At 38.6% G+C, this 72,089-nt stretch overlaps 1 pseudogene; it reads right to left on the bottom strand.

Moving 5' to 3' along the window:
• Window positions 1–27,245: 27,245 nt before the first annotated feature.
• On the bottom strand, window positions 27,246–43,618 carry LOC130887797 (signal-regulatory protein beta-1-like; annotated as a pseudogene).
• Between the last annotated feature and the right edge of the window lie 28,471 nt (window positions 43,619–72,089).

Here is a 72,089-nt window from a genome sequence, read left to right as displayed (position 1 = left end):
CTTTGGAAAGCAGTGTGGCGGTTTCTCGGGAAATCAGGATCAACCTACCCCTGGACCCAGCAATACCACTATTGGGAATATACCCAAGAGATGCCCTATCATACAACAAAAGTATATGCTCAACTATGTTCATAGCAGCACTGTTTGTAATAGCCAGAACCTGCAAACAATCTAGATGCCCTTCAATGGAAGAATGGATGAAGAAAGTATGGAATATATACATATTAGAGTACTACTCAGCAGTAAAAAAACAATGACTTCTGGATTTTGCATGCAAATGGACAGAAATAGAAAACACTATCCTGAGTGAGGTAAGCCAGACCCAAAAAGAGGAACATGGGATGTACTCACTCATATTTGGTTTCTAGCCATAAATAAAGGACATTGAGCCTATAATTTGTGATCCTAGAGAAGCTAAATAAGAAGGTGAACTCAAAGAAAAACATATAGACATCCTCCTGGATATTAACCTTCATCAGGTGAAGAAAGGAGACAGAGACAGAGTCCCACATTGGAGCAGCAGACTACAACCCCAAGGTCCAAACCAGGAGCAGGAGAGAGAGCACGAGCAAGGAACTCAGGACGGCGAGGGGTGCACCCACATACTGAGAAAATGGGGATGTTCTTTCAGGAACTCACCAAGGCCAGCTGGACTGGGTCTGAAAAAGCATGGGATAATACCGGACTCACTGAATATAGTGGACATTGAGGACTGCTGAGAAGTCAAGAACAATGGCACTGGGTTTTGATCCTACTGCACATACTGGCTTTGTGGGAGCCTAGGCTGTTTGGATGTTCAACTTAATAGACCTGGAAGGAGGTGAGAGGTCCTTGGACTCCCCACAGGGCAAGGAACCCTGACTGCTCTTAGGGCTGATGAGAGAGGGGGAGTTGATTGGGGGACGGGGAGGGATAGGGGAGGCGGTGATGGGGAAGAGACAGAAATCTTTAATAAATAAATAAATTAATAAAAAAAAGAAAACATGATCTATATGTAGACTAATAAGGTAAAAAATGCTCAAATAAAGCATCATGAGACACACAAGCTCTACAGAAAAAAAAAACTGGACTCTCTGAACATGGCAGACAATGAGGGCTGATGAGAACCCAAGGACACTGCCACTGGGTTTTGATCCTACTTCATGTTCTGGCTTTGTGGGAGCCTAGCCAGTTTGGATGCTCACCTTCTGAGACCTGGATGGACGGGTGAGGACCTTGGACTGTCCACAGGGCAGGGAACCCTGACTTCTCTTTGGACTGGAGAGGGAGAGGGAGAGGAGTGGGGATTGGGAAGGAAATGGGAGGCAGGGAGGAAGCAGAAATTTTTAATAAAAATATTAATTAAAAGGAAACTTTTTTCTTTTGACATTCCAAACCGAGTTCCCCTTCTTTCCCCTTCTCCAAATTCCTCACTTCCCCATCCCCATTCCCTCTTTAGAGTGGGTAAAGCCTCCCTTGGGGAGTCACTAAAGTTTGGGGTACCAAGTTGAGGCAGGAGCAAGCTGCTCCCCATTATAGTACATTTTAAACTCATGATTATGTGAAAGTTGTTGGAAACTTAGTTTCTATGTATACAGCTTTGTGAAAGAAAGCATTTTTACCTAGGCAGGAAGATATAAAAAATCCAGGATAAGAAAAATAATATTTCCAATCTGTCACCTCTCCTCAATACTCCATGACTGAACTAGAGAAAGCTCATAGTGGAGATCAAGTTTTCTAAGAAATATAATAGTGAATCCATGACAGCCATAACACTACTTGAATTTGAATCATAACTTTAGCACTTGCTATTGAGGGAATGTGAAGCTCTTCATACCACTTTTTATCTATGTCCTAGCATAAAAAGAATACTGACTTGGCTACATCCTCACATGAGGCAGAGCTATAATGGACTGCCTTAATGACTGCCACTTGGTTTTACGAAAGGAAAAAGTTATTAGTCAAATAAGACATATAAGATTTGACTCACATTAGATGACATCTATAGAGACATGAGGATTGGCATGGATTTGGCGCTTGATACAAATCTAGACATAGATAAGGATTTGAACCAGCAATTGAGTGTAGCAAGGGAATATAACTATAGAATGCTGTCTTATTTGTGTTTCATGGAAAATACCTAACAAAAACATTGTGAAAAAGGAAAGATTTCTTTGACTCATGGTTTGTGAGCTCAGGTTATGGTTGGCTATCTCCTGTGTTATGCTGATCCTCATGCTATAGGAGCAGATGGTTGAAAAAATTGCTTATTTCATGATGACCACGAATTAGAGAGAAACCGGAATAAATGTGTGCTAAGTAATGCAGAGGTCTGTCCCCACTGACATAACACCTTGTCGGAGTCCATGTGGGTCCAACATAGATTCCCTAACCCAGCTGAAACGGAGTCGCGAGGAATAAAACTGACACAGCTTACAAGGTCATCTTGGAAAAGGCCAGAATGAATCTTTATTCCCGGAACATCTTATATCTACATCCAGTGGGGGGGGGAAACCCATTAGGCTGTCTCCTAGGCAACCAGGTGCCTGGGCTTAGGTCACGTCTGCATCTAGCAGTCAGGTAGGCCATGAATTAGCATCTCTATAAGACATCCTCTTAGTTACAAAAGGAAGGAAGCACCAAACCTCTGAAACTCTTGAGTCATCAGCTTTAGCCAACATCTCTCCTCAGGTAATCCACATTCTAACAAAAGGAACTAGGAGCAGCACATCCTGACTTTTGTTAAGGAGGCGTCAGCTTGTCTGCAGAGCTATGTGCCTAGCTCAGACCAGGCTAATGGCTACTGTGCCAAACCGAAATATGGGCCCACAATCCACTCTCTCTTATTAATTTTAATAACTCCTGTGCATCTGCAACAGGACAGACACGCCGCGTCTGGTTTGGGCAAAGTCCTCTTCATTTACCCAAATTTTCCCGTCATTGGAACAGGCATCAATTATGCAAGCTCCTGTCTTAGGCATCTGGAGAGAAGAAGCTTCAAACCCGTCATTGACTGCCGACCTCTGTAAAAAGAAGAGATTAGTGGAGAGAAATATACTTTTCAGGCCCTGTGTATCAGCCATATCTTTTGTTAGGACGTATAATAATGCTTTATGAATAATTATGCTCCCAATGACTATATTCTCCTATCTTAAAGGAGAGTAGAATCACCTGAGTTGAAGATGTTTCTTCCGCTGGTACAGAACAACATTCAGAGTTTACTTTCTCAGCATACGTATCAACTCTCAACATTCATCGTCACAACCTCTCTTTCAGCCAACTATCAATCGCAGCAATTCACAATCATGATCTTTCCACATCATCGGTCAATACTGATCTTCAAATTTCTAATACCGTAATTTCATATTTAGCCGGTCAAAACCAGCTCTCCCAATTTTCATAATTTCATATTTAGCCGGTCAATACCAGCTCTCCAAATTATTCATAATTCCTTATTTAGCCGGTCAATACCAGCCCTCCAATTCTTCATAATTTTATTTTTAGCCGGTCAGTACCAGCTCTCTGATTCTTCAGAATTTCACCTTTAGCCAATCAGTACCAGCTCTCCAATTATTCATAATTTCGTGTTTAGCCGGTCAGTACCAGCTCTCCAAATTATTCATAATTTCACCTTTTAGCCGGTCAGTACCAGCTCTCTGATTCTTCAGAATTTCACCTTTAGCCAATCAGTACCAGCTCTCAAATTATTCATAATTCCATATTTACCTGGTCAATACCAGCCTTCCAATTCTTTATAATTTCATATTTAGCCAGTCAGTACCAGCTCTCTGATTATTCATTTCATATTTAGCCAGTCAAAACCAGCTCTTCAATTATTCATTACTTCATCTTTAGTTGGTCAGTACCAACTCTTCAATTATTAATAATTTCCTATCTAGTTGGTCATTACCAACTCTCTCATATTCTTTCTTTACCATAATTTCATATTCTTTTTGGTCATTACCGATGTATTTAGCACCATTGGTCATTACCAGATTTTTCCCATCACCTTATATGCAGCTGTAAATATCAGGTCATTACCGTCAAGAGTATAATATCATTTGTTGTTATTAAATCTCATTTTCAGTCTCTGTGTGGCTGTTAAACCCTTAGTCTGCCCCCTTGTTAAATGAAGAAGGATTTTAGTCATACTTTATTTTGCATCTTTCTTTCCCTGAGGGGAAAGCTTAGGTCTTAGTTCTTAGGTTTAATACTTTATTCAAAATGAGTTCTGTCCCATAAACCAAGAACACTCAAATGTTCAGTTTGTATCTTAGTTCTGAAGCAACAGGTTTCACACCACAGCCAGCAGCAGACGCCGCAGTCAGCTCCTCTCAGCAGGATCTCTTTGTCCGAAGTCTCTTTGTAGTCCTGTGAGTTGCGGGTTCGGATCAGGCTCCTCTCTGTGGGCTGGGTTACTGGATTCCTCCTGGAGCCGTTTTCTTTCTGTTCCTTCTGCGGCGCGGTTGTCAGCCACATTGTCCTCAGTTTCGCAGTCCTTCTGCTGAGTGCATCGAATTAGCCTCTCTGGAAGCCATCTTGCTTGGTTTTCGTCCTGTGAGAAAACACAGACATGCCCTCGACCCCATATTAGGATGGGTCGGGTCCTTTCCAAATCCCAGTGCACGGATCTTTCCATTTGGCTTTAGCAAATGTGGATTTTGTACCACTATGCCACAATCTGTCCGCGGCTGATTGCTCATGGACATCTGTATTTAGAAAGTTTAGCGTAAACAATGCATGATTTAAGGCATTGTGTGGTGTCTGAGGATACAACTCCCCTGTCTTTATTTTTTGGAGTTGTGTTTTCAAGGAGCCATGTGCACGCTCCACAATTCCTTGTCCTTGAGGATTATATGGAATACCAGTCTTATGAACGATATTCCATTGAGCACAAAATCTTTGAAAAGCTTTGTTAACATATCCGGATCCATTGTCCGTCTTTATTACCTTTGGGGTTCCCATGCATGAAAAGCATCTTAAGCAATGAGTTATTACATGCTTGGCAGCTTCCCCAGTTTGTGCTGTGGCCATTATAAATCCTGAGTAAGTATCAATTGTCACATGCACATATCTCAATTTTCCAAACTCAGTAATGTGAGTTACATCCATTTGCCATATATGGTTGGGAAGAAATCCTCGGGGATTTACCCCCAAATGAGGCACAGGTAGATATTGTGGGCATCTTTCACACTGTTTAACAATTTGCCGAGCAGCTTCTCTGGTCAACTTAAATTGTTTTCTTAAACTTAAGCTGTTTTGATGATGCAAAGCATGTGATTGCTGTGCAAGTTCAACCTGAGAAATGGCAATTATTTTTGTAAGTTCGTCAGCTAGAGCATTACCTTCAGCTAATGGACCAGGAAGACTTGAATGCGCTCTGATATGTCCCACAAAACATGGTAACTTTCTACATTGTATGGCTTTCTGAATCTGCTGAAACAATATTTTAACTTGTTCATTGCTAGTTGCTATATATGATACTGTTTCCAGGATGCTTAATGCTTCATAAATATACCAGCTATCAGTATATAAATGGAAAGCCTTATTATCAAAATTCTCAAATACCAGAGCTACAGCCCGCAGTTCAGCTATTTGAGCTGAAGCTGGTTCTGTCTGTACCACATGTCCTTTGCCATTGACAACATAAGCAGCTTTTCCATTAGATGAGCCATCAGTGAAAATTAACAAAGCATCCTTTAAGGGATTCTTTGCTAATATTTTAGGAAAAATGAATGAATGCTGTTGTGTAAACTGCAGTAACTGGTCAGCTGGGAAAAGATTATTAATCTGACCTTGAAACTGAGCAAACGCAATTGCCCATGAGTCACTATTTTGAAATAACCATTCAATTTGTTGCTTAGTTGTCGACCGCCTCGACGGGTTACTCTGTCTAGGGTTTGTAACCTGCCTGGCTGGCCAGTTATTCCAGGGTCACAGAGAGGCAATACCTGAAAGACATAGGCTGATAAGCAGGAAGGAGGCTAGGCAGATTTGTCGAAGCCTCCGTTTATTAGAGTCATGGTTACAGCTTATATAGCCCCTGGATGATGAGCTTAGGGGGCTGGGGCATGGGGTCTTGCCACGTGGTTCCATGCCGGTCACATAGGTCAAGAGGTTACAATCGGTCAGGTCACGATTTCTCTGCCAGAAAATCTTTTTCCATTTATAAACAAAATGAGTTCTGGTCTCTGAGGACCTATGGTCTGTATCCAAAATGCATCAGATGAACAAAGCCATCTTCTCCTCTTTTCTAAGACCTCAACATAAAACCAACAATACTTAACCTCTTAGAAGAAAAATTTTTGAATTAACACTTGAATGCACTGGTACAACTCTAACACAGCCTCAATGGCACACATTGAGAGAAACAATAAGATCTCTTGAACTGAGAAGCTTCTATATAGCAAAGGACTTAATCAACATGACATAATAACCTATACAACTGGAAAATATCTTTACCAATCACTAATCCACTTCAAAAACATATACAGGACTAAGGAAATTAGTCACCAAAAGAACAATTAGTCCACTAAAAATATATGCAACAGACCTAAACTGAAAACTCTCAATAGATGAACCTTAAATGGCTGAAAAACATTTAAAAACTGCTCAAATATAACATCCCTTACCATTGGAGAAATGCAAATCTAAACAACTCTGAGACTCCATCTTATCTCTGTAACATGACCAAGATCAAAAACACTGCTCATAACTTATACTTAAGAGAAACTCCTCCATTGCTGTCGAATTCTCAGAAAATTAGGCAACAAACTACTTTAAAAGTCAGCTATACCTCCTCTGGGCCTATATACAAAGATGCTCAACCATACCACAAGGACACGTGCTCAACCATGTCCACAGCAGAATTACTTTATCATGCACAGAATCTGAAAACAACCCAAATGCGTCTCTTCTACATACATCATAAATGAGATAGCCACAAATACCATGAATATCTTTGAGTAACTCTAATCACACAAATTGAAAAACCTGTATAAGAACTTTAAACCTTTGAATAAACTTAAGCCATCAGAAAATGTAAAGATCTTCTATTCTCTTGTAAAAACAGTGCCAATCTAGCAAAACTGACAATCTTAGTGAAAGCAATCCATAGATTTAATGCAAATGCCCATCAAACTTATAACAAAATTCTTCAGACTCCGAAAAAACAATCCTCAACTTTATGAGAAGACAAAAACTCAGGATAGGCTAAACAATCTTAAAATCCTGTACAATCAAGGAACTTCTGAATGCATCACAATCTCTGACTTCAAACTTTACTACAGAGCCACAGTACTGGAATCAATCCACCTTGGATACGAATTTACTTGCCTATAAACAACAGACTTTTGACAAAAAGGCAAAATTGTGAGATGGAAAACAAGCATTTTAACCTGCTTATATCAGAGGCTACTGTTATTATTTTTTATGCGGGGGTGTTGTTCGGGAGGGGGAGACACGAGACACGCGGGGTTGGGAAGGAGAGACGAGACACGCGGGGTCCCACGTGGGTAAACTTTAATGGGGGAGGGTAACATACAAGGAGCGGGAGTGAAGAGACGAAAGGGAAAAGGGGAGGGGAGAGAGAGAGGAGAGAGGGGGAGCGCCCATTTTTAAAGGGCTCTGGGCATTTTGGGAGGAAGTGTCCTGCGCGTGCGTGGTTTTCCATTGTACCACTGGGGTTTGTAGTCCACTTGGAGACTGTATTTTCTGCGCATGTGTGGCCTTGTCTCCAAAAGAACAACAGCTACCTTAATTTAAATCTGGCTATTTTCTTTCAGTTGAAGCTGCACTGCACGGCAGGGGGTAGGACACAGGCTCTCTTTGTTAGACTGCATTTCTGAGCTCTGGAAGGCAGATTTTTAACTATCTTTTTTATTTTAACTTGTAAATCATAAAATTAAGAGAATTTCTGAATCCTCTCCTCTGTTCTATAGACTGTGTGAGGTCAAATTTGCTCTCTAAATTTATTCTTGCTCCTGCTTGTCTTTTACCTGCAGGTGGGTTAATTAACTGGCTGTGAGCACGTGGCTACTCAATCTCTGCAGTAACTTGGTGATTCTTGGGCCAAGTCATTTCTTTACCTTTTCCTACTAATTTAGCAGGCAATAAAAGTTGCAATTCTGCATCTATCTCACTTACAGATTTTCAATAACTCTGTCATTGTTCTGCTCCACTCTAAATTAAGTTGCCAACATATTATAACTGAATAATTTTTCCTTATTCCATATCTAACTTATTTACAAATTTTTTACTCCCAATTTAAATTTTGCCCCTTTTTTTCTACAATTCTTTTTCTATTCTACATCTCTGTTTCTGAGCGCTCACTACTCACGAATCCACCGATTTTTTTCTCGCGGGTTCCTCACGTCTGGTCACCTCTTCCTTGCTTTTTGGGGATCAGCCTCACGTTCTCCTCTGTCGTTAGTCCGCTTTCCCTCTGGGATCCAGTGATCAGCATTCACCGTCTCTCTAGTGTTGTCCCTTCTCCGGGGTCATGGAGTTCGGCGGTCAGCACCACATTCCTTTTCATACTTCTTGCTCCGGGGTTCGTCTCGGGTTCAGTAGTCAGCACCACGATGTCTTTTTCTCGGGGTTCAGTCGTCAGCACCACGTTGCGGCGCCATTATGTCGGTATGGGCCCACAACACCTCTAGCCAGACCCCATCCACTAACATTCAATCATCTCTTAAAATAGTGTTGTAAGCTGCTTACAAAATCAAAACAAGATTTTAGTATCAAAGTATAACATCTATGTTAGCACTTCCTAAAAGTGAAATTATTTGTAATAAAATTCCTGAAGCTAATAAAGAGAAGTTTATTACATTGTAAAGATTTAGAACCTTTGATCTGTCAGCAGTTCTCATGTTTTTGGACCCATGGGAAGGCATGTCATTGCAGTAGTGAGATAGTGGTAAAGCAAAGAATGCCTGCTCGGATGTTATGAAATGAGAAAAAAATGGATGAGGAAACCACAATTCACAAAAGCATGAACCAAGCTATTTGAGATCTGCCCACTCACTCCTTTCACAGGACTCAAAATATTCTAATAAATCTACTGTTAAGACCAAGCCATTAAAACTCATGGGCCATTAGGGAACATATCCAAACTATTACATTCATATTCTTCATATTTTACTTTTTCATATTTTATTATTTCATTCTCCATCTTCTCTCCTCCCATAAATGCAAAAGGAAGTCCAAAGCAAAAATTCACAGAAGTTCAGCCTTGAGAAAAAAATATTTTCCCAAGAGGGAAGTTTGCTTACTGTAAGCATTTAGAGAAGTTTAAAGCATTGGAAGAGAAGGAGAAATGGGTGGGGAAAATTCTGGGTAAAAGAGAACTTGAAGCTAGAGTCCTATGTAAATATTATGCAAATTGAAAAATTAAAGTAAGTAAAGAAAGATATTTTTTAAAGTCCTGTATCCTTTGCATGTACACTGATGTACAAACACTACATGATTGTATACAAACAAAACATATGAAAATGTAGACTTCGAATATAATACAGAAGGTCATTGTAAAAACATGAAATTGTAACACTATGGAAATCTCTGTAAAGTATATGCAGTGAGAGAAAGACAGCACATTGTTTACAAGAATATGAATACACACTAAATTTTGACTCTAGTCATATATTAGTCTCAATTTTCAACTTGATTGTAACAACAGTCTCTTTGGAATTTACTAAACCTATTTCTGAGTGTGCCTGTGAAGTCAGAGATTATGTTGAACATCAAGCTGGAACCAAGACATGTATTATTTTTCTTTAATGCAGTTGACCTCAGGTGTTCATCATAAGGATGCAAAGCCTGTGTTGGTGAAGGGGTGGTTAGTCCTAACCCCTTCAGTGCATTTTTCATTCTTGTTGCAAGTAACTTATTCCCAAATGCCTAATAATATACCTGTAGTTAAAATAAGGAAATCACTGTGGAGGTGGGTTTGGGTGTGAAGTTAAAAGTGAGCACAGATTTAATACTTTTGAGACAATGATTTCAATTCTAGCTCTAAAATAGAAGAAAGCAAAGAACAAATGAAGGGAGAAAAGGAGAAATCTCAAATTGGCTAGTCTAGATTTAAGTTTGGTATTCCTTTGTGAATAAACCAGGTAATAGTAGGCAATTCCTCTCCTACACATGCCCTTCATCAAATAAACAAAATAATAGGAAAACCAATTTCAGGGAAATGTGGTGTGAATTTGACAGGTAAGGAGCATAAGATGCTAAATTCATCTGATGTATTTAGGGTTAGCCTTGTGGGCTCTGAAAATATAATTTTAATGTTTTTAAAAGTTAGATGCTTAAAAAAAGTTAGATGCTTGTCTTCTTTGTCTAAGCTAAGGATTCTGAGATATGTTGGGAACAAATCTGAGGACATATATTTGAATTACATGTGAGTTCCAGTAGGATGGTCCAGCATGAAAACTCTATGAGGAGGAATTGTAACAAGAATTAGGGCCAAGCATTATGAAGCTCTTAGAACTTATGTTGTCCACTGTCATCATTTCTGAGACCCAGATTCAGCTGTTTGGTGAGAAGGGATGCTTTGCCTCCTAAATAAAAAGAGTGGATGCCTTGGAAATAAACAGCAGTTGGATACATGGTTATTAAACAGAAAAGGGTAGTGCAGAAGGCTTCAAGGGAGAGACTCCTCATGGTGAATTTGCAAGGAACTAGAATGAGTCTAGAAAAAAATTACATTTCTTCCTTTCTGGAGCCTCCACTTTGGCACCTTAAGATATCTTTTCCATCAAATCTACTTTGGTGCCTCAATATTTACCATTTCAATCTTGAAATAGATATTTCCATAATTTCCAAGGATCATCGATGTAAAAGTTACTGATTTGTGATTTATTCTTCCCACATCTCTCAGGGGTATACTTAGTTCAGTCAAGAACTTCCTGTTAGATGCTCAGAGCTATAAATGGACCAGTTCTCATCTGGGAGGTCATTTCTTGATATATTAATAGATTATCTGAAGTGTAGTCAAATAGGATTCTTAGAACCTTGTATGACTTGATCCAGCAAAAACAACCACTTCCTGATGTCTTCCAGAAAAAAAACCTTGCTCCATGATGAGCATGAAGATAATGGGGAGGAAGCTTTAATGGGCATGGGAATTAATGAGTTATGTTGGTATGCTGGTTACCTTTTTATTATTGTTATAAAATACCATGTCCAAGACATGAGTTTTTGGAAACCTAAGCCCACTCCTAATAACACAGCTTCTAATTCTTCCCAAACAGTTCCACCAGCTGTGCAACAATTATTTAAATTTCTTAAACCATGGATGTAGCAGAGGAATCTTCATTGAAGAAACCACAACTGGAGCAGAAATAGGGTCAACAGTTTCCTGTTGAAAGTCCTGGGCTATTGTGCAGATTTCTAAACTATTCTGCATCAGGAGATTCTAATCTTTTCCCTTTGATGAGACTGGGAGAGAAAGGTGGGTACCCTGACCTACAAAGAGTATATGCCTATTATTTGGTCAACTCAATAAAGCCGTAGACTCACATTTTTTCCTTTCTACAAGGGATTATGAGGTATTTGTTGCTGAATTTTAGTGTTAATTAGAGAGAAAGCAGATTGTAGCTGACATTAAAAAGCAATGGGTACTCCTACTGCCAGGTAAAGATAATAAAAATGAATTTTACTCTTGAAAAAAACCCTACCTCCCTGAGGTAGCTGCTCACCAATGATCTTCTGATTTCCAGACACCAGGTATGTGACTATCTGGATGGCTTCTCTAGGATTCTATATTCTTAATTTTCATTGACCCTTGGAGGTGGCAGCCACTTCACATGGGTCCTTTGTTTTTCTGGTGATTTGCACTGGGTTGCATCACTTCAATAACACACATCTAGGCTAAAGGTGCAGGTGCCAATGTTGTAACTGATTTTCTAAGCACATCAACTGTGTGTTACTGGGATGTTATTGGACAGTGTGGAGTGAGAAGTGACATGATGATTAATATTGTCAACTTGGTAGGATTTATAATTGCCTAGACAGGGGCCACTCTGCTGAAAAAAATATTTTAGGTTTTACTATGGCAAATCATGTGAAGAATTATTATCATTTGGCAATTTAAATTGGTAAAACCCACCCTAATAATGGAAGGCACCATTTCCTTGACCTGGCTTACAAACTGAATAAGAAAAAGACAGGCAGCAAAGCAGGAATATTCATTGCTCTGTACTTCCTTACTGTGTGAATTCTATGCGACAAGATGTCTCAAGTTCCTCGTATACCAGAAGATGTTCTTCAGTTAGAATCTCATGTTTTTCTCATGACTAGACTTAGGTTGTGGTTTATGGCTGCAGAATAAAACTACTGGGGAATCAATTCAAAGGTGCACATGACAGATATAGTGGCATAGACACAGTGGCATAGATGCAACTGTTGGTGTTAAATTGTGACTATTGATGAACTGTTGATCAGCTGATCTTTGTCAGTGTTCTCCATCATAAAGTGATATAACACCTAAGCAGTGGTCTTTTTTCTTTCTTCCATACTTTACTCTTGCATCAATTCAAAACGAGATGAAAACACTTAAGAATGGGGAGCTGTGATCCTCCTACATCAGGAGTGTGTAAAAATTTTCTGGCATGATTCTACAATAGATATTTGTTTCCTGTGGTTTCCTAATTTATTTAACTACTCACATGTATCAGTACAAGCTACAAGATGTTGACTTTAGTGTAGGTTTGATTTTATCTTTTTGATTTATTTACTTTGCTGCTGTACTTCTTTCATTGGCTATGGAGAGCTCCTACCCTTGTTTTGTATGCCCCTTTGGACTTAATTCAATAAGCATTCTTTAAAATCACTTTCTTAGTGCTGTAATTTGTCTTTCTCTCAGACCCTATGTGGCATGGGCATGAATCCCTTTGACACAATCAGGAAGTGGTGAGAACTTTAAGAGGTAAGGTCTAGTATGCGGTAATAAGTTATTACCAGCATTACCTGAGACTATAGACCTTCTCTCTTACTTTCTCTCTGTTTACTGGCATAATGAGCTAAGTAGCTACCTATACTTTGGGATCTCCCTGTTATATGCTGTTTTACCATGCGTTCAAACAGAGGAAAATCCTTTGATCATGAACTGATACATCCAGAGCCTGAGGCCATAATTAACCTTTCTTTTTTATATTTTCATTTTCTCAAGTATTTTGTTATAGTAACTGAAAGTTGATTAACACTTAATCCCCCCCCCAATATGGACATTTTTATAAGATACTCCGGAGCTGGAGATTACAAAAGATGTGAAGAAATGTTGTATACTAAAGTGCAACATCTAAAAAAAACCAATATAGTCAATGATGTACTTATTAATTTATTTGTAAGATCACTTAATGTTTGTTGTATGGGCACTTTTTTTTCTGGCCACTGAGGCAGAGTAGCTCTTTTTTGAGCAATGATATAAAACACACACTTTATTGATGACTTAGTCCAAAGAGCAACATATCACTTGAAAATATTCAATACCATTAGTGACCAATCACATCCTTTCTTTCAGGATTTGGTAGCCAAGAGCAGTCCACTGTCTACTGTAGTTTAGTTAACATTAATATTGATTATCAACTTTACTTGATCTAGAACCATTTAGGAGATAGTCCGCTGGGTATGCCTGTGAGGAATTCTGCAGCTTAGGTTGGTGCTTGGTGGAGAGGAAAGATCAAAACTAAAAGTAGTTGATAGCATTCTGTTGGATCCTAAACTGATAAAAATAGAAAGGTTAACAGGAACATTTACCACTTTTTCTTTTTGACTATATAAGTGATGTGATCAAATTCTTCAAGCTACTGTCGCCTTGACTTTCCCAACAGAATGTAGAGAAATGTAGACAAATTAAACCCTTCCATACTTAAAGTATTTTTGTCAGGGTATTTTATCATAACAGCAGTGAAGGGACTAAAATATTCTTTATTTTCAGACACACAGAAAATTCACAAATGTGTTGCCTCTTTGTTGCCCAAATTTATATATTGTGGTAGGAACAAAGCTTTGTTAACAACAGTATCTTGAGACAGACAAAGAAAGGAAGGGAGAAAGGAACTATTAAGATATATTGGAAGAAGTAGAGGAGTCACTATATTTAATTTAGTTTGCCAACAGATTCTCATAGCTAAAAAGGACCTGGTAGATGCTGTAGAAGCTGTTATGTGGCTAGGCTTGAAGGCCAGAGGAGGTGAGACATATTCACAATGTATACTCACTGTAGTGATGTATAGGGGCTGGTTGGCCAAATCTATGAGAAAATGTCATGGCTGTGCATCCAGAGTTTAAACTGTTGGTTACTTGATACTGACCTTGATGAAAGTACTTAGAATATGCAAAGTCACAAAAAGTATAAATATTTTCTGCTCTTTTCAGAGACAAATTTTAAATAGTTATCATCTCAAGAATGGTCATGCTCATTTTAAATTCATCATTGCCCATGAGCAAGTGGAGAAAAAAAACAGCAAAATGATTCAAACTCTAAAATTTCACAGCATTTCCACAATGAACAACAGAGATAAGAGAAATAAAGATTACAGAGAATTTATGTTGACTTCAGAATGCATACATTTTATTTTTATTTTCTAGATGGAAGATATCTGAAGACACTTTAGTAAAATGGGATGTAGGAAATTAGAAAATATTAGTAAGGTTAGGAGTTTGACTATAGTGGAATCCAGAAGACAAGATATGTACAGTGAGGGTCAGCCCATGATGATGGATTCCTGATACCCTGACTTACTTAGAAAGGGATAGTCACATTGTCGGAAAAAGATCAGAACAATTTCCACATCTGAGATGACGACCATATGATAAAACTAAGAAAATTAAACTTAAAAAATGTTTAGGGTTAAAGGAGCCCAAAGAAACAACTAGCTTCTTCTTTGTCTAGAAACACCAAATGACTTTGGGCCTCTTGGTGGCCTTGGTCTTTCTGAAGGCCAGAGGGGAAAGAGGGGTTGAAGTCTTTGATGTCTGGTCCTATTATTAAGTGATTTTAATATTACCTTTTTTTTCTGGAAGATATTAGATAAGCTATAAAGGCCCAATAAAGAAAATTAATGGTTAAGAGAATCCATGGTCAGGGTGGAGACCTAACATGCCAAATAGGCAGGGTCAGTCACCAGGGCAAGGGACCTACTTAATGTACAGTAAAAGGATATTGTAGTATGAGGCAAGGGGCAGGCTGTGTCCAACCACCTGACTAGCTTAGCCCTGAAATAATTACACAGAAACTGTATTCATTTAAAACACTGCCTGGCCCATTATCTCCAGCCCCTTATTGGTTAACTCTCACATCTCCATTAATGTATATCACCACTTGACTGTGGCTTACTAGCATGAGTCTAACCAGAGTCTGTCTTTTTTTTTTTTTTTTTTTTTTTTTTTTTTTTTTTTTTTTTTTTTTTTTTGGTTTTTCGAGATAGGGTTTCTCTGTGGCTTTGGAGCCTGTCCTGGAACTATCTCTTGTAGACCAGGCTGGTCTCGAACTCACAGAGATCCGCCTACCTCTGCCTCCCAAGTGCTGGGATTAAAGGCGTGCGCCACCACCGCCCGGCAATCAGAGTCTGTCTTGGACAGGAGAATCAAGGCATCTGCCACACTTATCTTCTTCCCAGCATTCTGTTCTGTCTACTCCACCCACCTAAGGGTTGCCCTATCAAAAAGCCAAGGTAGTCTCTTTATTCAACAAATGAAAGCAACATACAAACAGCAAAACATCCTACACCCCTTTTTCTGTTTAAACAAAAAAGAAAGGCTTTCACTTTAACATAGTAAAATTACATGTAACAAAACAGTTATCAAGCAATAATTACAGGTACAATATTTATAACTATTTTATCTTTTATCATAACAAAGGAAAACTGTAACTATATCTATCTATTCTTCAACTCCATCAAAGACTCCAGAAAAATATAATATTACCTAAGTAAATGAGAAGTAAGCAACTTCCAAAATTCTAGAAATGACAGAGACATATTGCTGCCTGTATAGTCACCCAAAGTTCTTCTGTACCATTGGGGCATCCATCTTCAGCCTACAGGCCCATAGTATTCAGTAGACATTTCCATGAAGCAGGAAATTTTAAAGACTCTTTAGTTACTTTTTTCTGTATCCTGTCAAATGTCTCGCAGACTCTTTCATGAACCAAGAACCCCAAAAAATCATCTCACCTTTAGGCAAGTTCAGCAGTCCTCTTTCTGTGGGTTCTTTGTGTCCAGTTTATGCAACAGTCCAGACAAGAGCAGTTTCTTGCCCAAATGACTAACTAACTCCATAAGGAGACTTTTTAATGTCCATCTTCCTCTTGAAGTAGATTGGTGCTGTCAGGAGCAGACATGTCTCATTGTAATGGAAAGCCCTAAGTTATTAAAACAATTTAAATGCCATATTCTCTAGTGCTTGAAAGATATGAAGAATGCCTATCTGAAATATATCTATGCACATCTAGAAAATCTAACTAACATGACAACAAACTTGACTATTATAGATGATCATCCATTAACAACCTATATTTCCTAATTATACATTACATTTTTAAATTAGCTACACAATCACAATACCTTAATCAAGATTAGAAATATGCATACAAAACTGACCTTAAACTTGTATTAATAGATCAAGATTTATACCAATGCAAATTATTCATCTCTATATCATATTCCCCTTTAAATGTAAAAGAACATTTATAAACAATATTTGGGAACATGGGCACAGTTATTTCTCTCCAAACTGCTTTGTGCTGTATGGGGACACTTTTAATCAGGTCCTTTATGGTGTATCCTTTGTGTTAGGTTCATCTCAGTCACCAGTTGAGCAAAGTAATTTCTTGAGGGTCTTTATGGCAGTCTTCAGGAGGGCATGGTCTATCAGACCATATAGTCTAGAAGCAATCCACAGGGTCTCATCTTTTGTGGAAACAAAAGAGGAACCTCTTTTCCAAAGCGTCATATCCTTAGACCCAAATTCTGAAGTCAAGATATCTTTATAATATACATCCTGGTTTATCTTAGCAGACCACACAATGAAATATCTCTCTGTATTTAGCTCCTTCATAGTCAAAAATTGAAAGAAAATAAAATAATACACATAACCAGACTCTGTGAATTTTCCATTTTTATGTGGCTTATTTTTTCTTTTAATTTATAACTATCTGTACTCTGTCACTTTAAAGACTTTACACTTTTTTAAAGCATTAACTTTACTTTATGACTTTTTAATACCCTTTTTCTTCTCTATCCCAAGCCTATGTATGTCTATCTAACACTATGACCTATTTAGAGGTCTTTTATGTCTGGATCTGTCCTATTGCATTGTCTTTAATTCTCTACTGCCTTGAAGAGCTTTTAAAATGTTAAGCAGCTTTGTTGCAGCTGCTCTGGACATTGACTCCACCTCTTTCCAATTTTAAAATGGTGGACATGCCATTTCTGTTATCTCTGGGGCCACCAAGCAGGAGCTATACTCAGTAGTCCAACCTAGAGAATGAAAATGCCACACATAAATACTTTTTATCTGAGTTACAGCCAAATCTGCCACACAGAGCACTGCACAATCTGTCTGAGTTACAGCCTAATCAGCAAAATCTGTCATGCAGAGTACTGCACAGCCTGGAAACATCTCTCTGTATGGAGGCAGAAATCCGCCATGCTCTCCTGCCTGCCTAAGCCTGATCCTGCCCTCTGCCCATGTGGGGAGTGCTGAGCTATTGGTATGGTCTCAGAGTACTTTCTTCCCTATCCCGAGCAGACACAGAAATACCCAGGTCCCACAAATGTCATTGAAATGCTTTATAGCCGGAGTGAGCATTGGCAGCACAGCCCAGGAAGCCTCGTTTTAAAATGGTGCAGTTTTATTCTCCTGTGGCTGCTATTGCTTAGTCAGGAAAATTTCTTGTTGGCACCCCACCATCACACAGCAAAAAGCTATGTTAAACGCTATATTTGTGTCTAGAATTCCTTTTAAAGACCTCTCAGGTTTTACGTGGCTTTAGTTAACCACAATGGGTGCCACTCTGTAGTATGAGGTGAGTGGCAAACTGTGTCCCACCGCCCAGCTAGCTTAGCCCTGAAGTAATTACACAGAAACTTTATTCATTTTAAAAACAGCCTGGCCCATTATCTCCAGCCCCTTATTGGCTAACTCTCACATATTACTTTAACCCATTTCTATTAATGTGTATCACCACTTGACTGGCTTACCAGCATGAGTCTAACCAGCATCCGTCTTGGGGAGGAGAATCAGGGCATCTACCACAGTTCCCTTATTCCCAGCATTCTGTTCTGTCTACTCCTCCCACCTAAGGGCTGCCCTATCAAAAGGCCAAGGCAGTCTCTTTATTCAACCAATGAAAGCAGCATACAAACAGAAGAACCTCCTACACAAGGATATATGGAATAATTTTTCTAGAGGGACATAATGGCACACCATACACTCAGTTCCAAAAATCAGCACGAAGATCTTGCGAGATGAGTTTAAGGTAAGCCTCATCCATGTACCAATCACAGGACTCTCAAGGCTGTATAATAAGACCTTATGTCAAAACTGTTTTCTCATTAATTGACATAATACCCATTTCCTTCACAGAATTCTCCTACATGATGTAGTACCTGTGTGCTATGTTGAAGTTCAACTGGGTCTTCCTGCTTCATTGTGCTCAAATCAAACAGGAACAACCTTTCCTTTTCTTTTTAATGTTTCTTTCATTTGTATTTTGGATGTTGATGAATCTAAGAATACCTTATCTGATACTTTGGACTTCCTTATATTTTCTCTAAATGCCCCCCCCTTATCATGTGGCAGTTTGTCGACCATATACCTGACCTCTATGCCTTCTTAAACAGCATGAGTATATTTTTTCCTTTCATCCTCACTTCTTCTCTGTGAGGTTGCTGAGTTGTATCCTTGTCTTAACTTGAAATTGTCCCTCTTAATTGAATAGATTATATTTGAACTTTATTAAAGTTTATTGTGAAATTATTTTATTAATGAGATTAAGATACCCAAGAACAGAACCCAATAACCACATTATCATAGCTATGAGCTATCAATGTTTATGCAGAGGAAAAACAGAGAATTCTGAGTTGGAGTCATCCTTGTAAGAGAGGCAATGGCAGCAGTCTTTCACAGCTTCTCAATAGCTTCTTGTAGGTTGATACTTCTGAGAAAGGTAACATCAGATATGCAAGGTCCCCTGTGACAGAAGATGAAGGGATGTGTAAATCACCTCTCATTCAATATTCTTTCATCTTTTAGGCACTGTATCTTAGTGTTACAGTGTCCCTGGTATTCCTCTCCTCTTCTTCTAAGTGAATGAGATGACCATGCCATAAAAGTATCATCTAATTCTGGTCTCTGTGTCACACAGTCTTTCTGAGTCCATTCTTTAGTATCACAAAGAGGCCAAAGCAAAAACAATTCTTATTACAGATCTCCAGAACATCTCAAAATGGGTTCAAAATATAGATAGCTATTTCCCATGGAACCTTTGCCTCCTGCTTACTGTAGTAAAGGAGCAGTGAGGCCAATATATCACATCCTACACTTGGTCCCATGTCTCTCACATACTTTAGGTTTCTTTTTACACCTTTGTTGATCCTTACTGAACCCTTCCTGAAGGACACACACACTTTCTGGGAGATTGAGATGTCTCAAAATGTTTTAAGTGAGTCCTGAGGATTCTCCACAACATATCATCACCACAGATCATAGTTCAGTTCAACAAAAGCCCTGGATTGTTACTCATCTTTCCTCTTCTTTCTTATTCCATAGATTGATATGCTACTGGTGCTATAAATAAGAAATTATCTCTGTATTATAGGGTATTTAAATACTTCTTTCCCTGTTGGTTGGTACTTTTTGGGGAGATATGCATGGTACAGCTTTCCTACAAGAAGTATTACCAGGGGGTGAGATTTCTTTTTTTTTTTTCTTGCTGATTTTTTTATTAATTAATTAATTTAATTATTAAAGATTTCTGCCTCTTCCCCGCCACCACCTCCCATTCCCTCCCCCTCCCCCAATCAAGTCTTCCTTCCTCCTCAGCCCAAAGAGCAAGCAGGTTTCTCTGCCCTGTGGGAGGTCCAAGGACCACCCACCTCCATCCAGGTCTAGTAAGGTGAGCATCCAAACTACCTGGGCTCCCACAAAGCCATTACGTGCAATAGGATCAAGAACCCATTGCCATTGTTCTTCAGTTCTCAGTAGTCCTCATTGTCCATTATGTTCAGCGAGACCGGTTTTGTCCCATGCTTTTTCAGTCCCCGGCCAGCTGGCCTTGGTGAGTTCCCGATAGATCATCCCCATTGCCTCAGTGTGTGGGTGCACCCCTCGCCGTCCTGAGTTCCTTGCTCGTGCTCACTCTCCTTCTGCTCCTCCTTTGGATCGTGAGACTTCAGTCCAGTGCTCCAATGTTGGTCTCTGTCTCTGTCTTCTTTCATCGCCTGATGAAGGTTAATATTCAGGGGGATGCTTATATGTTTTTCTTTGGGTTCACCTTCTTATTTAGCTTCTCTAGAGTCACGAATTACAGTCTCAATGTCCTTTATTTATGGCTAGAAACCAAATATGAGTGAGTACATCCCATGTTCCTCTTTTTGGGTCTGGCTTACCTCACTCAGGATAGTGTTTTCAATTTCCGTCCATTTGTATGCAAAATTCAAGAAGTCATTGTTTTTTACTGCTGAGTAGTACTCTAATATGTATATATTCCATACTTTCTTCATCCATTCTTCCATTGAAGGACATCTAGGTTGTTTCCAGGTTCTGGCTATTACAAACAATGCTGCTATGAACATAGTTGAGCATATACTTTTGTTGTATGTTTGGGCATCTCTTGGGTAGAGATTTCATATTAAAATCTTGTTCTACTTTCAGACTGTTCTCTCCATTTCACAGTTTTCACTGAGGATTTGATTGCTCAGCTCCACCTCTGACTTCCATGCCTCTCAGGTTTGATGTACTTATCTATCACTGGAACAGTAAGACCAAATAAACCTTTCTTTTTATAAGTTATTTTTTCATGGTGTTTTGTCATAGTAATAGGAAGGTAACTAATACACCCTTCAGTCCTTCTAACTTACAGTCAGCTCTCTGCTTCTTGCAAGTAGACATCGGAGGTACGAATTACAAGTAGCAGTTTGTATTCGAGGAGCACAGTTCCAAGGATTTTCGCATTATCTGATATATTTAGTTCTGAAAATCAAGTGGGAGGAGGAATTATTAGTGAGGAAATGATGAATGTATCATCAATTATCTTTGCTTGGCCCATCTGTGGATTCCCAAGCCCATGAAAGCTCTGAGGAGTTTGAATCTGTGCCCTATCCAAGCTTCATTACATCAAACCAGAATACATGATAAAGAGATTTCAAGTTTTCCATTTGCCCTGCCACTAAGTTTTTCTTGTAGAGAGACTGGGTAAGAATTTGTACTCAGTGCCACAAAGCACTTAGTTTTATCAAAAAAAGTTCCCACAAAGAAGCTGAACTTTCAAACTGAACCCTTTGTAATGATTATTAACTTTTTGAATTTCAGTGAATTGAAGGATTATCTTATTGAAGGTCAAGGGCCAAATTATCTTGAACCATATTTAGCCCTCTTCATAGGGATAAGAGTGCCTTCTTCTTTCCCTGACCTAACATTGCCATGACCATGAGGTGAATCATATGGAATGTATGAGCACAATACTAGTTTTCTTTGGAAATATATTAACTTAGCAGACCTCTAGATTCAGCCTACTCAGATGTTAAGCATGTAATCAGACAGCCTCTAACAGGTTTCTGTGTTTTGTTATAAACCATCTCTTCCTCGTTTCTGCCAATGAATTCCAAACATGTCTTGATTTGTCACTTTCTTTGTATATTATTAGTATACTAATTAGTATAAAAATTTAGTGAACTACTTAAATGGTAGTTATTAGGTGACTCAAGTCTGTGATCCTGGGCCATGGTCACTGATATTTTCTTCCAGAATGAGCTATTTCTTGTTCTCTTTCAGGAGGGAGTTATAGTTTTCTATCAGCAGTTAAATGTGTAATTTTCACAATCCCTTGGATGTAGGAATATTCTTCACACTCTGATAGAGAAACTGAGCCCTAGGATCACAAGATTGGTGGCATCCAGGAAAGTTCCCCTTACGGAATTTTAGGATGATTCATGGGAGAGTGTCCTTGGACATTGATGGAATCAATCTTCAAAATCACAGGAAAAGCTGTGAACAGGGTATGTACAGAAAAGATCGTGGTTCATGGAGAGACAAAATTGTTATACTTCCTTGTTTAGATAAAAGACATTGTTTAAACTCCAGAGTCTTGGAGGACGAAGGAAACCTGGTAAAGTATCAAACAACCTGATGAAACTACTTGTAAGAAAACATTGAGATGAAGAATGAAAAATTTATAAATGAGTCTAGAGGAATAATTGTCATGTTATGGAGCATCCACCATCATGCAGCTCTCGTCCACCCTAGTGTAGATGTCACTGGAAATCTTTCTGATATTCAGGAAGAAATTATTCGATGATGAAAATTTTAAGAATAGAAACTGGTTGAATAGGTAGTTCATGGAGCACAGTGTTCATTTAACATGTAGTGATAGATTAGCTTTCTAGGCTCATTCCCAGCATACCATGATCACTATGAATAAACAGGTCGGTAGTCCATGACTATAATTTTAAAACTTGGAAGGTAGAAACAAGAGGATCAGAAGTGTGAGGTTTTACCAGCACCAGATTCCTGAGACTCTGTTCACTTCCTACAACCTAGAATTATAGGAAGAATATTTTGGCTAAGGAATTGTGTTGTTGTGGTTGACCTTTTGGTGGAACTATGAACAATCATTTTGATTGTTAAATGAGACCCTGAATGTCAGTGGCCCTTTGTATTAGATGCTGGGACCCACACTGTGTAAGAATAGTTAAGAAAGCTGAACGTTATACATCAAACAGGTAATATGGGTGCATTTGTTTTCTTTTCCCTTAACTATGGATGTGATTTTTGAGTTCCTGCTTTGAGTTTCCTGTATATCCTGGAATTGCAAGGTAAACCAAATATTTCTTTCCCAGAGTTGCAAACAAAACTGTAACATTTCCTAAAAACAGAAACAAACAGCCAGCCAGCCAGTAAGATACAAATAAAAACAAACAAATTTCCCCTCAAAAAAATGTTTTTGATGGGGCCTTAGAAGGAAGGAGACATCTAATTGTATGCAGCAGATTTGAGGATAAAAATGCTATTGCTTCCTCCTTCCTCTTCAGCCTGAAAGTATTCTTAACAACCATTCCATGCTCCAGCTTTCTGAGGAGTTGCTGTGTCATTTTTGTCACTGAACTGTGATCACATTCCTCTCTCAGCTATACAGGCTGTTTATACCTGTATTGGTATCCACAATTTTCTGAAAAGGCCTGCCTTCATACATCTACCATAGACTAATTTCTTGTGATTCTGACCTAGAAGATTTAAATAGGAGAATTTGGAATGTGATTACTGAACTGACTATTATTGATGATCCCAGCACTAAGGGTCATTGTTCACAGTGCTTGCGGTAAAGGTGCAAACATTAAATTAACTGTGCAAGTGGTAGAGGTGTAATTATTGAAATTAAACCTGCAGACAATAGTTTCTATAAAAGGTAATTCTTTTACATTAATCATTAAAGTGAATGGCGCCCTCACAAAGAAAGCAACAAGACCAAACTAAGCCAGGATGAAGGAAATACTATTCTTAGACTACCAACAAATGCCTAAGTAAATGTCATATTAAGATAATAGAATCTTAACCTTTGCATTAGGAAGGCAAGTTAAATATAAACCATGCTAGCCGGGCGATGGTGGCGCACGCCTTTAATCCCAGCATTTGGGAGGCAGAGGCAGGCTTAAAACTGTGAGTTTGAGGCCAGCCTGGTCTACAAGAGCTAGTTCCAGGACAGGAACCAAAAGCTACGGAGAAACCCTGTCTCGAATATCCAAAAAAAAAAAAAAAAAATGTAAACTATGCTAAATAAAGAGGTAGAATAATTATTCCTTTAATGAGATACTGAAATAAGCAGTATGGAGAGAATTATACACAAATTCACAAATACTGTTTATAAATGTTTGTTTACATTTAAAGGGAGATATGTTATAGGGATTTGCATTTGTATAGATCTTGGTCTATTGATACAAATTTTAGGTCAATTCTGTTATATGTATATTTCTGCTCCTGATTAAGGTATTGTGTTTTTGCAGCTCATTTAAAGAATGCAATGTATAACTAAGAAATATAGGTTAATAGTCATCTATAGGAGCCAAGCTTGTATTTATGTTAGTTAGGTTTTCTAGATGTACAGAATTATATTTCACATTGATAATTATTCTTCAAACGTCTCAAAAACTAACAGAATATGCTATTAAAATGCTATAAGAACTTAGAGTTTTCATGACAGCGAGACACATCATCTCCTGTCACCACCAATCTGTTGGAAGAGGATCATGGACATCAAAGAGCCTCCTCGTGTAAGTTGTTAGACATTGGGGAAAGAAATTGCTCTTGCCTGAACTTCATGACTGGAATTGCAGGACCCCCAGAAAATGACTGCTGAAGTTGCCTAAAAAAGGTGAGACAGTCCTTTGGGTTTCCTGTTTTATGAGAGAATCTGTAAAAGACATAAAAAAGGTGACTAACAAACTGCCAGCATATGACCACTCAGATTCATTTGGTTTTTAATCTACAGGAAAACTACAGATCCTCAGGAGGCCTGTCAGAATTACACACAGAAAGTAGCATAGGACCCTGAATGAGGACACAGATGTTCACGGAAAGTGCAAAATGGCATGGGGGAAAGGAATATGTTAAGAAAAAAAAAAAACGAAGAAGAGCATGAGACTGTAACAAATGTTAGGTAAAAATAGGAAGAGATAAGGAAGCTAGGGTAAGATGATGCCTTCCTGCCTCCCTTATTTAATATCTGAGAATGTCAACTCATCAATGGAGAACTCTGTGAGAAATTGGCAATGAAAGCTGACTTTTAACATTTCACTTAGTTTCCAGATATTAGGATTATGACACAATAAACATAAATGCTACTTTTGGCATCCAAAAAAGAGGCAAAATTTACAAACAGCCAAGAAGCTGCAGTGGAGACACACCAGACACAGTGCCAGTACCTTGCCCCTTCTGCTGTGCATGGACAACCATAGTATGGGATTTTATGACTGGTGCCATTCCATCACGCTCCACCTGGCAGATGAGTACCAAGTCTTCCTCATGGGCAGACGAGTTCATCAGGACCCAGCTGGTCCAGTTATTTGTTCCAGCCTTGTTTACTGTAAATGTTGAAGGCTCCTCTATCCGGAATATATTTCCATTCTCTAACCAACTCAACCAAAGTCTCAAAGGGTAGAAATTATTCACCTGGCAGGTGACATATATCAGATTCCCAACATTTGATGGCTGTTGACTGATCTCCATGGTAGGGGTAACTGAAAAAGTATAACAAGCAAAAGCTGATACAGACAGAACTTAGTCAGACAGATCTCAGATGAGGGGCTAAAATGAGGAGGATCCAGCCCTGTTGCAATTGCATTGTGGGGCAGGATGCACTTTTATGCTGAAATAGAACCACTAAACGCAGTCCTAACACACAGGGACACAGACAGTGACAGGGTGGGTGCCATAAGTGAAATCATTAAGTGCTACTCCCCCATGCACTAGGAAAACAATAACAAAGGTCAAACGCGTGAAACTGCTAGGTATGAGGGGTGGCTCAAAATATAGCTGTGTTTCTTCTGTTGAAATGAATATAATTTTATTTATGTGCTGAGCACTGTCTGTGATTCCCACTGTTTGGTATGCATAAATGCTTCCTGGCTACTATGGACCAAAGCATTCTGAACAGATATGAGCTTGAGCTAAGACTCAGAATCATTTACATTGGATGGTGTCCAACAACCATGAAGAGGGCCTCAATGCAAGGTGATGTGAGCCCCCTCACAGAGGATATCAGAGTAGACATTCACAGCACGTGGGACACCAGGACTGTGCTGAAGACATTGCAGGTGTTGCTTTTTCCTCCAAGGTTCACAGGAGTTTGGACATGAACGACTTGGATACAATCTGCAACATTATACATTAATTGCTCGGCCATCTTTTCACCAGTGACTTATCAGAACCAAGGGATCTGGTAAAGGCTAAACCAAAATGCAATACTTTTTGGCATTATTGCTTTGTAAGTAGAGTGGCTGTCCTTTGTTGTAGATTTTTCACTGTAGCTAATCCCCTTCCTGTTATGTATTTGGGGATTGATTCCCACAGTTCAGAACTTTTTGGTAAAAACAGTTTCTCACTGACCAGGCATTGTTCATCTCTGCTAGTTTAAGTGCAGAGATTTGCCTTCGTACAATTATCTTTACCAGAAGGCATTTGGTCAGTATTTAGGCAAAAGTATCCCACTCATAGCTCTCCAAGGACATAGAATTACTACCTGCCCAAGATGCTGCTCTGGTTTTACTGTACAACACCCACAATCAAAGGTTGATAACAGCATAACCCAGAACTAATAATTTAGAGTCCTGGGTCTCTTCTTCATTTAGAGCAATAAGTCTAACTTCAGACCTAGTCCTATAGAAACTATAATGTCTGGTGTATGTGCTATCTGAAAAGAGTCATCAGCTTTCCTTAGGTTGCCTAGTTATCTCACAGCCTCTACAAATACTGGTAGAAAAGAAGTCACATGCAATTTAAACAATCCACGCCCTATTCACAATTTTACTAAAAATAAATTCCTTTGCTCTTTACTAACCACCTAAAAATGAAATGTAGTACACTAACCTTCCCCTCTAGAATCTGCTGATGATTTAATTCCTTTCTTAACTAACTTTCCCCATTAAGGAGTTCACCAGACATATATAACCACTTCCGTGGATTGTGTGTGTGTGTGTGTGAAAATTTTTATCTGATTTTTAATGGGGCAGAAGAATTCTGGCCCTGGAACCTGCTAGGGCTGAGGAATTGCTTGTTTTAAGTGTATATATGACTGGGAACATTTGGTAATGGGAAGGATAAAGATGAACAAGTAGAACTGAGAACAAAGATAACAAGTAGTGGGTGGAGCAAGAGAAGTGATGGATTGATGAGAGAAGAATAAAGAAATATGGACCGATGATTCCTGTTGTGAGTAGATTTCTTACCCCTTACATATTTACCCTCAGATTTGTAGCCCCCATTTAGCTATCCGTGGTGTCTTTAACTGAACCTTGAAAGTGAGTCAGAAAGGCAAAAGCCTTTTAAGGCTCCTATTGAGTCTCATTTCTGTCTTTGAACCACTTCACTGTGATGTTCTGATGGGAGAAGTCAATAGATTTGCATGTACAGCTAACAGTCTCTTCATGTGAAGCTCTGGCTGCAGAGTCTAAGACTACATGAAGAGATGGTTTATCTAAAAATGAATATTTAACAAGGATGTGATTATGATGGCCCACTGATGAGATAACATTGTGAAGAAACTTCCTAAATACTATTACCATCCTCATTTATTGTGGTGCTTAGGAACAATACCAGACCTTCACCTGCTCTACTTCAAGGTCATAGCTGTGTCTGAGCTACAGTAATTAACTATTCATTCTCCCCAAGGATATTTTTCTGTTTTTGTATTGTTTGTTTTGTGTTTCACAGGCTTTCTGCCTTATCTTTCTCTGCTTCCTTTGTTCTTCTTTCTCCACAGTTTAGTGTAGATGCTGAGGTGAAAATGAGGAATGAAAATGTTGAATTAATTTTTATTCTAGACAAAGGTAATGCCAATATATTTCATATTTTATAACTTCTCTTCCTGCATGCCTTTTCTTAAAACATTGCAAATCTAGGGGAATTGTTTGTTAATTTATACCTATAGTATCTCAGGAAATAAATGATATCACAGAAGGGCCACAAAACTGGAACCCTTTCTGCTTCCCCCAGTTCTTTTTTTTTTTTTTTTTTGCTTTTTACTATATGCTGGCAGGACTCTGTAGTAGGAGCTGCGGGCCTGCTTTTCATCCTGCCTGCCCAGCTCCTGCATGGCTAGCTTTACACCAGAAATAACAACACACAAACTGTATTCTTTTAAACACTGCTTGGCCCATTAGCTCTAGCCCTTACTGGCTAATTCTCATATCCCAATCAACCCATCTCTAATAATCTGTGTAGCATCAGTCTTTCCAGGAAAGATTCAGCATGTCTGACCTGGCAGCTTGCTTCATCGCGTCTTCCCAGGAGCACACCGGCATTGTGTCTGCCCCAGAGAGGAGAGGAAACGTCGTCTGAGCTCACTTCCTCTTCCTCCCCGCATTCTGTTCTGTTTACTCCACCCACCTATGTTCTAACCTATGAGGGCTAAGCAGTTTCTTTATTATTTAACCAATGACCTTCCTCCATCATTTCCCCTTTTTCTGTTTAAACAAAAAAGGAAGGCTTTAACTTTAACATAGCAAAATTACATATAGCAAAACAGTTATCAAGAAAGAATTACAGTTACAATATTTATATCTATTTTAGCTTTATCATAACTAAGGAAAACTATAACTATCTATCTATTCTTCAACTCCATCAAAGACTCCAGAAGGATATAATATTACCTAAGTAAATGAGAAGTAAGCAACTAACAAAATTCTAGAAATCACAGAGACATCTCACTGCCTGGACAGTCACCCAAAGTTCCTCTGTACCATTGGGGCATCCATCTTTGGCCTTCAGGTCCATAGTATCCAAAAACATTTCCATGAAGCAGGAAATTTCAAAGGCAGTTTAGTCACTATCTGTTGTGTCCTGCAGAATGTCTCATAGACTCTTTCATAAATCAGGAACCCCGAAAGATCATCTCACCTTTAGGCAACTTCAGTAGTCCTCTCTCTGTGGGTTCTCTGTGTCCAGTTTATACAATAGTCCAGGCAAGAGCAGTTTCTTGCCCAAATAGCTATCAAACTCCATAAGGTGCCTCTTCGATGCCCATCTTCTGCTTGAAGTAGATTGGTGCTGCCAGGAGCAGAGTGTCTCATTGTCATGAAAAACCCTAAGTTATTAAAACATTTAAAATGCCATATTCTATAATCTTTGAAAGATATGAAGAATGCCTATCTAAAATATATCTATGTATATCTAGAAAATCTAACTAACATGACTGACTACAAGCTTGACTATTATTGATAATTTTCCATTAACAACCTATATACATTACATTTTTAAGTGAACTACACAATCACAATACCTTAATCAATATCAGAAATACATATACATATAATAAAATTGACCTTAAATTAATATCAGTAAACCAAGATTCATATCAATGCAAATTATTCACATCTATATCATCTCCCCCTTTAAATGTAAAAGAACATTTATAAACAATATATAGGAACATGGGTGCAGTTTTTTCTCTCCAAAATGTTTCCTGCTGAATGGGGGTGCTGTTATTCGGGTCTTTTATGGGATAACCTGTCTGCTAGATTCATCTCAGTTGGTAGTTGAGCGAAGCAATTTTTTAAGGGTGTTCACAGCAACCCTTCAGGAGGGTGTGGTCTATCATACCATATTGTGATCGAAGAAGCAATCCATAGAGTCTCATTCTCTGTGAAAACAAAAGAAGAATCTCTTTTCCAAAGTATCATATCCTTAGATCCAAATTCTGCAGTAAGGTATTTTGAAAATATCTATCTTGGATTAGATCAGCAACATTTATAAACAAATATCTTTTAGCAGCTGTTGCTCTTTTGTCAGCATTCAAACAATTCAAAGAGAGCATAATAGCATACAGTATCAAGATTTTCTGTGTATTTTCCATCTTTGTGCGGCTTTATTTTAACCTCTATTTCATTTATTTTTACTTTTGTTTTATATTCTCTGTTTATCTTTGTCCTGGAATAACTCTGTAGACCAGACTGTCCTTGAACTCTCAGAGATCCTCCTGTCTCTGCCTTCCAGGCATTGGGATTAAAGGCGTGTGCTACCACACCTTGAAGTCACAGAGGTAAATCTCCCTCTGCCTCCCAAGTGTTGGGATTAAAGGTGTGTACTACCACACCCAACTACTTTCTTTCTTCCTTATTTTTGTTTTTTTTTCTTTTAAGAACTTTAACATTTAGTCTGCATATATTTTTAAGTACAATGTAAATCATTTAAAAGTTTTCTTTGTCTTTGAATCTCTCTTTAATGTATCTCTCTCTTTTTCTGACCACACGAGCCTTTAAATTACTGAGCAATATGGGTAGGATTAAAGCCGTGGCTTTGACGGCTGGATCCAGCCATTCCTTAGCTTTCCAGCCTCATGGCAGAGGTACCGGCTGTAGCCATGTTAGTCACCACAACTCTGTGGCATTTCAAGGTCCTTGCCAGCAAACAAGCTCAAATGCTCTCTCTGTAGCTGACCTTCTGCCTCAAAGAGTCAGAGTTTGCCCTGGCAGAATGGCCCACAAAGCCAGCATTTTAAAACAGCACAACCTTTTTCCTGCTACGACTGAAAACAAACAAGCATTCAGTCAGCTTTTATCAACACCATTTAAGTGTTTTGTGGCAGGACCTCTTAAGAGCTGCAGGGTTTTGCGGCTAAAGCTGAGTCAGGAAGCCTCTCTTAGATGAGAGCGCTTGCTTGCATCTAGCAAGCAGAGCAGACCCAAGAAATTGCTGCTACAAAGAAAACATGCTTTACTCTATTCTTTCCCAAGCTTTCTCAGGCTTTCTGTAGATTCAGTGCCCCATGTCTGGGCGCCATCTGTAGTAGGAGCTGTGGGCCTGCTTTTCATCCTGCCTGGCTCCTGCATGGCTAGCTTTACACCAGAAATAACAACACACAAACTGTATTCTTTTAAACACTGCTTGGCCCATTAGCTCTAGCCCTTACTGGCTAATTCTCATATCCCAATCAACCCATCTCTAATAATCTGTGTAGCATCAGTCTTTCCAGGAAAGATTCAGCATGTCTGACCTGGCGGCTTGCTTCATCGCGTCTGTGTGTCTGCCCCAGAGAGGAGAGGAAACGGCGTCTGAGCTCACTTCCTCTTCCTCCCCGCATTCTGTTCTGTTTACTCTACCCACCTATGTTCTAACCTATGAGGGCCAAGCAGTTTCTTTATTATTTAACCAATGACCTTCCTCCATCAGGACTCATCTGTGCTAAGACTGAATTTAACATTGAAAGCTCACTAGTCTCTATCTCTAAATAAGCTTTGTTAGGACTTAGTTTTAAATTGAAAACAGTGATTTACCCTCTGCAGAAGAAGCTACAGATGGTCCATTTACTAATTTATAATTGTAAGAGACACAGAGAGAAGCCTGTTGAAGAGACAAAATTGCTTCTTGGTTTAAAGCACACATTTGGTTAGACTAACAGGAAGAAAGCAGTGGGCCCCATAGATGCCTTCTGCTGAGGTTATTATGTGTAACAGGGTGTATTTGGAAATATACACATTTGTATTTGTAGATATGTGACTCCTTTTCAAATGTCCGTCAAACCAGGAGTGAATACCAATGTTATTTGAAGTCAGGCTATCTAAACACTATCATAACTTATGTCCCTATGGGTTTGAGGGACTATAGCCAGTCACCAATTATCAAAACTTCTTGGTATCCTGACATTATCCAGATTTCAGTGACAAAATCTTTGCTTGGATTAAGAGCAGAGTATGTTCATGAACAAGTTACACCAGCTAAAATATGCTCACCCCATCCATAAAATGATAATATCCTTATAAACTATTTAATCTTCAAATACATCAGACCTGGTCCACAGGGCAGGTTTCTTGTGATGAAGACAGTGGGTATATGAGGTTATCTGCTGTGTCTCTGCACGAGTAGCCACAAACTCAAACAAATAAAACATTTATGACCTGGGATCTGCTTTTTCTATAAGCAGAGAACAGTTCTTTGTTCTGATATGGGCTGTGAATTATGTTTGACATTGTTGTAACTTTCTTTTTTATTTTTTATTGATTTTATTGATCTATACATTTTCTTTACTCCCCTCTAGCATCTCCCATGATTCCCATGTTCCCAACTTTCGCAGGAGAACTTTTCTTTACCTACTTCCCTTGGACATTAGATACAAGTTTGTCTCTCATAGGGTCCTCTTTGTTGTCTATGTTCTCTAGGATTGTGAATTGTAGGCTGGTTTTTCTTTGCGTTATGTTTAAAATCCACTTATGAGTGAGTACATATGATATTTGTCTTTCTGGGTTTGTGTTACCTGACTCAATATTTTGCCATCTATTTGCCTGCGAATTTCAAGTTGTCATTATTTTTTCCTGTTGTGTAGTACTTCTTTGTGTAAATGTACCACATTTTTCTTATCCATTCCTTGGTCAAGGGGCATTTATTTTGCTATCAGGTTGTGGCTATGACAAGTAGTGCTGCATATGAACATAGTCGAGCATATGTCTTTGTGGCATGATTGAGTATCCTTTGGGTATATATCCAAAAGTGGTATTGCTGGGTCTTGAGGAAGTTTGTTTTCTAATTATCTGAGAAATTTTCATTCTTATATCCAAAGGGGCTTTATCAATTTGTGATGTGGGAGGGTCTTCTGTTTTATGTTGATTTCATTGGTTAATAAAGAAACTGCCTTGGCCATTTGATAGGCCAGCCCTTAGGTATGTGGAGTAGACAGAACAGAATGCTGGGAGGAAGAGGGAAGTGAGGTAATTGCCATGCCTCTCCTCTCTGGGTCAGACGCGATGGAGCCTGCCACCAGGTCAGACATGCTGAATCTTTCTCGGTAAGCCACCACCTCGTGGTGCTAAACAGATTATTAGAAATGTGTTAATCAAGATGTGAGAGTTAGCCAAGAAGAGGCTGAAACTAATGGACCAGGCAGTGTTTAAATGAATACAATTTGTGTGTTGTTATTTTGGGGCATAAGCTAGCCAGGCGACCGGGAGCCAGGCGGCAGGAATGCAGGAATGTTCCCTTTAATCCACATCCTCTTCAGCATAAGTTGTCATCAGTGTTTTTGATCTTGGCCTTTCTTGCAGGTATAAGATGGAATCTCAGAGTTGTTTTGATTTACATTTCTCTGATGGTTAAGGATGTTGAGCATTTCCATAAGTGTCTTTCAGCCATTTTAGATTTCTCTGTTGAGAGTTCTCTGTTTAGGTCTATACTCCAATATTTTTGTTTTACTTATTCTTTTGATGACCAATTTCTTGAGTTCTTTGTGTATTTTGAAGATCTTCCCTCTGTCTGCTGTGGGTTTGGTGAAGATTTTTTACCATTCTGTAGGTTACAGTTTTGTCTTATTGTCTATATTCTTTGCTTTACAGAAGCCTCTCAATTTCAAGAGGTCCCATTTATTGTTTATTAATAATTAATATTATTAATTTTATTATATCATATTATTAATCAATGAAAAATTAATTCTCTCAGTGTAGGAAGTGGTCTCCTGTGCCCATTTGTTCAAGAGTACTTCCCACTTTCTCTTATATGAGGTTCAGTGTGTTTGGCTTTATATTGAGGTCTTTGATATATTTGGACTTGAATTTTCCGCATCATAATAGATATGAATCTATTTTTATTCTTCTACATGTTGATATCCAGTTATGCATTTATTAAAGTGCTTTCTTTCTTCTCTTTTATATTTTTTGCTTCTTTTTCAAAAATCATGTTTTTGTAAGTGTGTGGATTAATATCTGGTTCTTCAATTCATTCGGTTCCATTCTTCCTCCTGTATGTTTTTATTCCATTACCAGGCTGTTTTCATTACTGTAGCTCTGTAGTAGAGTTTGAGTTCAGGGATTGTGATGTCTCCAGAAGTTCCTTTATTGTACAGAATTTGTTTTGACTATCCTGGGTTTGTGGTTTTCCATATGAAGTTGAGTAGTGTTCTTTAGAGGTCTGTGAAGAATTTTGCTGGAAACTTTTTGGGCATTGCATTAAATGTGTAGATTACTTTTGATAAGTATTTTTGCATCAGTGTTCATGAGTGAGATTACACTAATGAATAGTAGCACCTGATTGAGAGGAACATTATCATATCTTGGGGATCTGATGATGAATCAAGAAATTCTAATTCTGTATGTCAAATGTACCTAGCTCCTAAGTGGAGATGATGTCTCTGGATTGGATAGCAAGATGCTGAAGTGGAGTCAGTTGTGGGTTCAAGGTCAGTTCTTAAAGCTTACTGGCTATAGGATTATGTACAGGGAACTGGTACATAGGGTTAAAATCTCAAACAGAGCAGGAATGGATAATCTGACAGTCCTACTTGATGGAATATTCCCAGAAACAAGACCTAGAAAGAAAGAATTCAGGCTTGTGTCAAAAAATTTAAAGTGAGTGTCCTGTTTTCACAGCTACTGATTAAAGGGTATCTACATGCACACTCTCTCCAGAACATGAGCCTATATTGCCTGGAACCTTCAGTGTCTGTCAGAGTTGATCCCGCAAACAATTTCAGACAGAAAAACAGCAAAGGCCTAGCTTGCTGTTGATATTTAAACCTGGACTGAGAGATTTGACAGCAAATTATGTACCTTGAAGTTTCACAGTGTACTATGGATGAAGAAGAAATGAAAAAAGCACACTCAGCCATGGCTCTGTTACATTCTGCCTTTGTGTGATTTTCTCTTGGGCAGGAGGAGATACACATCTTGGGTAAAGAGCTCCAGCTTGCCTGCCTCCTGCCATCTCTGTTGACATCTAGAATGGAACCCAGCATAGCCAATCCCTGGGTCATTGGGGGCAGAAAGGGAAGACTCAGCCAGGAGAAGTAGTATTCTCTGGAGGCAGTAGTCCAGGTCTGAGCCTGTCACTGGACAAGGCAGTCAATGGAGAAGGATATTTATACAGCCTCTAGGAGGCCACAGCATGAGAAAGGTACGCACTGATGACCTGGTAGACAAGGGTATAGATTTATCCCATTCACCAGAAAAAGGACCTGTAGCAAACAGCATGTTTTCTGTTCTCTGCTTTCTTGATCCACAGCTGGAGTAAAGTCACCCTATGAACTTGCAGGCCTCTTACAGGCTTGCTTCTTCCTGGTTGCTCACAGAATCTCAGACACATTTTGACCTTTTGGAGATAATGAGGGATGAGGAGGACAATGAGGAACTTCCCATACACATACAACTCGGTGCCGCCCCCAGACTGAAAGTCCCTGTCACGGATTTCTCTTTTTATCTTCACACAGTAGTAGGTACCAGCATCAGCAGGTGTGACATTACTCATGCGGATGGAAAAGATAATGTTTTTTTCTCTTTGAGGTATCTGTAACATTTGTGACTCTTGGAAACTTCTCTCCTGTGAAAGCATATATAAGCTTCCGATTTTCCCCCACACCCTTGAACCATCTAACGGGTCCCACAGGGAAGAAGGTGGTCACAGTGCAGTTCAGAGTGACTGACTCTCCAGCAGAGACAGAAACTGATTTCCCAGGCTGAATCACCTTTGGATTCTCCAAGGTATTTCCTCCTGCAGGAAACATCAGTTAATGTTCATCCTAAAGGGGACCTGAAAACTATCCAATTTATGATCAAAGTTATTTAATCAATCAAAGCAGGCATGTGATCACAGTTCCCCTCATTTGTGCCTCTTAACACAAGTATGTAACACAGATGAGGAAATGAATCACAGAGACACTGAGAACTTGGCAGTATTCTGATTGAAGTCCCAATTCTGTTTGAAATTCTCATGCTTCATACAGTGTCTGTTTTGCTTTCATTTTCTGTTTATATGGCATGAGGCACTTCTTGTGTAATAGTATTACATGTGATGACTTGACTCTATTACCAATAAGACATGAACAAAAGTGTCTTGTATAGTTAGTGAGATGTACATTTGATTGCACGATTCTCTGGGGCAGCCCTACAGCTCAGGATGGAGTTGGTTTACCAGATAGAGTGCTAGTGCTATGAATAGATCCCACCATGAAATAACATGTCCCTTAATGTAGTGGGATTTCATTTGTATTTTAATAAATAAATTTGCCTGAAGTTAAGACTGGTCAGCCTTTCAAACCAGGCAGTGGTGACATCCACGTCTAATTCCAGTAGCCACAACCGTTTGCCATAGAAACCAGATAGTAGTAGTTCAAGTCCAATTTAATCCCAGCACTAGAGAGGAATATATAATGTGAAGGGACAGTTCTCAGCTCAATCTCATTTTGAGGATTCCTGGAGGCAAGATTGCTATTTCTCACTGAGGTGGAGGTAAGAGTCAATGAATGACTCCTTTGCTTTTCTGGTCTTCAGGTTGAACCCCAATATCTGTCTTTAGAATTTTATTAATCTTGATACACCTTAATTAGAGAAATAAAAATCTCAATTTTAGTTACCAGTTTTAAAATATGTATTACAAACACATTAATTGATTGATTGATTGATTGATTTTATGTGTATGAATGTTTTGCCTGCATGTATTTTTGTGTATTAAATGCATCCCTGTTGCTCAAGCAACCCAGGGACGGGTGCCAGATTCCCTGGTATTGATAATACAGATGGTTGTGAGTCATATGTGCATGCTGGATATCAAGCTTTGGTCCTTAAAAGAGGACCTTATGTCCTGAACCATCTCTCCAGACCCAGCATTATATTAACCTCAAAGACGATGTAACAGATTATTATAAAGTTAATGTTTGACACAACAGAAACATTTTATCTCATGTTTTGGATGGCCTCGGTCCTCATTTGATGTGACAAGGCAATTAGAATGCTGTCATAGCACCACACTCTCCAGGTGGTACTGTTTCTTTGTTTGCACATGATGTGGTCACCTGGATGTATTCTCTCTTGTCAACTGTCTTCCCATCATTGCTCTCTGTTTGCTCAGTAACTTTGTTCCCATGACTCAGACACTTCTGACCTCTTTTTGCCTTTATTTGGTGATTTGGTAGGACTGAACTGTACTGCTGTATGTTACTGTAAAGGAACCAAGACTGTACAGCAGCCATTTGAAACATGAAAATATCAAAGAAAAGTATAGAAAAGAACTAAAGAAAGTGAATTGTCTGAATAATAAAATACAACATCAAATGGAAAGAACCTGTCAGAAGGAACCAAATGGTATTGAAGGGTTGAGGAGGATATAACTTGTGAGTCCAATGGACAGAGTTCAGAGAGCATTTAGCAGGTTCCAATAAAAAGATACAAAATCATGGAAATGGATCCAAAAACATTACTCAGCACTGCAGGGGTAGGGTACAATAAAGAGAAGAAATTGAAGAATTTAGTAAGAGTGGTAAGATTATTGGGAAAAATGTCACCTCATCTTCCTGGTTTGATAAATTATAAAAATTATAAATCCAACAAACTGAACTAATTTAATGTGAGATAAACTCCAGCACACACTAGAATTCAACAGACAAAAGCAGAGTAGTATGAGAATGATGAGAACAGCCTAGAGCATGACTCAACTCGTCCTGCTAAATAATATCAATACAACTCCTATCAGAAATGTCACCATCCAGGAGAAAGTGAGATGGTCAGTTCCAAAAGAAAAAAAATGTCTGAAGTTCAAGTAAAACCAAGATTCTAAAGAAGGCAACACTATATTTCGAACACTAAGGAATAAATATGCTCTTCCTAAGTAAATATCTGAGTTTATTAACATGATGTGTGACATGCAGGCAATGCTAACAGGCTTTCCATGTGTTGAAATAAAAAATACAAGAGAAGAAAAATGCAAGAGTAATAAACATTACAGCTTCTGACTCTATAGTGAATATTAAAATTTATAAAGCACACCAAGCTCCAAACTTCCACTTAGCTGTTGAAAAATGGTGGCTCTAATCATCCCATCTGCCTCCATGGTTCTCATGAAGACTTAGGACCTCATTCATCATAGTCACTCTAATGTCTCAAAGAAGAATATCTGATATGAAAAGTCAGATTTTCTAGATAACTTAAACCAAATAACAAAGGAACTTAGTGAAATGATGGAAGAAGGTCATTGGTTAAATAATAAAGAAACTGCTTGGCCCTCATAGGTTAGAACATAGGTGGGTGGAGCAAACAGAACAGAATGCGGGGAGGAAGAGGAAGTGAGCTCAGATGCAGGGCAGCTCCTCTCAGAGCAGACGCGATGCAGCCAGCCGCCAGGTCAGACATGCTGAATCTTTCCCGGTAAGACTGGTGCTACACAGATTATTCGAGATGGGTTGATTGGGATATGAGAATTAGCCAGTAAGGGCTAGAGCTAATGGGCCAAGCAGTGTTTAAAAGAATACAGTTTGTGTGTTGTTATTTCAGGGCATAAGCTAGCCAGGCGACCAGGGAGCCGGACTGTGGGAAGAGGCCCACAGCTCCCACTACAGTGAAATTAATACCTGATGTAATGAGCTTGTACCAGATCTGGAAACAAGTCGGTAGTCTTAAAATAATTCCTGATTAAAATATGAAATAAGGGACACATAATGGGAATGAGTTATATTATGTAATGCTACATAATATTGGCATAGGTAGTTATATATACAAAGTATATAACTAATTTTGTCAAAGTTATATAATTTATTTCAACTGATAATCTTAAATTTATTGATTAATTTTTGCAGCAAAAACCATACAAATTAAAAAGATCTAATTAAGATTTTTTTTACTAAGATAACATAAGTCCAGAAATTGATAATGTAGCACCTATTAAAATTTCATGAGCATTAGAAAACAGAATTGTAACTCAAATTTTATTAGGTACTAGGACCTATAATTTGAGACAGGAACAAACACAAAGTATAGAAACAGTATGTATGGCTTTCTTTTTCAATAAGCTTGCCTAAACATTGTGCCAGCCATTACTCTGCAACATTTCTTATTTGCAAAGATGTTCTAACATAACGAATAAAAACTCAAAGTGAAATAATGTTTTACACTTATAAAGTAGTTTGATAAATTTACTTCTATAAAGGTAAAATGATAATCATGGGAGATTTGAAAATCATTGGCATGTTCCCAGAACCCACCTCAGCACTCACAAAGAACTAAAACAGTAGTCAGCTACAGTTTGAAGCAAAGTATTATGCATAAGTGAAGGAAGTCATCATGGGAGGAACTAGTATCTGCCTTTCTGTGAGGACAGCACAGAAAACTGAACTAAATATCCTGACAACTGGCATCTGCTTTGCAGAGTGAATTTGATAATCTCAGCTAACTCTGCTCACATAGATGTGAGTGATTATAGCTAGTAAAAGGATCCAGTCATTATAGGTTTATCTGATTTGGGGAGACCAGCTGGAGTCATTTGTCAAAGGCTATGCAACCTTGCTGCAGGTTTTGTGTTAATGCTAGGACTGGGAACTGGTAGACATGCAGTACTTGCCACCATTCTGCCCCTAGGCTCTATCTTATGTTGCACTGCAAAAGCGCTGATCAAGCAATATAGCAGGTATACTATATTCCTCTGCTGGCTCTCTCTGTACTGAGTATGGGTTCATGCCATTAGATGTGCTATGGGCAGGTGGCTTGGGCCCCTATTTTTAGAGCTGTCAATGTCAAAGTCACTTTGCTACATCTGAGCTTAACTCTGTAACTACTGAAGAAATACCATTTTACTGACACCATCATTCCCATCATTGGACTATCTGCACATTGGGCCTCCCATTCCCTCTGTTGTATAAAGCCACTGCTGCATCCACCTATTTAAATATTTTATGAGACCATGTCCAAGGAACTTGTTGTAGATTAAGAAAGTGTAAGAAAACAAGATATTCTTGTCAATTAGTGCTTTTATTGGCAGGCTGCATTTTGCAGTTACAAAAAAAATCAATCATTTTATTATTTATCTCAAAAGATAATCTCATAAAAAATCTTAAAAGGATAGCAAATCTATATTTCTATATATAAAAATCAGTCACTTATATTTTAAGACCTCAGAGTACACAACCACTACTTTTTTTTCCATTACACCATATCAGGAAGCTGAGTGCAAAAAGTGGAGAGAAGGAATCAGTCATCACCTTTGTACACCAACACATCTTTATCCAGAAAGGCACATCAACTAGTAATAATCAAACTGCATTTCTTCTTGTTCTTTGACCTCAATACTCATCTATCAAAATTGTGACCTTCTAAACTTTAAATTATTCCCCAAAATTTTCTACATTAAAGCCATTACCAAAAACATCTTAACCTTACTTTACTAACAATCTACATTTCTGAATTTTTTCTAAAGGTGGTGATTAAATCATTAATCTGCTCCAGCAACAATTGGAAAAAGTCGATCTCTATTATTCTTTTTTTTAAACATATTCATTTATTATGTATACAATAGTCTGTCTGTATGTCTGCAGGCCAGAAGAGGGGACCAGATCTCATTACAGATGGTTGTAATAATATGTAGAGGATAGTGTTGTTCATCTCCACCCTACTACCAAAACACTCAAGCTGGACACTGGTGGTGCATACCTTTATTCCCACAACTCAGGAGGCAGAGGCAGGCAGATCTCTGTGAGTGAGAGGCCTGTCTGGTCCACAAGAGCTAGTTCCAGGACAGGCCCTAAAGCTACAGAGAAACCCTGTATCGAAAAACCATTGGGTAGTTCATTTAAAAATGTAACATATATAGGTTGTTAATGGATAATCATCAAAAATAGTCAAGCTTGTAGTCATGTTAGTTAGATTTTCAAGAGGTACATAGATATATTTTAGATAGGCATTTTTTATATCTTTCAAAGACTGCAGAATATGGCATTTAATATATTTTAATAACTTAGGGTTTCTCATGACAATGAGACATGTCTGCTCCTGGCAGCACCAATCTACTTTAAAGATGGGCATCGAAGAGGATCCTTTTGGAGTTGGTTAGCCATTTGAGCAAGAAACTGCTCTTGCCTGGACTATTGCATAAACTGGACACAGAGAACCCTCAGAGAGAGGACTGCTACATTTGCCTAAAGGTGAGATGATCTTTCGGGGTTCCTGATTTATGAAAGAGTCTATGAGACATTCTGCAGGACACAACAGATAGTGACTGAACTGTCTTTGAAATTTCCTGATTCATGGAAATGTCTGCTGGATACTATGGGCCTGAAGGCCAAAGACGGATGCCCCAATGGTACAAAAGAACTTTGGGTGACTGTCCAGGCAGCGAGATGTCTCTGTCATTTCTAGAATTTTGGGTTTCTTGTTTGCTTAGGTAATATTATATCCTTCTAGAGTCTTTGATGGAGTTGAAGAATAAATAGATAATTATAGTTTTCCTTAGTTATGATAAAAATAGATATAAATATTGTAACTGTAATTCTTGCTTGATAACTGTTTTGTTATATGTAATTTTACTATGTTAAAATGAAAGCCTTTCTTTTTTTGTTTAAACAGAAAAAGGGGAAATGATGGAGGAGGGTCATCCTTCTATCTGTTGCTTTCATTGGTTAATTAATAAAGAAACTGCTTAGCCTCTGATAGGGTAGAATTTAGATAGGCGGAGTAAACAGAACAGAATGCTGGGAGAAAGAAAGAAGCCAAGTCAGGCAGTCGCCATGATTCTCTCACTCCAGACAGACGCAGGTTAAAATCTTTCCTGGTAAGCCATGTCGTGGTGCTACACAGAATATTAAAAATGGGTTAGATCAAAATGTAAGAGCTAGCCAATAAGAGGCTGGAACTAATGGGCCAGACAGTGTTTAAAAGAATACAGTTTCTGTGTAATTATTTCGGGTAAAGCCATGTGGGCGGCCGGGTGCCGGGGATGCCGCCCCACCGCTCGTATTACAACATCAATTTTGGGATATGTTTCAGATTCTAATTATAACATTTGTGCTACACAACTTCCCGGTACTGAAGTGAATTCTTAATATAAATCAACCAATAAAAGGAAAAGTTTCATGAACTATCACAGGTTAGAACTTTGAAGCCTATAGGAAGATAGATAGATATTTATTACAGGGAGACAGCAGTGAATCAAAAAGGGGCTGAAATACAATTAAAAAGAGAGAGAGAGAAAATTCACAATGTCTGTCAATGATGTATTCCCCATTAATGTTTTCATATGTATTGATGTTGTCCTTGTTCTTATAACATTATATTGACTGAGCAATGTGTGTCTGTGAATGTGTCTGTATTTTTGAAAGATATGGAGAGATAAAGAAAGACAAAGAGAATAGTTAAAGAAAAGAGTCCACAGTGAGAAATGAAATGATGTGATTTTGTAATTATATGTTAATTTGAGAAAAAGAGATTTAGGAAATTATAAAATTATTTAAAATTACTCATGTTTTATTGATAGTAACAGGTGAATGGGAATTAAAAAGGACATCTTGAAACTTCTATAACATTAGCTATCTTAGCACCCGACCAGAGTGGGGAGCCTGGGGGCTATGAAGCCCTCACCTGAAGCCATAAAGTTTTCCTCATGGATAAAGAAGGAACTAAGGATAAGGAGCCTTTAGGGAATCATTAGCAGGGTCCACTCAAAGTGTCAATAATCCTTACCATGAGAAGAAGGGAAACAAAGATCCCTGGAGAGGATCAAGAAGACCAGGGGTATGTGTGAACTGTTATACATGAGTTGGAGCCGGGCGGTGGTGGCGCACGCCTTTAATCCCAGCACTCGGGAGGCAGAGGCAGGCGGATCTCTGTGAGTTCGAGACCAGCCTGGTCTACAAGAGCTAGTTCCAGGACAGGTTCCAAAACCACAGAGAAACCCTGTCTCGAAAAAAAACCAAAAAAAAATAAAAAATAATAAAAAAAAAATACATGAGTTGGTTATGCTCTGTTTGTTAAATCCATAAACCCAATACTTGATGATGTATTTGTATTTGGAACATTACAAATACAATGTTACAGTGTTGGAACATACCAAATAAATATGAATTTATTTGGAACAAGGTCTTTAAAGGAGTAAAGGTCAATGAGGTCATGTGGCGGTCTTAACCCAAACTGACTGGTTTCATTTTAAGAAATGGATAAGATCCACAGAGACAAGCTGAGGTAAGGTCATCTATGTACAAAGAAAGAGAAGGTGAAATTTAAAACAGGAGAGACATCATAGAAGAAAATAGCTCAATGGACTACTCAACCCTTTGCTTCCAGTCTCCAGAACTGTGAGGAAAAAGAACTATTGGTTTGGCCTTCAGCCTGTGGTACTTTGTCATAGCAACCTTAGCAATACATGCAATTGGAAGAAAAAAATAATAGTACAGTCTCTCAAAGAAGCAATACTCAGTGGGAAGACTGAGGTCAGATGAGGAAGGAACTGGTGGACAGAGGACAGGATAAAGAACCTAAATGAGAAGGAATGGAACTGAGCATTGGCAGAGACACTTCCCTTGAGTCATGTCGCTGGCCTGTATGTAAGCCTCAGTATCTCAGAAAGTGAGCAGAAAATGTTGAGCCTGGAGCCAAACCATCAGCTGCTTTGCAAATGATGCACTGGCACTGATGACCTCAGAGTCTCATTGATTTAAGTGGGATTCTGCTGAAATATTAGAAATTTTAACTATTGTTTTTGAAGCACTATCTGATAAGAAGCTTCCAGCCACCCTTTGTAATTGATGGACTTAAAGAGCAGTGCTCAGGACTCTGGCTCTAGCCCCTCAGATATGTTCTGACCTCTCTTGTGGCAGTTCTTTTGTTTATCTGCAGTCCTTGAGTTCCATTGGCAGGGATAGACAGAGGCAGAGAGATGACTGCACCCCTGGGACATGCTCACCTGTGAGTGCCAGCAGTAGGGTCAGCAGCAGGGCACTGTGAGGAGTGTATGGCCAGGAGTCAAGGACAGACATGGTCCCAGCTAAAGAACTTGCTCTGTCCAGTGTCTATGCTTGTGAGCTCCAAAGTTCTCTTCTGTAGAGAAAAGAAATTCAGTGTCTTATTATGCATAAAAATTGTGACTGTATTATGATGAAACAGGAACCATACTGATTTCCTATTATGTGCAGCTAAGAACTAGGGAGAGAGATGGAAAAGCACTTTCACTGGACAAAGACATGTGCCTAGGAAACAGAGAAAGAAATTCAAACCTTCAAGGCCTAATCTCCCCCTCTATAATCTAGGCCTAAGAGGAGTAACATTTAGTGCTTCAGAGGGTATGATGGTGAATCTTGGCTATGATTTTGACACCTGAAAATTGGAACATCAATTGATTAATTATCTGTTTAAGATTGACTTGTGACTCCATCTGTGGGGCATTTTTTCCATTCCTAACTAAAGAGGCTCTAACCCACTGTAGGCAAGTTTCTGTAGCAAGAGGTAACTAATCAAATAATTGGTGTAACTATTGGGCTACTATTAAATGAATACTTAAAGTCTGTAGTAGTAAGAGGAGAGAGAGATTCTAGCTAGCAAATGGCTTGTTATAGGCAATTGGAATGTCAGGATGTGAATGAAATGCCAAAGCTGTTCCCTGCAATCTTCCAGAAGATACATATTTACCCAGTGAATATTTGAATTTAAATATTTGTGTGTTCCCACACAATTACACTGAACTATCTTCAGAAATGAGGCTGCATAATATGAGAAGTTAACATGCATTAGGGCAAATACTCATTATTCTTCATTAACATTGAGAAAAGTCCTGTTGCCTGCCAATTCTTGATGAGTTAATTTATGTGATATGCTTTGCCCAAAAGGTTGCCAAAAGATGTTGCGTGAGTGGAACAAAATGTGAGCACTAACCACTGATACAAAAAGACTAAGAGGCCAGGGAATACCATAATCTTAGTGTTTTCCTCAAGCAATCTTACTATATCTGTTGAATTCTATGCAATTTTCAGATAAATAATAAAGTAATACATTCTTATTACTGCATGCCCATGACTGTTATATCAGTTTAATAAGCTGATATCTAAGAAAATCTCTGCAGTATTTATATTGAGACATGCCTCACTCTGACTTTTGCCTTCTATCTTAAGTTGTCATCATCATTACTCCTAGTCACTCTATGCCAATACCTCCCAAATTTCTCTTTTTTGAAAAAAATTCCACCTCCTCCCCTCCTTGCCTCTCATTTCCCTCCCCCTCCCCCACTCCTCTCCCCCTCCCCTCACTCTTCTCCCCCTTCTCCCCACTCCTCTTCCCTCCTCCCCCCACTCCTTTACCCCTCCCTCTCCAGTCCGAAGAACAATCAGGATTCCCTGTCCTGTAGGACTGTGCCCCCCAAAAAACAACCTCCCAAATTTCTACCTGTTCCCAAGCCAGCACTCAAGACTACAGATTTACAAAGAACCTCCTACTTAATACCACTTAAATTTGGAAAAGTCCATTAAAATTTAATGTCTTCAAAAGCAAACTGATGTGGGATTCCCCTCTGTTTGAATACCATTGGCTAATAAAAAAAAAAAAAAAAAAACTGTCTGAGGCCTGCACGGAAAATAGAGGTGGTAGGGAAATCTAAACTGAAAACTGGGAGAAAGAAGGAGGAGTTAGGAAGAAGCCAAGTATCCCCGCTGAAGACAGATGATGCTGGAACTTTAGCTGGTAAGCTACAGCCATGTGGTGATACACAGATTAATAAAAATTGGTTAAATTAATATGTAAGAGTTAGACAACAAGAAGCTAAACCTAATGGGCAAAACAGTGATTTAAACAATATGGCTGCTGTGTGATTATTTTGGGGCTGAGCAGCTGGGAACCAATAAGCAACTTCTGTACGACAGCAAACTCTATAACACAATGCAAAGTTGTCTATGTGGAACATTTTTTCCTCACTTACAATTAATCATCCCAACCAATGAGGCCGAAAAATCTGCAAGATATTCATAAATTTTCCTTGTGTCACTGTTCGTGTTCTTTCCCACAAACACCAATAAAAGTCCAGAAAAAGAGAGTTTTAGATGGTTTCAGCTGCACAGAAACATTGCACAGGGCTAGTCTTAGCTTATGAGGACAGAGTTTAAGAGTATTTCTGCTTCTGTAGCCCTGAGGTATATTGCTTCTAGAATATTGTTATTGACAAACGTACTACAGGCTGACTCTGCTCAAAAATATTTTTTTCTTTAGCATCATTTGCACATCCCATTTTTTCAGCTGTATCACACAATTAATTGTATTTTAAAGACACAGGTATTGGCATATAGTACTGTCAACACAGTGACTAAGGTTATTTTATTGATACATTGAATAAGGTAAATGATAGCTCTATTTTACCCTGACACAGTCAGAAGGTACCTATAAAGACTTCATGCTTTACAGATGAACATTTAAATATGTAGTTTTTATAAGAAGCAACTTCTAAAAATGTTGAGTATTAATAGGAGATACAAATGAAACCCAGGACCAAGAGGTAAATATTTGAAGGTATAACTAGTGAAGAGTTATTAGATTTTATTTGTATTGCAGTTTCATGTTAGGTATAACTAAGATAAAGGCATAACTGCTTTCAGATAGGGTGAGCATCTTAAGCAAATAGTTATTCCTTCACCTAATTAAGTGTACAAGCATAAATAGGTGAGTTATTCTGTGGATGTATTGTAGATATATAAGAGTTCTTTTAATTCTGATATCAAACACATCTGTGGTTCTTTTCACTTGTACTTTGAACATCTGTAATGCAGGTGTTTAGAATGAGAAGCTCTAATGTTGAGTCTACATACAATATCTTATATGGAATTAAGCTCAAGAATTATTTTTGTTAAGCTGTGTCAAAAGCTCACAGGAAGACAGAGTTAAGGTACTGTATAAATGAAGTGCAGTTTTCAAGTGTGGGAAATGTTGTTTCAAAAACATGAGTGGAAAATTGTCTTATTAAATAATATGACATGAATATATGTATGTATGTGGATAATTTCAATATATTACAGATCAAATTTGAGTAGTGTTTAACAAAATGTTTTCTTTATTATGCAACAATAGGAAATCTATGCTGGGTGCTGGTGGCACACACCTTAATCAGAGCTCTTGGAAGCAGATGGATCTTTTTAAGTATGAGGCAGCCTGATGTAAAATAGTTAGTTCTGGAATGGCTAGAACTGTAACAGAGATAAACCCTGTCTCAAAAAAACAAAAGAAAAGGAAATCTATTTTAACTGGGAAAGCCGTGAATGCTGGATAGAGACAATAAACAATGGATACGTAATGTAAGAATTCTTTTTCTTAATTATAAGAACTAAACCTGGAAAGAGCTCATATTTTCTGAGTCCTCTGATTTTCCCTTCATGCAATTAGACAAGAACTTTAGATTCTGAATCTGTTTTCCCACCGCTAGCATGAGAAGCAGTCACCACTTATAGCAGAGTTATATGATAAGATTCATGTTAACCTCAGTGTGTTGCCATTCTCTTAAGATTCTACAGCACCCTTTCTCCAAAAAGAAATGTCTTATTGAGATACATTTGCTTTATTTTGATGGTTCTTTGAGCCATATGGAACTTATTCAGTTTTTAAAAGCAATTATTAAGAGGAAAGAAGAAATTTCCTTTAAAAAAAAAATGACTCACAAGTCCAGCTAGTGTGGGCTGGCTGAAGATCCGGGAAGATTTCTAAGGTTATCTGCTGACACTTCTCTCCTACTCACAGAGATGGGATAGGAGATGCTACTTCCTTCTATTGAGATGAACTGATCATCTGACAGGTTGGAGTCTAACCATACTAGAGAGAGAAACTGGTTTACACAAAGTCCATCTATTTAAACTAGTCTGATAAACACACACACACACACAGGGGGAGGGAGAGAAACACACTCACACTCTTGTAAAATTGTTAAGAATAATGTTTTCAAAGCAGCTGAGCACTGTTATCTACACCAAAGTCTGGTAAAATTAACCATCACAAGCCAGGCATGATGGCAGTCACCAATGGACCCAGCTCTCAGATGCTGATGAAGGAGAATAATTTTAACCCAAAAGTTTAGGGTACCCTAGGCAACATAATGAGACCAACTCTAAGAAAGAAGAAAGGAGATAAAGAAGAGAAGGAGGAGATTAGGAGAAGATCAATAGGAAGAAGTGGAAGCAGACAGGAGCAGAAGGAGGAGAAAGAAGGGAGAAAGAAGATGAAGAAGAGGAGTGGGAGGAGTAGAGGAAAAGGAGGAAGAAAAGGAAGAGGGAGACAAGGAGAGGATGAATAAGATGAAGAGGAGGCGAACGGAGCAATAAAGATAAATGGTTAACCATATTCAACTTCAACAGCTGCTACCTGTGAGCCAAAAATAGTGCCAATTAATGATTCTTTGTTTTCTAGGGCTGTTCACTCAGTTATTAACATATTTTATACCAGTGAGTATACATCGATTGTGGATAGGTTCCATTTTGGTCAAATGAGGACATAGCAGTGTAGGTTTCTCAAGATGTACTGTGAATTTAAGAAAGAGATTGAAAGAAAAATGGAAGATTGCCTTTGGCCAGGGAAGCAGGTAGGCAAGCTCCATTCAATTCTCCTTCTGCTCCTCCAAATCCAATCACCCAGTTTCATCACTAGTTCCATATTAGACCACTTGCTGAGGGCTCCACCTCCAGCCTTCTCCCATCTCCATGGATATTTCCCTCCTAGTCTTCCCCTGCCCACTCATTCCTTTTTCTCAACCTACATCCCCAAAAGGCACTTAATGGAAACTCACAGGACACACTTCCCAGGGAAGATGGTAAACTACAGATCTCCTCTTTCACTACTCCAAATCTGATCTCCCAGTCTCATTCCAGCTCTTAAACAAGTCTGCTGTGACCTTTCATAACGCTTTGCCCCCAATTCCTAGGAGACTAGCTAAGAAGATTTGGATGGAATGCCTTGATTTCCTCCCTCTTGTGAAGCCCAATCCATCACCTTCAGGCCTTTTCTCATTTTTAAGTCTCAGGTTCTGACACCCAGAAAAACACATTTTTCTGGAACACCCAGTGCTCCCACCTATCATGACCACAAAAGATTTTCCTATAGGCAATATCCAGCCACCACATTCTCCTAAGAACCGGAGAGGAAACAGAAACCCAGGAAAAAAACCACCCACCCAACCAAGACAAGACCAAATACCAGCACCTAGCTTTACAGTCTTCCCAATCTTAGACACCAGTGTAAACACGCAATCAATAACAGTCAGGGTAATATATTATATCTCCACTAAAGGCCAGCAATCTTACCACAGCAAGTCCTTGCTGGAATCCTTGTACCAAATGGGTTTGATGACCTGAGATGGTTGTGTAAAAGTCAGTGCCAAGAAGAGATTGTAACCACCTATTGTTCAAACAAGTGGCTCAGGATAGCCTGGACTGTCGTTATTTATACCATTTCAGTGGTTTATATGAAGAGATTTACAATCAGCTTTTACTTGCTAAGTTTGAAAAAATGATTATAACAGTTTGTTCCTTGCCTCTTTCCCCTTCAGTTCACCCAACTCTCCACCAGTAGCCATTATCTTTTTATCTATATCTTTACCATCAGAAGCATAAGAAGGTTTGAAAGCTACTAAGAAACTTCTCTTACTAGGAACCCCCACAGGTAGAACAGTGTGCCCAGTTGACAGCATGTGATGCTACAGTGTCATGCATGGTGAGAGACAATTTCTTTCTTGTAGTTAATATTTACATCTGGTACAGTCTAAATTATAATAATCAAGTCACCGGCCAAAGCTGAATCGATCCATTCAATATTTTGTATTATTATATCTCCTCTGGGGGTGTACCATGTTTTCCCATTTATCCAGTAGGCAGCATAACATGAAAACTTACCTTTAATAGTTGGCACTGTTTATCCCTTGTCTTTTTGTCTATCTCTCCTAACTTCTTTGGGTATTGACACAGCTATTAGAAATGAGGTAATTTGTTTTGTTTTTTTAATTCTACTTCAATCTTTGTTTCTCAATTTTTCCCATGAACTGTTGATATTATTTATTTAGTTTCATTTCTCAAAATCTCTTATTATTAAAACTATTTTTCCAATACAGTTATGAAAATATGTAATATTACACTTCATGACTTACTGTGACTCATTCATGCCAGCAGTATGGCTAGCATAGTGAAATCAAGGAGATCACATAGGAAACATGCTCCTGGGGTCATAATTGGATCTGTGCACAAGTCTTTGTCAAGTGGGTTAGGGTCCTACCACAAGGAGAGACGTTTGTGCTATTCTCAGGACTTGCTCCCCAAAGAAGTCACACGGCTCCTGCTAGACCCTGAATATTCCAACATGCCTGAGGCACAAGTAAAAACATTAAAATAGTTTTTATAAATATGATGTAGATACTTAAAGAGGAAATGAATAAATCTCCTTAAAAAATCACGAAAACAGTAAAAGTGGAAGGAAATGAATAAAACTGTTCAAAACCTGAAATTGGAAATAGAATTAATAAAGGAACTCAATCTGAAGAAAATATGGAAATGAAAATTTTAAGAACTTAAACAGGCACCACAGAGGCAAGCTTGCCCAATACAAAACATAAAAGAAAGAATTTCATGTATTGAAGACATCATAGAAGAAATGAATACATCAGTCAAAGAAAATGTTAAATCTAAAAAATTCCTAACACAAAATATCTAGGAAATCTGGGACAGTATAAAAATACCATTTAAAAAAAGGAATCAAGGAAAGAGCACAAACATAGGTCAATGTCACAGAAAATATTTTTGACAAAATCATAGAAAAAAATTCCCCTATTTATTTTTAAAGAAGGTAAAGCCTGCCAAACTCCAAGAAACATACAGATCAGAAAGTTTTTGGACCCCAGAAGAAAGTCCACTTGACCCTTAGTAATCAAAACTCTAAATATCCAGAACAAAGAAAAAATATTAAAAGCTGCAAAAGATAAAGAACAAGTAACATACTAAGGGAGGTCTATTAGAATGAGATCTGACTTAGAAAGGTCTAAAACATTGGGCATCATTCAGATCAAGAGAGACCACTAATGCCTGGCCAGACTAAGATATCCAACAAAACTTTTCATTATCTTAGATGAAAAAACTAAGACATTTCATGATAAAGCCATATTTAAGCAATATCTACTTACAAATCTAGCTATATAAAAGGCTCTAGAAAAACAAATAAAACCTAAAGTGCACCCAAGAAAACACAAGGAATAACTAGTTACAAGAACAGCCAATCAAGAAAGAATAGAACATACACAAGCATACCAACACTGCCACAACCACCACCAGCAACATCACCATCAATAACAGTAACAACCACCACAACAACAAAATAATAGGAATGAAAAAATATTGCTCATCACTATCTCTTCAACATCAATAATTTTAATACCCTAATAAAAAAGGCACTAAATAACCAAGTGGATGTTGTTCTAAGAGGAGGGGCCACTTGATTGTCCTGGCCACCTGGCTTGATTAGACCCAAATAATCACACAGAAACTATAATAAGAAAATTCAGAGAATCATAAAGACATATTTTACAAAAACTTACTTCATCAAATTGGAAAATCTAAAAGAAATAGATAGTTTCTTTTTCTTTTTGAATTGGGACCATTAGCACAGTTAAATCTAGATCACATATTCATTTTAAATAGACCTATAATCTCTAGTGAAAGAGAAGTCATTAACAGTCATCATTCCCCCCAAAAAAGTCTAGGCCAGATGGTTATAATGAAGAATTTTAACAGATTATAAAAGATGTGTTAATTACAGTACCCCTCAAAATATACCATAAAGTAGAAACAAAAGGAAGATTGTTTAATTAATTTCATGAGGGGATAATCACTCTGATACTAAACATGTAATTTCCCAAGATGAAAGAAAATTGCTAACCGATTATCCTTGTGAATATAGATGGAAAAGTACTCAATAAATACATTCTACTCAAATAAAAGAACACATCAAATAGCTCATGTACCCTAATTAATTAGACTTCTTCCCCGTGATGGAGGATTGGTTAAAAACATGGAAATCAATAAATATAGTCTTCCATATACACAAACTGAAATGATATAAACCATATGATCACTGCATTATTTGCATAAATAGATTTTGACAAAATCCAACAATTTTTCATGATGAAAGTCCTGGAGAGATCAGAAAACAAGGGGAATTCCTCAGCATAATGAAGACAATACATAGCAAGCCCATAGTAAACATATATTTAAATAGTAAGAAAATGAAAGCAATTCTACCAATTAAGGTACAAGGCAAAGTTGTCCACTTTGTCCATATATATTTAATATAGCACTTGAAGTTTTAATTAGAGTAGTAAGGCAATTGAAAGAGTTCAAGAGGATACATCTCCCTGGACACCTGGGAGCCCCTCTAGAGTCAAGTCTCTTGCCAACCCTAAAATGGCTCCCTTAATTAGGATATATACTTCCCTGCTCCCATATCCACCATTCCTTTATCCCAATCATCCCATTCCCCCAAGCTCCCCCCATCCTCCCCTTCTCACTTTTCTCTCCCAGTTTCCTGTTACCCCCATCCCACCCCACCCCCAAGTTCCCAATTTTTGCCTGGCAATCTTGTCTACTTCCAATATCCAGGAGGCTGACTATATGTTTTTCTTTGGGTTCACCTTCTTATTTAGTTTCTCTAGGAACACAAATTATAGGCTCAATGTCCTTTTTTTATGGCTAGAAACCAATTATGAGTAAGTACATCCCATGTTCATCATTTTGGGTCTGGATTACCTCACTCAGGATGGTGTTTTCTATTTCCATTCATTTGCATGCAAAATTCAAGATGTTATTGTTTTTTACCGCTGAGTAGTACTCTAATATGTATATATTTCACACTTTCTTCATCCATTCTTCCATTGAAGGGCATCTAGGTTGTTTCCATATTCTGGTTATTACAAATAATGCTGCTATGAACATAGTTGAACAAATGCTTTTGTAATATGATAGGGCATCTCTTGGGTATATTCCCAAGAGTGGTATTGCTGGGTCCTGGAGTAGGTTGGAGGATACAAAATGGAAAGGAAGACTTAACATATTTATTGACAGATTATATGATAATTTATATAAGTGATAGCAAATACTGCATGAGAAAACTCTTCTAGCTGTTAAACCCTTTCTGAAACTTAGCTGCATAAAAAATTAACTTAAAAATCTATAGCTCTTCTATATATGAGTGACCAATGGGCTGAGTAATAAATCAGGAAAACACCACCTCTCACAATAGCATAGCATCAAATAATATAAAATATCTTGGGATAAACTAACCAGTTAAAAGTAAGACAACATTATAATAACTAGATGTTTTTGAATTTGAAGAAAAATAAATAAAAATTTCAGAAAATGAAAAAGCTTCTGTGTGGGCTGGTAGAATGAACAATAAAAATGTCCATTTTACCAACAGAAATCTACAGATTCAATGCAATTCTCCTCAAAATTCCAATAAACAAATTTCCAGTTTTTGGAAAGGGAATATTCAGTTTCAAATAGAAGCACAAGAAACACAGGATGAAACAATTCTGAAAAATAAGATAACTGTAGTGATGTCACCATCTTTGACTTCAAATTGTACCAAAAAGTGATAATAATAAATACAGTATGACATGGGCCCAAATACAGACATGTTGGTAATAGAATCAAAATGAAGACAAGGCACCTATGGATGTAGATGGACGCTAAAAAGAAACCCCATACTAACTTAGAATTCAGTATAATAAAGGGTTATTTATTTAGGGGTGGCCTTACAGATCACAGTCCTCTGTTTGAATAGGGAACAGTAACCTAATCCAGCGGCCAAAAGAGAGAGAAAATGAGCATGTGCTTTACAATGGCATTTATAGTATAAAAAGCCATGCCCACATGGGCAGGTAACTTATAGGCTACTGGATGAAGGGTTTGCTACAGCACCTCCCCCTTTTGTTTAAATAAGAGATTTTTAAGCCTAATAAAAATTATATATACAATAAGAACAAATATCAAGTATACAAATTAGAATTACAAGCAGCATCAACAATACCAAGCAAGAAACATGGGATAAATGTTATCCTATCTTAAGGAGCCTAAGTCTTGTATTATAAATAACTTGGCTAAGTTATGAGAGGAAAGTAATTATGACTCTCTATTCCTCAACCCCATCAAATACCTGAGAAGGGAAATAATATTACCTAAGTAAATTGTGCATTTACATGTAATGCTTACAATGTGAAGTGAATTGTAAGCAACTTCCACAGATCTAGAATGGACAGACAAATCTTGCCACCTAGATAATCACCCAAAGTTCTTCTGTACGTTGGCGCATTCATCTTCAGCCTACAGGCCCATATCAGGCAGGCTATTCCATAAAGCAGGAAATTTCAAAGACAACTCTGCCTACATTGGCAGTTTGTCAGTCACATTCTTCTGTATCCTTCAGAATATCTGGCAGACTCTTTCATGAAGCTGAAACCCCAAAGGATCATCTCACCTTTAGGAAAGTTCAGCAGTCATTTTTCTGCGGGTACTGCATGTCCAGTTCATAGAACAAAATATTAAGCAGTACAAGCAAGAGCAGTTTCTTACCCAAGTGGCTATCAAAGTCCATAAGGAACCACAGTGATATCCATCTTCCTCTTAAAATAATTGGTGCTGCCAAGAGCAGATGTGACTCATGCCATGACAAGTGTTAAATCCTTAAAACATGTTAAATGCCATATTATGAAGGTCTTTGAGAGATTTGAGGTGTTGGTGGCGCACGCCTTTAATCCCAGCACTCGGGAGGCAGAGGCAGGCGGATCTCTGTGAGTTCGAGACCAGCCTGGTCTACAGAGCTAGTTCCAGGACAGGCTCCAAAGCCATAGAGAAACCCTGTCTCGAAAAACCAAAAAAAAAAAAAAGAGAGAGAGAGAGAGAATAATACCTAACTAAATGAAATATCTCTCTCTCTCTCTCTCTCTCTCTCTCTATATATATATATATATATATATATATATATTTAACAAACATGACTATCAGCTTGACTATTATAGATGATTATCTCTTAACCTATATTTCTTCATTATACATTGAATTTTTAAATGAGCTGCACACACAATACCTTAATTAAGAGCAGAAATATACAAGTAACAAAATTGACCTTAAATTTGTATCAATAAAACAAGATCCATACCAATGTAAATCTCTATAACATATCTCTCTTTAAATGTAGAAAAACATTAATAAACAGTATTTGGGAATTTGAACATAGTTCTCTCGAAACTTTTTCCTGCTTTTTATTGGGCAAAGTAATTTCTTTGGGGGGTTTTCATGGAGATCATTCAGGGGTTCTTGGTACACCAAACCACACTAGTCTGGAAGGATTCTACAGGTTATCATCTACTGTGGAAACCAAAGGAGAACCTCTTTTCCAAAGCAACAAATCCTTAGACCCAAATTTTGGAATCAAGATACCTTTAAAATACATATGTTGGTTTTGTTTATCAGCCCAAACAATGAAATGTTTCTCTGTACTTAGCTCCTTCATACTCACAAAATTCTAAGAAAACACAATAGTACACATAATTCAGACTCTCCGTGTATATTCTATCTCTGTGTGGCTTGTTTTTACTCTATTACTTTTTAATATTTATTTTTATTGTCTTTATTCCTTTAATCTATGGCTGTCTCTACTCTGTCTCTTTAAAGATTCCACTTTATTATTTAAAAAACCATTTACTTCCTTTTATAACTCTCTTTACTTTTTCTTCTCTCTCCCAAGTCTATGTACAATTTTTAAACATGCTGTAACCCATTTAGAGGTCTTTTTCATCTGAATTTGTGTTCACTGTGTATCTGTAATATTTTTCTGTCTAGGAGTGCTTCTTAAAATGCTAAGCCTCAGTGTGACAAGGGCCAAGGCTGCTTTGCCTTTTGGCTCCACCCATTCTCACATGTTGGGGGCATATTCATTGCCTCTGTAAGCCATTCACACCACCCCAGTTCCAAGTATAGGTCATCAGGATGAAGTCTCAATCCTGAATATCTCTTCCCTTAATATAAAAGCACCCATATATGTAAAAGAAACACTTCTAGAACTCAAGGCAGACATCAAACCACACACACTAATAGTAGAAGACTTCAACAGTCCTCTCTCACCAATGGACATGTCAATCAGATAGAAACCTAAGAGAAAAATAAGAGAGTTAATAGAGGTGATGAATCAAATGGACTTAACAGACATCTATAGAACATTCCACCCAAATAGGAAAGAATATACCTTCTTCTCTGCAGCTCATGGAACCTTCTTGAAAATTGACCACATACTCAGTAACAAAAACACTTCCACAGTTACAAAAAAAATAGTAACTACCTGTTATGGGAATTCAAAGAAAATTTAGGATTATAGCCAAGTCCTGATTGGAGTATTGTGAGGTTGGATGATCTCAGCCAATCATTTTAAAGCTGTTCTTGATGTAGAACTCAGAGGAAGTTCCAACAGAGATATTCCAAAGAAATGGATCATGTAGGCTATTTATTAATATTGGAGATTTTCCAGGGAATATTCCTTGATTAAACCTTATTTTTAACACAAAATTAATCCACAGCCTATCATTTCCTATGGACAAAAGCAAAACCTGTTTTCCAGAGTAACATACCTTTTGAATTAAATTTTGAAGTCAAAGCATTTTCAAAATATACAGATTGGATTGATCCAACAGGATTTATAATCAAATGTCTTTTAGGAGATATTGCTCCTTCCTTGTCATTCAAACAATGAAAAGACAACACAATAACATACAGTATCCAGATTCTCTGTGTACTTTTTATTTGTATGTGTTTTTAAAGTCTATTTATTATTATTATTAATTTTTTAATTTAGATATTTGAGACAGAATTTCTCTGTGTATCTTTGGATGTTCTGGAAATCACTCTGTAGAACAGCCTACCCTTGAACTCACAGAGATCAATCTTGTAAGGAGATAGATGGCTGCCCAGCTAGCTTAGCCCTGAAATAATCACACAAAAACTGTATTAATTAAAAACACTTCTTGGCCCACCACTAACTATATCTTCTTCTTGGCTAACTCTTACATCTTAATTTAACCCATTTCTAGTAATCTGTGCATCACCACGAGGCTGTGACCTACCAGCAAAATTTTAGCACATCTGTCTCTGGCAGCTCCAGGACTTCTCTCTGACTCTGCCTTCTTCCTCCAAGTATTCTGTTTAGTTTTCCCTGCCTACCTAAGTTCTGCCCCATCAACAGGCCAAAAGCAGTTTCCTTACTCATTAATAGTAATCACAGAACACAGAGGGGACTCCCACATCAGGTAGTCACATTAGGTATGTTTTCAAGATCAAGGATAGAGATATTTTAGATAGGTAGGTCATCTTTAAGCAATTCAGACATCTCAGGAATATGCCATTTAAGATATTTTAATAACCTAGGTTCTTTTTCTACTTCAGAGAATATAATGGGCACTGAAGTACACATGGAGTTTACTTCTTTGTGGCAAAAGTAAGACACTGGGGAAAATAACAATGCCTCTATCTTAACTGCTGACAGTATGCTGTCCTAATTAGATAAGCAGGACATAAAATATCCTGTTTCACAGAAAAGTCTGTTGGACATGTTAAGCCTGTAGGCCAAAGATGGATGCCCTAATATTGAATAGGAACCTTTTATTACTGTTCAGACCGACAGCTGTTTCTGTCATTACTCACATTTTTTTGAATGTCACTTGTTTGCACTGCTTGATTGTTCAGTTAATATTATTTCCTTCTTGGGTCTCAGGGGGAGTTAAAGACTAGATATTTATAAGTATAATTTTCCTTGTTTATCTGACTCAGAAAGCAAGTTATCATAGAAAGTAAATTAGGTACAAGAATTTGTACTCACCAAGATAAGACAGATTTGGTGTATTTTCTCTAATTTTTTAAATGCAAATGGACTGGACATTGTTGCTGGATTTATTGCTTGTACATATTACATATCGTTATTGTACCTACTGTATGTGGTTTTCTTATATCATTTATAACTTTTTAATTTTAGACAAAAGGAAAAATGCAGTGTCATTTCACTTGTATTTTAATAAATAAAGTTTGCTAGAAGATTGGAGAGTAAAACAGGTCCATGGTAAATCTTACACAAGGCAGTGCAAACACACTGTATTAATCTCAAAGGCCACATTGGTTGCCATAGAAACTGGTCATTTCATGCCTTTAATCCCAGTGGCGCACACCTATAATCCCAGACCTAAAGAGGAACAGCTCTCAGGCACAGTCACATTCTCAGAGTCTTGGAGGCAAGATTGCTATTCTCAGACTGAGGTCAAGGTAAGACCCAGTAGCTGGTTGCTTTGCTTTTCGCATCTTCAGATTGAACCCCAATTTCTCTCTCTCTCTCTCTCTCTCTCTCTCTCTCTCTCTCTCTCTCTCTCTCTCTTTTTATTAATCATGATTCAAAGTGATCTCATGAAGAGAAAACATATTTTACACAGTGAGGGTTCTGAAAAAGTCCAGGAAAAGAAAATAATCTCTCCTCAGTTCATTTTTCTCAATATGTTGTGACAGAACTGGAGAAAGCTCATAGGAAAGGTTAAACTACCTGGAAAAATTGATGCTGAATCCATGACAGCAGTCAGACTACCTGAATTTGAATTCAGCCCTAGTAGCTGCAAGGGAACAGCCTCAGCAGAGAAGAGGGTCTCGAATCTGGGATGTCTGGAAGGTGAAATGAGATCATTAATGCAAGATTCTAATGCAAGCTGACTGGCTATCAGCTGAAGGGTAGGTTCTTCTTCTTCTACCATGAGCTTAAAACCTGTCTTACTGTAAATGTTACAGTAGGAAGGGTAGGTTCTTCTTCTTCTACCATGAGCTTAAAACCTGTCTTACTGTAAATGTTACAGTAGGAAAGTGATTCTTTTTTTCTTGTCACAGGATATCATTACGTGGGCAAAGCAGTTCACAAGAAGTATAAAAATGCTTTGAAATCAGAACATCGTCATTCATCATGACATTTCCCAGTTCCCAAGCCCCATGCCAGCAATTATATTCTTTTGTTTTGTTTTGTTTTTCGAGACAGGGTTTCTCTGTGGTTTTGGAGCCTGTCCTGGAACTAGCTCTTGTAGACCAGGCTGGTCTCGAACTCACAGAGATCTGCCTGCCTCTGCCTCCCAAGTGCTGGGATTAAAGGCATGTGCCACCACTGCCCGGCCAGCAACTATATTCTTAATTCTTAGCTCAGTTAGCCATAAATCAACTTCTGAGGCATTCACCTCGGAGGTTAACTACTTGCAGTTACAGAAGCATAGCTCATGTGGTATTACTCCATTGTCTTACTCTCCCATTGTTCTTCACAATACCAATTTTCATTTAAGATGCCATAGGCAGTCATCCATAAAGCCCTAGGTTCTTTAGAAATTTATTCATCAAGTCAAGTTCCTTTCTGTTTTACTATGATTCTTTTGCCAAGTTTTATAATCAGGAAAAGAACAGTTTCTACATTTTACCCAAATTCCATCAGTTTTTAATCAGTCACGGTTTTCCCATGACCTGCTTTATAGTTTTAATGCCTGCCCACTCTATCAGATCAGAATACTCAAATTATTGTACAGCATTACATACTTTCAGAAGCCTCTGGTGTGGAAAAAGAAAAAGAACATGGAGAACAAGTACACTAGTAGAATTATTATAACCAGAAGCATCTGTAACATTGCCAAATGCACATGCAGATGACATAGAAGTGGTCCTCGAGGCACATAGGCTTTTTTTTCTCCTTGGCCCTCAAGCAACACTCTCATTTGGCTGCCACTGGTGTGCCTGGAGGGAATTGCTTCCTGCATCTCAGGAATCACATCTAGAGGGGGCTACATTTTGTCATCTCTGGCAAGTAGTTTCTGTTGAGGGATGTTGAAATTCCTAATAACAAAAGTTTCCCATTTACTTCCTTAAAAGGTATTACATACAGCATTGTAGTAAATCTACACTAGGAACAATTTCACTAAACCATGTACATTAGGGAAGAAATCCAAACTATTACATTTATATTATTCATCTATAAATTCCTTCTTTCCTAACATAAATGCAAGAAGAAGAGCAAGATAGTAATAAAGAGAATTTCAGCCTCAAGAAAAAATTATTTTATGAAGAGGAGAGTTTGCTTACTGTAAGCATTTAGGGAATATTGTCAGAGGGTAGTTGTTCATTTCTGATACAACAAGACTTGAAATAAGCACACAAATGTATATTAATTAAAACACTGCTTGGTATATTAGTTTATGCATATTTCTTGCTAGCTCTTACATCTTAAATTAACTCATTTCTTTTATTTTGTATATCACCATGTGGTTGCGACCTATCAGTAAGCTTCTGGTTAGTGTCTGGCATCTGTCTCCTGCAGTGACTACATGACTTCTCCCTGGCTCTGCCTACTCTCTCCTCCTCTATCTTCTTGGAATTCCTACCTCTCTCTATTCTGCACTGCAAGAGGCCCAACGCAACTTCTTTATTAACCAGTGGTATTTACAGAATACAAAAGGGAATTCCACATCAAGGGAAGTTCAAAGGGTTTGAAGAGAAGAAGTAAGTGGGCAGTGGAGAACAAATCTGGGTGAAAGAGTAATAGAATGTACAGTCCTATATAAATACTATGTTAATTGAAAAACTTAAGTAACAATAAAGATATTTTTAAAAGACCTGGCTCTTACTGTATACACTGAGGCATGGAACACAGACACTTGCAAGAAAAAGTATACAAACTGTCAACAACAAATAAATTTGTTAGAAGACTAAGACCATGAAGCAAAACAGGCAGCATGGCTGATGCCAACTGATTATGAGGAATGGTGACTGCAGTACAAGTAACAGTCAACCTATACTGTCATGGTGAACCTGCCAGCTGAAGCAATGAATGGACCCTTAAAAGAAATCCAATACTAGCTCAGAACTAAGAGATAGATATTTATTTATTCAGGGGTAAACTCACAAATCAGGATTCTCTGATTGAACAGTGGATGCAGAAAGAATCCAAACAGTCCAAAAGAGCAATTGGCGAAAAGGAGCAAGGGGAAGGAAAAAAGGGATGGATATAGGTTCTACATCCACATATATAGTATAAGAGGCCACGCCCCAGTAGGCGGGTCATTACAAGCTGTAGGCTTCCTACAGCACCTCCACTTTTGTTTAAATAAGAGAGTTATAAGCCTAATACAAGTTATATACAATAAATCAAATATCCTATTCTAACTAACTTAAGTCTTATATAATAAATAAATTGGCCAAGTCATGAAAAGAAAGTAACTACAATTATCTAGTCTTCAACCCCATTGCAGATCCAAGAAGAGAAATAAAATTACTTGAGTCAGCAGGAAGTACAATCAAGCAACTTCCAAAACATACAACAAATGACATAAACAACTGGCTAAAAGAGCAATCACCCAAAGTCTCATTTGCAATGTTGAAGCATCCAACTTTGGCTAAGGCCTAGAATAACTGACAGACCATTTTCAAAGGCAAGAAATTTTCAAAACTGTCTGTAGTCATGAGGCGAGCAGGCCTGCTTTTCTTCCCACCTGGCTCCTGCATGGTTAGCTTTACACCCGAAGTAACACCACACACATTGTATTCTTTTAAACACTGCCTGATCTATTAGTTTCAGCCTCTTATTGGCTAATTCTCACATCTTAATTAACCCATTTCTAATAATCTGTCTAGCACCACAAAGTAGTGGCTTACCGGAAAAGATTTAGCATGTCTGACCTTGTGGCTAGCTCCATGGCATCTGACCTCACTGCCTTTTTTCTCCCAGAATTCTGTTCTGTCTACTCCACCTATCTAAGCTGCTGTCCTATCAAAAGCCAAGGCCATTTCTTTATTGAGCCACCAGGTCAATATGGTGAGCACCTAGTTGCTCTTATATCAGCTGTTCCAAAGCCTGCAACTTATCTTCAACTAAAGACCACTGCTTAATCCATATAGCCTTCTCAGTTAACCATTTCAAAGGTAAAGTTGTTGATACCTCTTAAGGTTTGCTACTTGTTTTATGTTCTTCTACAGCCTGAAAGGCTGGTGACCTTTGTTCATAGTACCTTATTATATCCTTCTCGGATTTATGAGTCCTTGGGACTACAGGAATGTTAATCCGGGTATTCCATTGCTGTAGCAGGTCATGGCACTATAAATTTATTGCAATATCAGCTACATATAGCCTCAGCTTTTCTCTTTGACCGTCTAGCCCAATACAGTCAACCCATCTCATGTTCTGTTTAACTTGAGATATAGTTCCAATTCCTAGTAATTGAACATCTGCCTCTTGAAGAGGACAATTTGGATGCCAAGATTTTGGAGTGATGATACTCACATCCACACCTGTGTATATCAAGTCAACAATCACAATTCCATTTATGTTCTCTTGGCTTTGGTCTCTGATCATTTATAGAATTCTGCCAGAATATATGTTTCTTATTTTCTATTAGATTTTTTTGACTTATCCTCCAAATCTGTGCCATGATTTAGAACAGTATGGATGGTCTGGCACAGAATGATCTGGATTTTTTTTAATTTTCCTGGTGTGACATGGCCTCCACAGTTACTTTGAACATCTGAGCCAGTTTTTGCTTGTGGGCCTATGAGAGGCCCTTCAAAGAGTTTCCCAATGGTATCAAGTTGCCTCGTCTGTACATTGTTGATCTGCATTCGTTGGTCCAATGTTAGCCTTTGCCACACCTTCTCCATATACCTGAAGGCCAAGTTCACCTACGTTGCCATTCCTAGAGGACATATTATTCCTAGAAATTCCATGCCTACAATCCCTTCTCAGATGTGCTATTTTACCACAATTAAAACATTTGGCAGTTTGATATCTCCTCATTACTTTGGAAATTGCTTCTCCTAACCAAGGTTTAGCATTATAGCCAAATGTCTCAATGCTCATTGTATGCAGTATGCTTTTATTTATAGGAGCAGATCTAAACCATAAAGGCCAATTGTCTTTTTGCTTTCTAAGTTTACATAAAAAGCCAGAGAATCAAGAATTATTCATTTAGCTTCTGGATCCTTTACTCCTATTTGTACAGCCTTACTTAATCTTTGTAATAAAGTTAGTAAGTGTTCTCTATGTCCTGTCTAACCCTGGTATATGATTCAATGTTTTTCTTAGTTCTTGAATCTTGTTCCAGGCATTCAACCTTTTTTTTTTTTTTAACTTTTATCTGCCTTTATTTCATGTTGAATTTATTTCCATGGCAGAAGTTTTTGTTTCTAAAGTTTCTTCTGATATATCTTTTCCTTCTGTGCAACCCCCTCTTCTGGCTTTGGAACAATCTGTTCCTTTCCAACAAGGATCATCTTGATGTGGCAGGGGGAGCTCATGTATGAGTTAATCTGGCTGTGAGCTCTGTAAGTACTTTGGTGCATTTGTTTACCTGGATGTGCTCAATGACCAGAGAGTCTACACCTAAACCCTTCAGTTCAGCATTGCTCTGCATTTTTAAGCATGTGCAGCAAAAATTCTGCACTCTCTTTTTGGCCACCAACCCTGTGTCCAGCCCCACTGTTTGGCCTGGGTGCACCTACTGACTCCACCATTGTACCATCTGAACAGCAAACACTGCTTCTTCAAAGTGACATCTTTCAGATACTTGGTGGTTTTTCAGATATGCATACCCTTGATGGCCTGGGTCATTCATGGGTGTTTTTAATGTGAACCTGAAGGTTTGATCCTCTTGATTTACATGATTTTGTAGGGTTTTCTGGGTCAAGAGAGTAGCAAACCATCTTCACAGGTTACTTCTGGCCACGTACAGTAAAAGGAGAGCAGCATTCAAGACTTCTTCATGGCATGAGGATAATATTTCTTCATCGTAAAGAGCTTGGTCCTGTGGGTCAGCATAAGGGCCTTTGCCAAGAATTTGATCTTGGGAAACCTCAAGACTTTTTGCTTTATCCTATTGTTACATATTTTTGGATTCCTCCCTGAAATAAATTCCAAACATCAAGGAAGCTCTGTCATCCAGGACTGCTGAAACTAACTGAGAAAAGTCATGGGGGGTTGCCTTGATGTTAGAAGCTCAAGACCTTATCATCTTTTTAAAAATGCAAATACAAGCCATAAATTATGACAGCTTGCTTAATTTCTTTTAGATCATTTATTCCTATTGGTGGCTGTCTACCTTCTTTGGCTCCTCTTGAGCCTTTAGAAGCCGATGCTTTGTCAGAAAAAACTACAGGGTAGGAAGCTAAAACCCTGGGTAAGCCAGTTCTGACAGCCACTGGCAATGTTGCATCCTGTCCTTGTGCCTTATTTTCTTGTTCATCAGCCCCAATAATTTCCTCAATCATTTCAAATCTTTTTATCATTGTCTTTTGTAAAGCTGGAATCTCCTTGTCCATATATATTTCTGGTGATTTCATTGAGACATCAAATCCCTGGGCATCATTTTTCACCTGTTATTTCAAGGTTTGAATGTTCTCCTTTAAAGACAGCATCTCCTTCTCAGACTTTACTTGAATATCATGTAGATTGACATCCTGGAGGTACATTCTTTATGCTAATTTATCAAAACTTTTTGATTTCTTTTGAATGTCAAATTCAGCAGTATGAATTCTTTCAGATAACTTCCTAGTACAGAATGGAGTCAATTCTGTCTGTCATAGTATTAACTTTTTCAGATAACCTCTGATTTTCAATGATATTAATCTGTCAACTAGCTGTTCATTATTAATCTGTAAAGATTGTATCATTGCTATGAGTGCCATATTCTTTCTTAATTATAGAATATGGAGAAGAAAATTGAAGCTTAGTAACCAATAAATTGAGGTATCCCCATAGTCATATAAGCCTCACATAATACATTCCATAGTATTAACAAAAAAGTAATAAAGGTCACATTAGTAATAAAATCTGCCGTATTATCTGTTATCCAGCAGATGGCACAGTTGCAGAGTCATGACTAGAAGCAATGCAATGGTGACAGTAATGGTCCTGGGCTGTTTTAGTTTCCACTTTGTTACTTGTTAAAGACTGAGAATTATGCATTGACCAATTAAATGTAATTAAATCAATTCTATACATGGAACAAGAAACCCAGAATCCAGGAACAGAGAACAGAAACCTGGAAGATGCACAAGCCACCAAGCAACAAAGAATCACCCTGGGGGATCACAACACTCGTCCAGCAGCATGTCCACTTGTGCTCTGGCTCTCTGCATAAGCATGGCAAACACTGTTGTAATGGGGATTTAACAAAAAACTGCACAGGCAAAACAAGCCAGGTGGGCAGAGATAGTCCAGGTATGTGGAATAGCTAGGCAGCACACCCAAGAAGTGTGGAGTTTAAATCCACATGGGCACCAAGTGTCACAGTAAACCCACCAGGTGAAGCAGTAAATGGACACTTAAAAGAGAAAGATAGTTTCTATGTTGGGGCTCAGATAGGGAAAGATAGTTTCTATGTTGGGGTCTACAGACACTGACAGTAAACTCACAAATCAGGATTCTCTGCTTGAACGGTGGATAGAGACCTAATCCAAATAATCCAAATGAGCAATTGATGAAAAGGAGCAAGGGGAAGGAGAAAAGGGATGGATGCAGGTTCTACATCTGCATATATAGTATAAGATGCTATGCCCCAGTAGGCAGATAATTACAAGCCTGTAGGTCTTCCTATAGCACTATACTCATATCACATGGGCTTTAGAAAACCCTTGAAAACCTCAGGAATTATCAGAGAGTACTAAGATGAAACACTGATTATCTGCTTTAGCTTGCTCAACAGTTCTGAAGGTTTATGATTGTATAATTTACATGCCTTTATTCTGGAAAACATTGCCCAGCCAAAATGTAAAAATAAATACTGTTATTTAAAGCATCATCTGATTGAATTCTCTGAGTACCTGCTGCAAATGATCAATGGACAAAGGCAATGTTCAGGCTCTCAGAAAATGTACTGAGCATTCCTTCAGAGGTAGTCCCTGAATTCCATGTTCAGGACTATCCTGGAGGATTCTACTCCTGTACATGCTCATCTGCCATTACAGAAGGAGGAGCCAGTAACAGTACACTATGAGGGACCAAGAATGAGGCCCAGCATTATGGAGCTCTTAGGACTTGTTCTGTCCACATTCAGTGCTGCTGAGATTCCAGATTCAGCTCTATGGAAAAAAAGTTGCTTTGGTTTCTTCTGCATAAAAGAAGTAACATTCTTGGAAATAAACCACTGTTGGTTAAATTGTTAAGAAATAGAAAGGGACCGGCGGCAGAAGCAGTCCTGGACAGGGAACTCTGAAGTTCCTCATCCCCCACCCTATACTCCCTGGGCTCCCTGCAGGGGCTCTACACCCTGCATACTGCCTCTCTCTTCTTGTCCCACCCAGCTTGCATCCAGAACCCTTCTTCTATCTGCCCCCTTTCCTCTTTGGGCATATAACACCATCCAGCTCAGTCTGTCTGGCACTGGGGGCAAATCCTCAGGGCAAGTAGGCAGGCGAAACTTCCTTTGTTTCACTGGCCTGCCTGCACCAAGCAAGGTAGGCGCTTTGTTTACGAACTACCCAACCTGCACGGAGATCTGATCTCGGCACCAGGAGAGACAGCAGTGGGGTGAGTTTGTGACCGGCAGTGGAAGCAGCCCGGGACAGGGAACTCTGAAGTTCCTCATCCCCCACCCTATATTCCCTGGGCTCCCTGCAGGGGCTCTACACCCCACATACTGCCTCTCTCTTCTTGTCCCACCCAGCTTGCATCCAGAACCCTTCTCCCTTCTGCCCCCTTTCCTCTTTGGGCACATAACACCATCCAGCTCAGTCTGTCTGGCGCTGGGGGCAAATCCTCAGGGCAAGTAGGCAGGCGAGACTTCCTTTGTTTCACTGGCCTGCCTGCACCAAGCAAGGTAGGCGCTTTGTTTACGAACTACCCAACCTGCACGGAGATCTGATCTCGACACCAGGAGAGACAGCAGTGGGGTGAGATTGTGACCGGCGGCGGAAGCAGCCCTGGACAGGGAACTCTGAAGTTCCTCATCCCCCACCCTATACTCCCTGGGCTCCCTGCAGGGGCTCTACACCCCACATACTGCCTCTCTCTTCTTGTCCCACCCAGCTTGCATCCAGAACCCTTCTCCCTTCTGCCCCCTTTCCTCTTTGGGCACATAACACCATCCAGCTCAGTCTGTCTGGCGCTGGGGGCAAATCCTCAGGGCAAGTAGGCAGGCGAGACTTCCTTTGTTTCACTGGCCTGCCTGCACCAAGCAAGGTAGGCGCTTTGTTTACGAACTACCCAACCTGCACGGAGATCTGATCTCGACACCAGGAGAGACAGCAGTGGGGTGAGATTGTGACCGGCGGCGGAAGCAGCCCTGGACAGGGAACTCTGAAGTTCCTCATCCCCCACCCTATACTCCCTGGGCTCCCTGCAGGGGCTCTACACCCCACATACTGCCTCTCTCTTCTTGTCCCACCCAGCTTGCATCCAGAACCCTTCTCCCTTCTGCCCCCTTTCCTCTTTGGGCACATAACACCATCCAGCTCAGTCTGTCTGGCGCTGGGGGCAAATCCTCAGGGCAAGTAGGCAGGCGAGACTTCCTTTGTTTCACTGGCCTGCCTGCACCAAGCAAGGTAGGCGCTTTGTTTACGAACTACCCAACCTGCACGGAGATCTGATCTCGGCACCAGGAGAGACAGCAGTGGGGTGAGTTTGTGACCGGCAGTGGAAGCAGCCCTGGACAGGGAACTCTGAAGTTCCTCATCCCCCACCCTATACTCCCTGGGCTCCCTGCAGGGGCTCTACACCCCGCATACTGCCTCTCTCTTCTTGTCCCACCCAGCTTGCATCCAGAACCCTTCTTCCTTCTGCCCCCTTTCCTCTTTGGGCACATAACACCATCCAGCTCAGTCTGTCTGGCACTGGGGGCAAATCCTCAGGGCAAGTAGGCAGGCGAAACTTCCTTTGTTTCACTGGCCTGCCTGCACCAAGCAAGGTAGGGGCTTTGTTTACGAACTACCCAACCTGCAGGGAGATTTGATCTTGGCACCAGGAGAGCCTTCAGTGGGAGAGCTAATCTCAGTACCAGGAGAGCCGTCTTTGGGCACGGAGATCTGATATTGGTACCAGGAGAGACATCACTGGAGCACCAGGAGAGCTATCACTGCAGAGTGCCATCACTGGGAAGGTACATCAGTAGGCAAGAAGACCTGATCCGGTAAAAGAAGATCCATAGGGGAGCATTCGGAGAAAGAGATGGGCAGGCGCCAATGCAAGAATTCACCCAACAATCTGAAAAACTATATGAAACCACCAGAACCCAGCGACCTAACAACAGGAGGACATGAACACCTTAATCATGAAGAAGTAGATAAAATTGACTTTATGAAGGTGATTGACGCCCTTAAACAGCATGTAAAAATTGCCCTTATAGAAATGGATGAGAAGTATAACAGAAAGTTTGAAGAATTGAGTATATCAGTGAATGATACCCTAGAAAACCAAGGAAAAACAATCAAACAGATAATGGAAACAGTTCAAGACTTAAAAACTGAAATGGAGGCAAAGAAGAAAACACAAACAGAAGGCCAGCTGGACAGGGAAAATCTAGGTAAACAAATAGAGACTACAGAAGCAAGCATAACCAACAGAATACAAGAGATAGAAGAAAGAATCTCAGATTCTGAAGATACCATAGAGAAAATAAACACGCTGATCAAAGAAAACAGCAAGGCCAACAAATTCTCATCACAAAACATTCAGGAAATATGGGACACAATAAAAAGACCAAACCTAAGAATAATAGGAATAGAAGAAGGAGAAGAAGCGCAGCTCAACGGTCCAGAAAATATATTTAATAAAATTATAGAAGAAAACTTTCCCAACCTAAAGAAAGATATACCTATGAAGGTTCAAGAAGCATACAGAACACCGAATAGGCTGGATTAAAAAAAAACATCCTCTCGCCATATAATAATCAAAACACAAAGCATACAGAATAAAGAAAGAATACTAAGAGCAGCAAAGGAAAAAGGCCAAGTTACTTATAAAGGTAAACCTATCAGACTTACACCTGACTTCTCTATGGAAACCATGAAAGCCAGAAGGTCCTGGATAGATGTACTGCAGAAACTAAGAGACCATGGATGCAAGCCCAGACTACTATACCCAGCCAAGCTTTCGTTCACTATAAATGGAGAAAACAAAATTTTCCAGGATAAAAACAAATTTAAACAATACGTAGCCACAAATCCAGCCTTACAGAAAGTAATAGAAGGAAAATCACTAATCAAGGAGTCCAACAATGACCACAATAACTCAGACATCTAGAGACCCTTTACCAGCGCAACTCAAAGAAGGGAAACACACAAAATCTACTACTAAAATAGTGACCGGAGTTAACAACCACTAGTCATTAATATCACTTAATGTCAATGGGCACAACTCACCTATAAAAAGGCACAGACTAAGAGATTGGATACGAAAACAGGATCCAACATTCTGCTGTTTACAAGAAACACACCTCAACCAAAAAGACAGGCACCTACTCAGAGTAAAGGGTTGGGATAAGGCTTATCAAGTAAATGGACCTAAGAAACAAGCAGGTGTGGCCATACTAATTTATAACAAAGTTGACTTCAAACTTAAATCAATCAGAAGAGATGGAGAGGGACATTTTCTACTCATAACAGGAACAATTCATCAGGATGAAGTCTCAATCCTGAATATCTATGCCCCTAATATTAAAGCACCCACGTACGTAAAAGAAACATTGTTAAAACTCAAGGCAGCCATCAAACCACACACATTAATAGTAGGAGACTTTAATACTCCTCTCTCACCAATGGACAGGTCAATTAGACAGAAACCTAACAGAGAAATAAGAGAATTAATGGAGGTAATGAATCAAATGGACTTAACAGACATCTATAGAATATTCCACCCAAATAGGAAAGAATATACCTTCTTCTCTGCAGCTCACAGAACCTTCTCAAAAATCGACCACATACTCGGTAACAAAGCAAACATCCACAGTTACAAAAAGATATTAATAACCACCTGTATCTTATCAGATCACCATGGATTAAAGCTAGAATTCAGCAACAATGCTACCCCCAGAAAGCCTACAAACTCATGGAAACTGAATAGTCAACTACTGAACCATACCTGGATTAAGGAAGAAATAAAGAAAGAAATTAAAGTCTTCCTTGAAGACAATGAAAATAAAGAAACAACATACTCAAACCTATGGGACATTATGAAAGCAGTCCTGAGAGGAAAGTTCGTAGCATTAACTGCCCAGTTAAAGAAAACAGAGAAAGCACACATTGGAGACTTAACAGCCCACCTGAAAGCTCTAGAAAAAAAAGAAGCAGACTCACCTAGAAGGGGTAGAAGACTGGAAATAATCAAACTGAGGGCTGAAATCAACAAAATAAAACACAGGAAACAATTGAAAGAATCAATGAATCAAAAAGCTGGTTCCTGGAGAAAATCAACAAGATTGATAAACCCCTATCCAAACTAATCAAACGGCAGAGAGAGAATTTGCAAATCAATAAGATCAGAAATGAAAAGGGGGACATAACCACAGACACAGAGGAAATTCAAAGAATCATTAGATCTTACTACAAAAGCCTGTATGCCACAAAACTGGAAAATGTAAAAGAAATGGACACTTTTTTAGATAAATACCATATACCAAAGTTAAACCAGGACCAGGTGAACAACCTAAATAGACCTGTTAGTCGTGAAGAATTAGAAGCTGTTATCAAAAACCTCCCTTCCAAAAAAAGTCCAGGACCAGATGGTTTCAATGCGGAATTCTACCAGAACTTCCAAGAAGACCTAATACCTATACTCCTTAATGTATTTCACAATATAGAAACAGAAGAGTCATTGCCAAATTCCTTTTATGAAGCGACAGTAACTCTGATACCAAAACCACACAAAGACCCAACCAAGAAAGAGAATTACAGGCCAATCTCACTCATGAACATCGACGCAAAAATCCTCAACAAAATTCTGGCAAACCGAATCCAAGAACACATTAGAAAAATTATCCATTATGATCAAGTAGGCTTCATCCCAGAGATGAAGGGCTGGTTTAACATACACAAATCTATCAATGTAATCCATCATATAAATAAACTGAAAGAAAAAAACCATATGATCATTTCATCAGATGCTGAAAAAGCATTTGACAAAATTCAACATCCCTTTATGATAAATGTCTTGGAGAAATTAGGGATACAAGGGTCATACCTAAATTTAATTAAAGCTATATACAGCAAGCCGACAGCTAATATCAAATTAAATGGAGAGAAACTTAAAGCCATCCCACTAAAATCAGGAACACGCCAAGGCTGTCCACTCTCTCCATACCTCTTCAATATAGTGCTTGAAGTTTTAGCAATAGCAATAAGACAACATAAGGGGATAAAGGGGATTCAAATTGGAAAGGAAGAAGTTCAACTTGTATTATTTGCAGATGATAAGATAGTGTACATGAGCGACCCCAAAAACTCCACCAAAGAACTCCTACAGCTGATAAACGCCTTTAGTAATGTGGCAGGATACAAGATCCACTCCAAAAAATCAGTCGCCCTCTTATACACAAAGGATATGGAAGCAGAGAGGGAAATAAGAGAATCATCACCTTTCACGCTAGCCACAAAAAGCATAAAATATCTTGGGGTAACTCTAACCAAGGAAGTGAAAGATCTATTTGACAAGAACTTTAAGGCATTGAAGAAAGAAATTGAAGAGGATACCAGAAAATGGAAGGATCTTCCTTGCTCTTGGATTGGGAGGATCAACATAGTAAAAATGGCAATTCTACCAAGGGTAATTTATAGATTCAATGCAATCCCCATTAAAATCCCATCAAAATTCTTCACAGATCTTGAAAGGACAATAATCAACTTTATATGGAGAAACAAAAAACCCAGGAGAGCCAAAACAATCTTATACAATAAAGGAACTTCTGGAGGCATTACCATCCCTGACTTCAAATCCTATTACAGAGCTACAGTAATGAAAACAGCGTGGTACTGGCATAAAAACAGAGAAGTCGACCCATGGAATCGTATAAAACACCCGGATTTTAACCTACAAACCTATGAACAACTGATTTTCGATAAAGGAGCTAAAAGTATACAATGGAAGAAAGAAAGCATCTTCAACAAATGGTGCTGGCACAATTGGATGTCAACCTGTAGAAGAATGAAAACAGACCCATATCTATCACCATGCACAAAACTCAAGTCCAAATGGATCAAAGACCTCAATATCAATCTGAACACACTCAACCTGATAGAAGAGAAAATGGGAAGTAACCTACAACATATGGGCACAGGAGATCGCTTCCTATGTATAACCCCAGCAGCACAGACATTAAGGGCAACATTGAATAAATGGGACCTCCTGAAACTGAGAAGCTTCTGTAAAGCAAAGGACACTGTCATTAAGACAAAAAGGCAGCCTACTGACTGGGAGAAGATC

The sequence above is a fragment of the Chionomys nivalis genome, chromosome 16 (assembly GCF_950005125.1).
Source record: "Chionomys nivalis chromosome 16, mChiNiv1.1, whole genome shotgun sequence".
Classification (NCBI taxonomy): domain Eukaryota; kingdom Metazoa; phylum Chordata; class Mammalia; order Rodentia; family Cricetidae; genus Chionomys; species Chionomys nivalis.
Note: the sequence above shows the minus strand (reverse complement) of the source record. Positions and strands in the feature narration are given on the sequence as shown.